We start from the raw sequence: 68,981 nt of genomic DNA, 5'->3' as shown, positions 1-68,981 counted from the left end.
GTGAATGACTTGAGCCGAACTTAAGAGTCAAGTCTAGGCGGCCCTGAGTTCCTCCTCGAGTGTGGAATGTCGCCTCGCTTGCGTTTGTCGAAGTGGAACTCGTGGGCCAATTCTGGCCGGCTGGCATCCTACGATTAACGTCGCGACTCCAAGACCGAACGATGCGAAGCCTGCATGCGGCCGTGATAGGACGAGACTCAGGTCGGGGCGTCGGATAGTGTGGGCTGTGGCCGTGCGAGCTTGGCTTGCCATTAAGAGGTACGCACAGTGAATGTGGCAGACGGAAAGGTGTAGGCGTCAGAGATGGTGCGATGGGAGAGCGCAGCTATCTTGATGAGGCTTCAAAACTGTATATGGGACGGTGTCCCTGATTCTGCTGGGATGTCGCTTGGGCGTGTGGGTAAGACTTGAGGCTGCCGTAGAATATCCCTCCACTTTGGGTGAGGTTGTGATTCTGCTAAGGTGGGAAGTGAGGTGTTGAGTCCGAGAAGGCTTGTGTGAGGCTGGCGCACTCGCGTGGTAACTGGAATGTTGTCGCATGTATGTCTCTACGGGCCAAGGTGATTTTCTTCCCGATTAGGCAATTCGTCACTTGCAATACACGGAGTTACAATCGCACACGGCGAATGTCTGGGCTAAGATGTCCTCTTCTTCAGCGCGCCTCCATAATATCCTCCCTTGCCGGGGTGGTACAGCAGTTAAGCTTAGTAGTTACTGGACTTCACGTCCAATGAACGGCAGTTGACGGCCATGTTCTTGTTGAGTGTGGCAACGCTCTTTCCACTAGTTTCTCTAGGCTCGCAGGCGTTGTTAGCTAGGTTGTAGAGATCCGGCTTTGCCGTTCGTTGCTGCAGCTCGAAATCAGCTGTGATCCTTCTTCTCCTTCTTCTTCTGCTTCTGCTTCTTCTTCTATAAACAAAGCGGTCACGGATCTATACACCTTATCTTCCACTCTACCGAAAGCACCTGTAGTATGCAAGCACCACTCGCAGTCGGCAGCTGAGTACGTTGAGAGGCACCTACTGCCTGAATAAAGCGGTGCTCAATCGCGAGCCGACAGCCTCTAGACGGTCCAACGAGGTAGACTCTAGGCAGCTTAAGGACGGATCGACAAGCATAGGCAGGGTTGGATAGATCTAACTGGATCTTGGTCTGGTGTTATGGAAGCTACCTGTGATCGAGAAGGCGACAGTTAGTGAAGGGGAGGGGTTTCTAGTAAGTGGAGGATAATGAGGTGGTATCAAGGGCCCTCTAGTAATCGATGTCCGAAGCAAGCTCTCGCTCAGTCAGGAGAATTAAGTAGTATTCAAGTTCAATCGATTGCTTTTCTAGTCTTCAAACCAGCTTTTAGCATTCTACTGGATTGATATGCTGTTGAGAGCCAATATAGCTTGTAAAACTTGCCTAGACGCGTGCACCAAAACTCGTGCCGCCCACCAAAATCTGTGCCGCCCATACAAACCCGTGCCGCCCGCACAAAATCATGCCGCGCTCCTAAATTCCACGCCGCGCTCCCAAAATTCGTGCCGCCCTCCTAAATTTCGTGCCGCCCACCCAAATTCCATGCCGCGCTCCCAAATTCCATGCCGCCCACACAAATCTGTGCCGCGCACCAAAATTCACGCCGCCCACCTAAAACCGTGCCGCCCACCCAAATTGCAATGCCGCCCACCCAAATTCCATGCCGCTCACCGAAATCGTGTGCCGCCCATACAAAACCGTGCCGCCTATATAAAACCGTGCCGCCCACCAGAATTCCACGCCGCTCACCTAAGTTACAATGCCGCCTACTAAATTCATGCCGCGCACTTAAATTCCACGCCGCTCACCCAAATTACAGTGCCGTCCACTAAAATTATGTGCCGCCCACACAAAAAACCGTGCCGCCCACGCAAAATCGTGCCGCCTATACAAAATCGTGCCGCCCACACAAATCATGCCGCCCACACAAAACCCGTGCCGCCCACCAAAATTCTATGCCATGCACCTGAAATCTACGCCGCGCACCTAATCTTCCGCGCACCCAAATTTATGCCTCGCATCCAGAATCCAATACCGTACAACATGCCTCCTAGCGGATATGTTACTGCATATCACTTAAGCACTTTATTCTTAATACTAACGAAACGCCTAGGTCAAAGCTCTAAGGAAGCACAGAATGCGAGCGGACCTAGGTATGTGTATCTTGAAATCACAGCTGTTGCCACGCGATTGATAAGAAGAGCGTGCCTGCAAGATCCCATCATTTATAGAGTGCCACTCTATTAACCACTTCTCTCCGCCCTACTTACCACTATCTATAATACATACTTACACTCTCCGATGGACCAGCAGACTTAGTAGACAGGCAAGACAAGAAAGCCGGCTTTCTGTTAGCTTCAAATGGATAGTGGAAGCGTAGTGGTAACGTTCGCGAGGACGCTTTAATTGTCAGCCGCGTGGCTACAAAGAAGAAGTCGCCACGTTGAGCCGTCAACTTAACCCATACGTATAGAACAGCGTAAACCCCATCATACTGCTATCAGCTCTCATTCATCGCTTATCTCTCCTTATTATTCTCTGTTCTTACCTTAAGCTAATGGTAGCTAAACCTCCAGCATCACGCCTCCAACCAGCTGTCTCATGTAGTAGTAAAAGCTCCAGTGGGCCCAAGTTCTCACTACTCTTCAACTTTGTGCTGCGAAACTGCGCCAACGACCCCTTTACTGAATGAGATCGGAGAAACAAGCCCGCTACCTTTCTCATAACGCAAGATAGTTAGAAGTATTGGGCCGCGGAGCCTTCATCTGTCGATGTCAGGTGGTGACGACGCCTCGGCAGACTGTGTTACCTCTCACAGTCCCGAGAAGCTAACTCATCCGCACGAGCACTACGGAAGAATACCACTAAATGATCATTAGCTAGATAAATGGCTTACTACAACTCGATTACTGTTCCGAGAGCCAGATCGCGTAGGGTATAGTTCACGGAAGAGGACAACAAGGGGGAGCAACGCAGCACCGCCGACTCCAAAACCCTTCCCATTCTTGCGCAACCAGCAAATGATCAAGGCGCCTCCTCAGCACCGAAACCGAATGGGTTCCCCAATAACGGAAAACCCAATAAGCTCATCGCTGTTCCACCAAGGCCCGTTGTCAAGCTCATAAGCAGTGCTCTACCCAAGCCTTTGCTCCCCTGGGGGTTTTCTTCTTCTTCTCCTGGAGATCCACGATCGTTTGTTCCATGAAGCGGCGTTTTTCTGTACGAATCCTGCCTTCATCCTCCATCAACTTTGCAACTATTTGCTCGAACTCCCTTCTATTCTCAATCCTCTGCGCCTTGACGCTCAGCTCCGCTTCCTGCATCTGCCGAACTAGCAGCTGTTTCAGGTCTTTAATACGAATTTCGGCGTCCCGATGAGCGTTGCGATTCTGGTAACGGAGCTCGTCTTGAGCTCGTCTCGAGTCATCTCGCAATCTTTCCAACTCCTCCTTCTGTAGCGCAAGGACACCCTGCAATTCTGAGTCATATTTGGCACTAGCCTCTTCTAGTTGTCGTTGAATCTCCTGAAGCTTTGCGCTGTACCCTTTTTCAGCTCCTTCAGCTCTTTATTAACAGCAAAGCCCGCTGAAGTGTTCACGAGATCCTTGTTCTGGTCAACGAGCTCTTCCTGGATCTGCAAAAGGACTGGTTGCCGTCCGGCAATTTTATGATAATGTCCAGTGTAGAGTCCCGGGTGTCTTCGAACTTCTCGACCTTAGAACCCCTCGCGATCATTGGTTGCTAGAAATCCTTATCCACTCGGAGCTGCACCTCATTCTCTAGAGCCTGATCTAGCTCTCCTGTCTTCTTCGCAACACCCCACCCAGTAGTCACGAGAATGACGTTAACGTATTTCACCACCAGCTCGGCCGCACCACCAGCTCGGCCGCGTTTCCCTAAGAAAACCATGAACTTTAAAATTTAATATCTTAATAACTAGCTACTATAATTACGTAAGAATTTAACAGATTACACTATATATATAGAAGAGTAAGAGTAGATAGAAAGATACTAAAAATAGCCTTTAATAGCCTAACTAATTAGAGTTAAACTAACTTTTCTAAGTTTACTAGTAAAATACTAAGAAAGTAAGAAAAGCTTATTTCTTAGAAAGTATAAGCTTTATTATAGTTTTTACTACTTAAGCCTAAAGAGTATAGGCTAGTGCTATAGTATATAAAATTTTATAGCTATAGCTTAGCTAATTAAAAAGTTAAAGCTAAAATTAAAATTTCTCTATAAAGACTTCTCTAGTATTTCTTAGTAAGTACTTAGTTTCTTTAATAACTTTTTAATTAGTAAAGCTATAGCTATAGGATTTTAACTATAGTGCTAATAAGCTATTTACTCTAGATACTCACTTAAAGAGCCCCTAATTCGCTAATAGTTATTAAGATATTAGTCTTTTAATTTTCCTAGTGTTTACTATAGAACTCTCTTTAACCTTAAATAATAAGACTAGTAGTTACTATTTTTAGATTATAGATTACTAACTTTATACTTCTAGGTGTATGCTATCTACTATTAAAATCTTACGTAACTATATTAGGAGGCTGTAAAGATATTGATTTTTCAATTTACTAAGGCGCTCATACAAAAACGTGGCCGAGCTGGTGGTGCGGCCGAGCCGGTGGTGATTTACGTTACTAAGAGGATCCTCGCCGCAGAGCTCACGAAACACGACGAGGTTACGGACGGCAGGTCCACTCATCCGCCGCTCGGTAATTGCGTACATGTAGATGATTCCATTTGATTTATTGTGTGGTCACTGGCGGTAGCTCTGCTCAAGCCAGCTAGCGATGTTTTTGAGAACAGTTGCTTCGTTGCGAAAGGTATCTTTGAACCCAGGGGTGTCAATGAGGGTTAGTTAATAGCCTGCACATTCGAACGTGTAAGGCATAGCCCCTTCGGTACCTCCCGAACGTCAGTTTCCATGTTACGATACCCACATGGATTGACACCTCCAAGCCTTAAGGTCATGGCCAACGCCCACGTCAAGCTTGCTTGCCGTCCTGATGAACGTACTGTTCCCTGACCCAGTCACGCCCATAACCGCGATGGAGATGGATCGGGAATTGCGTGCCATTGCGAGTCACTGCCGAGTTACGGTTTAGGAGAGAAGTGGGATTGAGCGAGGCTCATTTAAAGAAGGGGCTATTCTTGTGAGCTCCTTAGCGTCATGCCAGGATTCAAGATAGGACTCCGAAAAACTCTCAATCTACTCCGTCACATACATACATTGTGCAAGGCTGAGGCCCCTACGGCGGAAGCGAGACGAGGCAACTAGGCATCCTGCAGTATTTGCGCCACCAATATGAGTGGCTGAACTCTACAACACACCTATATGCACTCAGCTCGGCTACGCTACCCTACAGTTCATAGTATGGCTTCTAGCTGAACCGACAGCTCACTGTCGGCAAATGTCTAGAAATATGGGTAAGCCTCAGCTCTGCAAGCCCCCGCCTCTAGTCTAGTACGTCGAACCCCCTTTTCTCGATTGCTGCCTAGGCTGAGATGACTGCGTCGGCTCATTGCCTCATTTCCGTCTTACTCGACTGTGAATGCCCAGGTACAGTGAGGCAGTTTGAGACACCCAAAATTTTGAGCGGCAATTCCGGTACGTTGCATATCAGTTATCGCTGTTTTGAACTGAGTGTTTCAAGAAAGTCTAGCTTGGACTATGATTAAGTATAGCAGTTAAAAAAAGAAAACGATCTGGTAGCAATTTGCTAGCAAAGAGCCCTGCATGACCGTTTCTTTGGGTATTAGATAATCAATAATCTGAACGGTCGAATATATCCGCTTGAGTTGAAAAGAGATTTACAGGCTGTGAGAGATATACTACTGCACGCGAGAGGACTCGAAAGGCGTCCGGATTATCCCCGCTGCTGTTCCCATGTACTATGATTGCAGGATGAACAACGATACTAACGGACGTACCGTTCAGTCCTGGATCGCCGTAGTTAAGCTGATGGAAACGATCCGGAGCCAACAAACTCCCTTCTTCTTGAAATGCTTGGCCGAGATGATTCCCAGGGTCTTCCCAGCGGAAGATAGTCTTTTGCATGTGGAGTCTGCTAAAAACCCACCCAGCCTATCCAAAGATATATTGCAGATCTTCGTTTCGGTCAATTTACTTCTTAGAATAGGTGATGTGGATCTATATCGCTGCTAAGCTGCTTGAGATTATCATACAAAATTCTATATTAAATAGAATGTGCGCTTGGCTATGCTTGGAAGCTAACGCCACGCCTTTACGCAAAACGGTCTAATTACTAGTGTCCGAAAAGCTAAATAGAGTAAACGCTAGATAAGGTTCTCCGCAACGAAACCCCTACTCCTCCCTCCCAAACATCGGCAACTGCGTCTCCTGATCCTGTGGTGTCCGCCACCGCTCGCACTACCTATAACGGTCACACAGGGACTCTCAATCACCTGATTCGCCGCCCCATTCTCTTCTATTGCCTTCACCCTATCTCTAGCCATCTCCCCAACCTCTTCCCTGAGCTTGACTCTCCCGGGCTGAGCCTTCGCCTCCGAGCTTACGGGCGAGCTGTCCGGAAATAAAGACGCGGCATTATACACGCCTATTGTCTCATCAATGCCGCGCGGGAGAACCTGCTTCAAAATGTCCGCGTGTCGCCCCAACATGCTCGGTTCTATTGGCTCCGCGCCTGAGCTCGTGGGGCCAGGCATATCTAAGCCACCGTCGCGGCTAAATATAGGCGTGTTGGCGAGGGCGGATGTGGACGTGTGGAGTTTGTGCCATTCTGTGGTATCTTTCTTGTGTTCTTTCTTTGCGCGCACTCTGTGCAGGTTGGCTGCCGAGGACTGGGATTGCATGTCCGGGCGGCCGTCTTTGCGGACGAGGATGCCGTCTGCGTTCCGCGTAGGCTTCGTGCGTGTTCGCCTAGTGTGGGCATAAGGGTCGGCCGGTCCGGCGGACGAAGGGGATAGTCAAGCGGTGGAATCGGGATGCCGTGTGCCACCGGAGCCGCGACGGACGGACCTCCACGTTCTTTGCCGCCTGGAGTGTACGGTTGGTAGTAGCTGTTGACAGTATGTGTGTTCTATCCGCCGCCACGTCCGCCGCGTTTCGGTAGTGGTCCGTCGGTGGGGCGTTGTAATTCCGCTCGCCAGCTATCGTCGGGGCCGCGCTGATTGGTTGAGTTAGTTGAGTCGTAATTGAAAGAAAGCTGTGGACATCGTGGGATTGGAATGCGGATGGTGCGGTGCTGAGGCAGCACTCGGCGGCGGATCGTACCTCGACCCACTCCCATCGGTATCTATAGCACTGTGTGCGGTAGGCGATCCAGTAGCGGTGTTGTAGCTCTGGTCACGCTTGTGCCGTATTTGTGGCGCCAGGGTTGCGAGCTTTGGGTGTTTCGGCTCGCCGATGGACTGGGCCGCCGGTTCTATGCGGCCATCAAGTCCTTGCGAAGGACCGCGTTCATGGCTGGAATTTGCAGAAGTCCATCCACTGCCGGCAGGCTCGGGCTGAGCCTGTAGTGTTTGATAAGACACATCCGAAGTCGATGTGGGACCATAGGATGATTCCGTAGGCTGGTATGAAGCGTGCACTCGCGCGTCAGCCCGGATAGGTGTTGACACATGACGAACATGATGAGCGGGCCGAGAAGGAGGGTGCGGTAGACCATGGACGGTCGGGGGTTCCTTACGAGAATGAAATGACGCAGTAACGGACGCGGGCCCTGCAATCCCCTGCTCGATCCGTTAAAGGCGGCGCTTTATAAGCTCTAGCTGCATCTTCAGTACGTCTACCTCATTCGCTTTTGCAGCGACGTTCGAGAGATTGATAGTAAAGACTTTAAGCGCTTCGTCCACCTACGCCGGTGCTGTGATCTGCGTAGCAGACCGCGCCTGCAATTCCTTTCTCATACTCTCTACCAGCCCCATGACGTGACGCATCCCCATCTGTAAGCTGTTGACGGCCTTTTCCACCACAGCAACATGCTTTTGCTGGCTCGACAATGCTGCCGCGTTTTGGCTAATCTCGATTCGCAGTCGTGCAGCTGGGCCCAGACGAAGTTGATCGTCCGATACATTGCTCTGGCAACTGTTGGTGACCTGACCAGGCAATTGTATAGCATACTCAATCGGGCGAGTACTCGCGTCACCTATGCTCGCAGGCAGAATGGCTTGTTCCTGTTCGGCGTTTCCGAAGTTTTGCAGCGTGTGCGCAGATTTGTTGGTGGAGTACTTGAAGACGGTTGTGGCGAAACCGTCGGCGCCGGGTGTACTGCCGGGCTGTATTCCCGGGCGTTGTCGAGGGCTTTGGCCGGTTGGTGATGCTCAACGGGCTCGAGCCGAGTGACCATCCACGTCCTCCAACTGAGACTGTGGGCAAGGGGGCTGCAACATTTCTTCTGCTCCGTGGGCCGCGCGCTACGATTCGACTTGCTCCCTTGCTGCTCCTTCCCGTGGGCCCTCGCACATGCGCTGACCACGGGGCTCGTCTGACCGACTGCTCGAAGGTGAGCTGCTGGAGCTTCACGGCGCCGATGTTGGCTTCATTGAGGATGTTGGTAATGCAATTATGCACATCCTCCAGAGGCGGATTGAAGCCTTGACTGGCTGTCGGTTTCGTTTAAGGTTTCGCGCCGAGCTGTACTCGTGTGTGTTTGCGGTCGAATCCACCCGGAGGTTGGCTTGGACTGCGTCCTCACAAAATGTTCCGATGCCGCAAGAGGTTGGCTGGCGTGGGCATATAGTCGATCAGGCGTTTAGATATCACCAAGCGGCCACCAGCGGGAAGAGGGAGTGTGTGAAGAAGAAGACGTGATGCGGAAGATGTGAGAAGGACCATTTAAGGAGGAAGATTTGAGGAAGAACGGGAGTAAAGATACGGAAGGGAAGGGTTCTTACCTTGCTGCTACTTTTAGTGTCACGTACTGTTAAATGATGCTGGTGGAAACGCTTCAGGCATGAAGGCAGCTGACCAGGATGCTTCAGGCTCTGAAACACAACTAAGTATACTACTAGCACTTTGTGTCTCCCTCACGTCTATGCTATGGCCTGGGAATAGGACCTCATCTCACACTTCACCAGGCGGCACCATGTGGAGGCGCATCAGTCCAACTCTTGCCACCCATCCACCCGTAGCAGGTAGCTGAAAGCTGTAGTTGAAGCAAGCAGGCTGTGCTAGATTGAAAGATGGGTGCAATGTGTAGTATTAAAGACCATGCTAGGAGGCTGAGGTGAGCTGGGGCAGCCTTTCAACGTCACGTACTCTAACGGCATTCAGCTTTCCCCTAACAAGACGGTAAGCTACCTAAGGACTGACGCTAAGCAGGGGCCTTCCCGCCTTGGCAACGCGCATTCCTTAGACCTTCGTCTACCTCCAAGTATTCTATACTCTTTGCCAACATACACCTTCAACGAACCTTACTAAGCCTACACTTCTCCTCGTTACCAAAGCCCGCAAAAGCCTGCGACAGTGTGTAAAATGTCCGATTTCGATGCTCTCCTTGCCGACTATACTGAGAAAGGAAACGCAAAGGTACATGGAGTTATATGTAAATGCGTGGACAGAAATGGTATTCCACCTTTAGAGTCTTTTTCTCCTTGGAGTACTAACGCTGAGCTCCTCAGGAAATGAATTGTACAGCAAAATTGCGGGCTATGACTCACTCTCGCCCGACGCCCCACCTCTCCGCGAAGATGCTGTTCTCAAACTCGGGAGCGCCACGAAGCTCATTACCAGTATTGCATTGCTACAATGTGTGGATGAGGGACTCATACGTCTTGACGAACCACTCACCAAAATACTTCCAGAGTTCGACGGCAAGGAAATCTTGACAGAAGTATCTGGGTCAGACTTCACTTTTGAGCGGAGCAAAAACGCAATCACCGCCCGACACCTTCTTACCCATACTTCGGGATTAGGCTATCGATTTACACACCGGCTACTGAGACTTAGGGCAGAATCTCGAAACCAGGAAAAACCTTCTTACCAAGTCACGGAAAGATACATGATGCCGCTGGTCTTTGAGCCGGGCACTGGTTGGTTGTACGGATGCAGCCTGGATTGGGCAGGTGTCGCTGTCAGCCGCCTGCATCATGGAATGTCATTGGAAGACTACATGGTTGAGAATATATGGAAGAAGCTGGGGCTTTCTAGTCCGTTTCCCAGGTTCAACATCTCAAGGCATCCCGAGTACAATGCAAGGGTGATGCAGGGCGCTATACGAACAAACGATGGACGACTAGAGCCTTGCGACCGTTGGGCGTTTGACAACCCCGAGGATCAGGAAGGTGGCAGTGGCTTGTCTTCAACGGCGAAAGACTACGTTGCCGTACTTGCAGACTTGATCTCGGATTCGCCAAAACTCTTGAAGCCGGCGACCATCTCTGAGATGTTTACTCCACAGCTTGTTCCAAAATCACCAAGCATTCAAATGCTCTTGGGATTGCGGGCTGCATGGGATACCGTTGCTGGACCTGTTTCGGAGGATGATATAAACCACGGGTTGGGCGGTCTGCTGTGCGTAGGTCCAGTGCCCGAGATAAGCCAACCAGGAAACATGCTTGCATGGGGTGGAGCTTCAAATATCGTGTGGTGGGTTAACAGGGAGTTGGGAGTTGCAGGTTTCTTTGCAACTCAGCAATCTCCTTTCGGAAACCCTACGGTTACGAAGCTTGTAAACGCTTGGAAGAAAGACTTCTGGTCTCAATTCAATAGAATTGACCACACCTAGGCAGCTATCAAGGCGAAGCCTCTAGGCATGCATGAAATACACACTGCATTTTCAGACTATCCTCCTCAGTCATGAAGCGTGACTAGCCAAATTTTCGAGGTCATGACATGCGTATAGTGCACGGAAGAGTTGTATTCAGTCCAGAGACCAATTTGTGTAATGGAATATTGAAACTGTCTCGTATAAGCAGCACCAAGGCACTCTGTCTAATCCTGTGGAATTCTCACACGAAACTCGCCTTTCCGCGACATTTCCAGACCCTCGATGATGGCCTCCCATCAATCCCGCAATTCACGCAAAGGATGTGGTTTGATGCGGCCTGATTCCATCAGCGACTGCATCTCGCCAGCCCACTGCATCCCAATCTCCATGAGCTTCTTATCACCAGGCCTCGTGTACGTCGAGGCTCCCAGGTTGAGATCGACGCCGAGGGCCTGGAAACCCATGACTTCCTTCACCCCGACGGCACGACGGGTGCGCCAGGCGTCGGGACACTCCTCGAGGCAGGCGTAGGTACCGCCGGTACGAGCCATGGCGCTATAACAAATGGCGGCCGATTCAGCGTCCGTGATACAATCGAGGATACGACGCATGGGCTTGCCCGCGAGCGATTTGACGGTTTCCACACAATCTTTTGACGCGGAAGACGCTGTCCTAACTGCTCCATACTTCACAGCTAATTCCAGGGACCTGTTGAAGGCGATAGCGATCGGAGTGTAGCCCATCCTGTTAACCCATTGAAAATAAATCAAGGCTGGCCCCAACGCTTGGTCAAAAAAATGTTTTGTCTTCAACTTACAAGCTTAACAACTGACAGGCCAAAGTGCTAGAAGCCGTCGCACCGCCGCAGACCAGCACAGGGTCCTTTGACTGATGAGAGGGCTTGGTAGGAAGACCCTCGAGGCCCAGCGCGTTGGGATCTGAGAAGGCCAAGGACACGGTTGACCATCCTACCCCAAGCGACGCGGCCTCGAGATCGTTCCAGCCGTCGGGAACCTTGACCAGCAGACGAGCGTCGACGACGCAGAAATTGCGCAAAGGAACCGTTGTCAGGATCGGCTGGATTATACGGAATCAAAGCGCCGCGGACGCTCGTGCCTGCGGGGAAACGCGCCGCCGCCGAAGAAGAAGCCCTGTTATTGTTGTTGTTCTCTCCTGCTTCGGCGGCCACAATACCGCAAAAATCACAGCCCGCGATGCTGCCCGGCATGTTGAAGTGCGTGACCATTTTGTGATCGTTTGGGCTCAACGCCACGGCCAGGGAAAACACATACACCGGCGAGCGAGGAGTTGTTGAAGTTCAAGCTACTGCGGTGATCCTTTGCCGTGGGCATTACCTGGACAGCGTTCATGGCGACACGCACGGTACCGAAGAAGTTAGTTTCGAACTCATCGTGCATTTCCTGCTCGGTTGCCGCTTCGATATCACCTGAAAGTGAATATCCCGCATTGTTAACGAGAACGTCAATGTGATAGTTGGCTCCAAGGTGGGCCGCGGCCGCCTTGAAGGCGGCGTCGACCGAGGTTGGTGAAGTGACGTCCAGAGCAAGCTTAAGGATGGCCGGGAGGTTATCGGCGAAGTATGAAAGGCTAGAGGGGTCTCTTGCGGTTGCAATGAGACGCTGGCCAGGTTGGGATGCAACATAATTCGCAATCTCACGACCAATGCCGCTCGAGCTCCCCGGTAACTATGATGCAACAGTAGGGTGCGTATCATAATGGATGTTATAGGCGCTTTCGGACATTTTCTCACTAAAGAGGACGAAATTTCCGAAACGACGTCGATCTCCAGAAGTAGTCCTATGGAGACAAGTTACAAAGCATACTAAGCGCCTACCACGCACTTAGAGTAGCCTTGTCGCGCTTTTTCAAAAGGATCTATATACAAGCTTGCTGTCACGGGATCAACCCTCACGTGATTTCAGATCATGGATCTTTACCTAAGAACCTAGGTGACCTTGGAACCTGGGCGGGATATATATGAGGGCCGTAACTATGTCGAGTAATAAATGCAGCTCTCCATCTCTCGCGCCCACTCCGTACGGTGACAATTGCTGCCCGTTGACCGTTCCTGCGCGTATCTGTAGTGCTATATTTATCCAGTATTATTTCGGCATCGGTGTCTTGGCTCCGTCTTCTAATATTAGTGTATTATAGCAATACGTTTGTTGGGACGAAGCGCAGTACTACGAGAAAGGGGGAATGTAAGCTTACATAGGGATATCCAATGAAGGATGCCGGTCTGAGGCGGCTAGGCAGCAAAGGCACTGCAAATCGCTTTTCAACGAAGGGACTAACCCTGAGCAGATTCCTACCTACCTGCAAAGGTAAGTACAGAATTTACCTGACCTTCACGAAATGGCTTCTCAGAACCAGGAAAATACCGTCTTCTTGACAGAGCAAGAGGCGGAGCGCATTCGGAACACGGCCAAAGACAGGTTGAAGAAATGTTCCGAACTTGTCGGCCATACACGAGGAACAAGAGACTCCAAAACCGCCATCACCCAAGCGTTTGGTGCGTCTCTCATGGCAGATATGGATATGACGCAGACGAAAGGCCAGGGAGGTACACTGCCGGCCCTTGCCGTAGGGCAACCGTATCCGCCATGCACCCTTTCACTTCAAGACCTACAGCCCATAAAACTCGCCCAGCTCCAAATGGATACACATCATCGTGGCCGCCAGCTCACCGTCAAGCGTGCGAGCCCAGTTGTCACGCTCGCGGCCAGGTCATGGACCATGGTGCAGGACGAAGAAGGAGACGATACAGAGCGATTGGAGGTGTGCCTACACAAGTCAAGACACGGCGAGGACGTTCTTGAATCAGCGTCTTCTTTTTTCGTTAAGGAGCCCTACTTCACTCTCACCGACCAATGCGAAGCTACCCTTCGCATTGACCATCCTTCAGATCTGATTGTCTGCAGGGATGCCATCGCCAATCATAGTCTGATTTCGGCCAGTGATGCAGACACAGCAGCAGCAGAGCAGCTCGCTAGAACGTGCAAAGATAAGGGCAATGCCGCGCTCAAGCAACACGATTTAACGCTAGCTCACGCAAAATATACCGAGGGTCTGAAGGTCGCTAGACAAGACGTTGTGTTGAACACGAATCCCGACCTGGCACGAGACATCTCTCGTAATCGCGCTCACGTCAATCTCCTCCTGAATCGATTAGAAGAAGCAAACTCTGATGCAAAAGCTTCCCTTACTGGCAGAGAAGACCAGCGATCCAAAGATCTCGACAGCAAGGCATGTTTCCGTGCCGGTTGTGCTGCGTACGTTCTAGGCGAGTACCGCGAGGCGAAGGCCTTCTTTGAGGAGCAACAGAAGCTCACGCCGGGAGACAAAGACGCAATTATCAATCTGCGAAAGATTGAGGCACGCCTCCGCGAGCAAGAGACCGGAATATATAATTGGAAGAAGATTAGGGCCGGCCTCTCTCGAGCTCATCCGCGGGTCGACGCCGCAAGTTTCATCGGTGACATCAAGGTCGGAGATAGTCCAGGGCGAGGACGCGGCATGTTCGCAACCCGTAATATACCTGTCGGGGAGATCGTTATGTGCGACAAAGCTTTCTCTGTGGTTTGGGGTCATGAAAGCGAGGCTTTGACGGCGATGACATACGACGTGCGTGACGACAGAATCAGAGTGTCACCTCTAGGTTTAAGCAAATTAACCGTACAAAAGCTTCTCAGCAATGCTTCCTGGATCCAAAGGGTAATGGATCTCTACGGCGATTACCAAGGCGATGGCAAAAATGTGTCCCGGACTAAAGATGGTTTAGTCGTCGATACCTTTCGAGTATACGACATTGTATCTCGCAACGCCTTTAGCCCAGGCAGCCAGTATGGCGAAGAAAGTGCGAGAAACGCGAGCACCGGTCTCTGGATCCGGGCCGCTTACATCAACCACTCTTGTATCGCCAACCTTGGGAGAGAATTCGTCGGCGACGTGATGGTGCTCCGCGCCACTCAACCCATTACCGCCGGCGAGGAGATTTTCATTAGCTACGACGAGTCGAGTGACTACGACGCAAGGAAGACGGCCTTGATGACCACCTGGGGGTTCGAATGCAACTGTGCGCTCTGCGCCGCGGAAAGGGCCGACAATCCTGCCGTGCGGAAGAAGCGATGGGAGCTAGCGAATGAGGTGGATGTATTTGTGCAAAGGGAATATTGGGCAAACGCAAAGAGGCTCACAATTGCGAAGGCGCGACGTCTTGCGCGGGCTATCGATGATATGTACGATAGTGAAAGATACAAGGATGTGCCTCGCGTGGCGGTACGGAGGATTCAGGAGTGGCTCACTAAAGCGAGCCCGCGATAATAGCTTGAACGCTTATTGAGATCGTCGCGGTACTATTTGCAAGCCTACTTCGCTGATAAACTAATTCATATCATATTTTATAAAGATGATAAGCTGCTCAACAAGTAGTCTAGAATAGTATAATAGAAAGCACGATTCAAGTATAATATTATCTATTAGCTATAGTCGGGTTTTATTATAGTTTAAACTTAATATTCTTTAGTATTTGGATCTTCTATTATTCTAAGACTTATTATAATACAGGAAGGCTTAATACTAGAACTTAATTAATTAAATTAATATATAAAATATTATATAAGGTATAGAAGGCTTAGTAAGCTTAATAGAAAGAAAACTCTCTTATATAGAGTATATAACCTTAGAATAGTAGAAGATCCGAACGCTAAGGAATATTAAGTTTAAACCGTGACATAGATATAGCCGTAAAGAATGTATATTAAGATACCTAACTAAAAGAAAGGCATTGCGCGTGCTCTATAGACGAAGAGCCTTAGAGGGGGGGTGGTTGAGTTCGTTGCCAAGGCGGCCGCACATTTTGCAACCGACTGTACGGCGTATTCGTCCATCCGTCCATCCATCGACCCTCTATCCAGCTGTCGGAGTCAGGCGGAATCGCTGGCTGATCCTGACAAAGTGCAGCGTTCCATCTTCTCGATAAGCACGGCACTCGATTCCTCATAGGCGGTCAGGCTCACAATGGCGCCTCACGCGAACCGTCGTATGCCCGTTAGTTGCGAGCCGTGTCGGGCGCGAAAGATTCGATGCCCGCGAGATCGCAGTCCGCTAGGGCCATGCGGAACCTGCGTACGACGCGGTATACCGCCTTCTCAGTGCATCTACTTGAGGCGGACAAATCAAGCCTGTCAAAGACCAGAGCAACTGTCTGGCAGCCCGGGCAGCGAAGAGTTACTATCTCGAATTCGGAATCTCGAAGATTTGATCCGCGGTCACATGAACGTCTTCTCTTCGTTAACCCTGCCAGATGGGCAGACGATTCCCACAACTCCAGCGACAGACGTATCTCAGAGCCCCTCCGATCCGTGCGAGCTGTCCCTCGTTCAGCAACCGTCCCCATCGACGCTCTCCTATGAGCCTTCCCTGTTAGTCGGAACTCTTAATGTGTCGGCATCTGGCTATGTTCGGTACGAACCACGCGCCTCTCAATGGGGCTCAGTCCTCCATGATTCACCACTTGCAGCTTCGGTCAGAAGCTTCGATGATACATCTGGAACCTCGTCCAGCAGCTTCCCTTTCGACCTAAACCCTACTGCTCGCATCAAGGATTTGTTGATGATACTTCCACCGGTCAGGCAGTGCGACGAACTCAAGGCTGTCTTCTTTAAAGTCTATTCTCCTGTAGGTATCCTCCCAAAGCCCGCTCCTACCAACCGTTGACCAGTCTTCATAGTTGTTCCATATTTTACATGACCCAACTTTCGACTCCGATTACCTGCAGTTTCAAAGCGATCCACAATGTGTCTCATTGTCATGGCTGGCGCTCCTCTTCGCCATCCTGAGTATTGCGGTGACTGCTCTGGACGATAGTAGTACGTTGCTTCACGATCTCGGGAGGAGCGCTTTCAGCTCCAAAAACATCGCGGACTTATCCTCGCGCTATCGGGTGTCGGCGATGCAATGTCTTGCTGCTGATCATTACCTCTGGAGACACACGATGTACACGTTACAGGCGCTTATCCTCCTCATCTACGGCATTAACCATAGTCATGGCCAGACCTGGGCATTGCTTGGGACCACGTACAACATCGCTCTGGCGCTTGGCTGCCATGTTGACCCCAGAAATTTTGGACTCAACCTTGTTCAGTGTGAGGAAAGAAGGCGCTGCTGGGCCGGCTTGACCATGCTTTACACAATCCAGAACACAACCATGGGCAACCTCGATCCACGCAGTATTCTCCACGACGTTGAACTACCAGCTAACGTTAATGATATCGATTTGGTGGCTGGCAGTTTTCCTTCTGAGACTGAGTCGCCCACTCAGATGTCGTATCTCCTCCACAAGTTCCGCCTCTATGACCTGTGTTCCAAGATTTGCAAGCAGATGTTTGGCCTCCGTCGTCCCTCCTATCAATCTATCATGGCTCTGGACCAGGAAATTACTCGCGAACAGGACAGGTGGAACGCAAACTACCTTTCGGAGTCGCGAGGCGGACCGTTACCTGTGCATCACGTAGTTCACCTCAACATTCTATTCGGGTACTCTCATCAACTGTTTCTCCTCCTTCACCGTCCCGTCTTCAGCAAGGCACTGTCGTGCACGAAGCCAGAAGAAGTCGAAAACTCAAGAAGCCGGTGTATCGATAGCGCACGAGGCCTATTAGGAATCCACAAAACGCTCTTCGAGACCCCCGAATTCGCTTCCTTCCGCTGGTACAATGAAGGCCTAGGGAGTTTCCATGCCTTTCACGCGTCAATCGTCCTCTTCGTGGTTCTTGCGACGACGGATAGCACCGTACAGTACTACGACACAAAGGAAACCCTGGAGAATTGTCTTGCCGTCTTCGAGGCGATGGCAGAGCGTAGTCGCGTTTGCGAGAATGCGGTGCCTGTTCTCCGCTATCTACTGTGAGTGTCGAGTACCAGGGGGTTGACAGGGGCTCAAACATCCTTCACTCTGAGCATAAACTAATCATTTCGTAAGTTCCACTATCGCCATAACACCTGATACCACTATGCCAGGTTCGGCTGAATGTCCTGCTCTCGATGCAAATCAGAGTCTTCAAGTCGACGCCCTACTCGACCGGCTCCAGCCTCAACAATGGCTGAGCCCTGCTGCAATATCATGGGGCGAGTGGGATCTCCTTGTTAACAACATCGCGTTCCGCGAGCCAATGACAAACTAAGACTTCTATCGTGAGGGATAAATGAGCAACCGCTTACAGTTTCCACGAGAACTTACGCACCCCCAAGCCTGCCATCCTTGGTACTGTGGCGTGCGCCCTGACATTCTCACGTTGACTCTGGGCGGGTTCATGCGAGTATCGCTTGCCCTCTAGCGAAGACGAGTAGCGGTTGGATTTTGGTGTCGAAAAGTGCGTGTTCAGTCTGTGCAAGCCTTCCAAAATTGCTGGCCGAAAGACAAGGTAGTGTACTGATTCTGATTGCTTTGCTTTACACGTTGGCCGTGTGAACTGAGTCTGAGTGCGAGAGAATTCGCAACTGCAACGCTCGAACTACTTCCTATAAGTGTAAAAGAGCCGTCCGCGAGTAACCTATTCTCGTACTAAAGAACGGTGGAATGCAGAAAAATTGGCTTAAATTTCAAGGAATGTGTTGACTCGTATCCTAGTAAGCCTTTTGCATCTGCTTCTTCACCTCCGGAAAATCGATGTCTGGCGCGATAGGATGCACGTTTCCATCCTGACCAGCCACGGGCAGAGACACGTTGTCCCGCACATACTCTCTCCGGCCAGCCTTGTGGACTCGCCCGTTAATAACTATGATGTTGAGTTTATCATGATCCTGCAAGATCGAGATATCCTCGAGTGGGTTGCCATCAACAAGGATGCAATCTGCATAGTAGCCTTCTTTGATCTTACCCAGCTCATGGCCCCGCATCAGCAGCGCTGCAACGCCTGCAGTGGCAGCGATAAGAGACTCGTGTGAAGTAAACCCGAGTAGCTTGACGAAATGCTCCAGGTCCCGCGCGTAAGTGCCATGCGGCGTCCATGCGAAGCCGTAATCGCCTCCTGGTAGGACCACGATGCCGCGCCGATGCATCTCTCGCAGTCCTGCGATGGCGGCATCAAGCTCGCGCTTGTAGCCCACCTTTTCGGCCTGCTCATGCGTATAACCGAAGGCTTCCGCTTCATAAAGTGTTGCTATGAGCCAGTTGATCGCTGGAGCGACAACGTGCTTCGTTTTAGCCTTCTCTAGCATGTCCATCCCTGCGACAGCGAGTCAGTCACCACTCACTAATACGCGAATCTAGGCTGAAGGTAGGAGAGCTATGGGATTATCACCTTCGTCGTCAATATAAGATGCGTGGAATATGACATCGACTCCGTGTCGAACACACATTGTAACGGAGTCCCGAGCACGAGCGTGAGCACAAAGCCTCTTTCCATATTTGTGGGCCTCATCAACACAAGCTGCAGTCTCTTCATCGCTAAAATAGCAATCTTGCGCAGACCTGATCTCCGTGATCTGGAAGCGCGGTATCAGCCTCCACTCATTAAGTTTTATCCGCGGTAAAAGCTTACCTCTTCGCCTGACATGCTGAGTTTGATGTTGTCTACACCAAGAGCAACGTGGTGCTTGATCACTTTTCTCATTTCTTCCGGACCATCGGCATAGGCAGTGATGCCCTCGACAAGAGCTCCGTCCCGTCGCGCCATTTCCTTGCCGTTCGCTAGGTAACGCGGGCCCGGTATATCACCGGCGTTAATGGCGTCTCTGATCACCACGTCCAAGCGTTCCTTTGCTGATGCAGCTCCAAAGCACCTGAGGTCATCAACATGCGCAAGCAACCCTCTTTCGAACAATGGTTGACTTACATGGTGTAGCCAGAGTCGAGGAAACATTGGGCGCTCCGCACGGTAAGCAAGACATGCTCTTCCACTCCCAGCTCACCGAGTCGAGCGAGGTCACCGCCGTTCCAGGTGAAGTGCGTGTGAGCATCTCCAAGGCCGGACATGAGGGTGCGTCCCCTACCGTTAAAGACTCTGACCGTCGGATCCTTCTTCAACTCTTCAACATTCGAAACGTCTCCGACGGCGACAATTCGCTCTCCTGGATGCGGTAAGCCGTTTTGCTCGCTTTGCTCTTCCTCAGGGCCCATGATCGGCACGGGATCAGCGTGGTTAGGACCACGTACCTTCAATGAGAACATCCCCTCGGAAGGGCTCCCTGCCTGTAGAATCGAAAATGCTCACATCTGCAAAAAGGATCTTGGACTCAGGATGGGTGCCAAGTATATTGTACTGCTTGGGCTGGAGGCTGGGGTCGAATTTCAGCGCGTCAATTGCAGCGATGTTTCGTGGAGGTCCAACGTGTGGAGGAACTGGGGAGTCGACGTTGGTGAACCATGATACGGGTGGTTCTGCAGTCCGGGCGGGTGCCATGGCGAAGGATACAGCGATCAGGTGGCAGACAATGCTTGCTCCGTAGGCGTGCGAAGAATATCGACGGAAGTCAAAAGCGGAACGGTCTGGAGAATTTAAGCAGAGAGTAAGGGACATTGGCAATGGATGGAAGATGGGTAAATGTTACTCTTCTAGTAAGACTTATCATGCAGAGAACGGCCGCGCTTCTCCAGAATCATAGGGTAACGGTAGGCCATGTCGCTGCCACCCCTTTCGGGCCTTGGCCTGCCCCAGACCTTCTATAGTGCATGTTCGTATTTTACCTAGCGCGACAGTGGAGAAGCCTGAGAGGCGGGGAAGACCCTAGTGGCGATCAAAACCCTCTAGCCGACGCTGATTGCGCCAACCCCGCCATCTCCGTTCATGTCCGCTGGCCCTAGGCCTTTGCGAGCGGCATCCAGTAGACCTAGTGGATGGAGTACGTTGAAGCTATGGAGTTCTTTCCCGCTCGCTCTGATTACCGGCTTCAATTCGTCACTTTCGAGCGTCCGCATCGGTTTAAGCTCTTCTCTGGTACCATCATCAACCCACCATGGGTTGGCTGAAGATCAAGCATCAAGCACTGGTTTCACACTTCACCGAACAGCCCGATCGCGCTGTCTCATTGAAATCTCAGGGAGATACTCTAGGCGCTGCGTTGCAGACGGTTCAAGAGCCGCTTTCCGACCTTGCGAGCCTCAAGCCAAGCATACAACACATCGAATCTATCTCCACCGAGCAGGTGACAGCGCTGCCACCGCAAGTCAGACCATTTGCGAGCACCGATACGCCTGATAAAGACCTTCCATTCATCCCCAGTAGCGAGATCAAGGCGAAGCAGATCCAGAAAGACGTGCCAGAGCGTATTTGGATAGTTATAGACACCATTGTATATGACTGTTCCGTCTTCGTTAACAATCATCCTGGAGGCGATACTGTCATAAAGGCCTTCACCGGCTCGGACTGCTCATGGCAGTTCTGGCGATTCCATGGCAAGGAGCACCTGGAGGAGTTCGGAAGATCACTCCGCATTGGCAGGACTGCGAAGATCCAGAATCGGTTTCAGGAGCCGCCGAAGTATGTTGGGCTGAGACGATTCAATAGCGACGCGGATGAGTGGTAAAGTTGGATTAATGGAATGCGGTTGCTGCAACTTACTACGTTATCTGAATACTTTCTACATAATTCCTTCCGTGGCATTTGTGGAGAAGCTTGAGCTGCTTGACTGTTGGGGTAGGGACAGCGGGTATATGGTGTTGACTGGGCTTTTGGAATCTTTATACATACTTTGTTCCTCTAATAGCGTTGTTTTGCGCATGAGCTGCTATTGGAGAGGGTTCCGCCACTGAAAAGACAAAGCATACGAACATCTGAAAGCATTCTATCGTCATAGATAAACAGACTTTGAAAGGCCATCGGAGACATCTTGAGTTCTCTCGCCATTGCGTCTAGTGACAGATCAATTGAGGTGGACTACTGGCATGCTGCATAACGGCCCCAAGTAGTATGACATGACATTGACAAATCATGGACTGAAGCATGCCTGTTTTGCAGATACAAAAAACCGCAGAACCTGATTTTACGTCTTATTTACACAGAGTCCAGCATAAATCCATTGTGAAAGGCTGCTGTAGCCCCAGTGCAACCCGCACGTACCATCTTAGCCTTGCTTGTACATCGTAAAAGTGGGCAGGTCAATGGGGGTGATACCGCCGGCCCAAAGTCCAGCGCAGCCAGCCCAGTCTAGCAACAAACGTTAGCCTCAGACTGTCCTACAAGATGATTGCGTTACAACGGGGTGGCTTACAACTAAGGAAGGCGACTATGAATCCGAATGCATAGCCTGCCGTCAGCACAGTTGTACTTCCAACCATGAATCCAGAAGCCAGGAGTATCAGCACAACATCCAGGAAAACTAGATCGAGGAACAAGATCCAGGAGCTTCTCATAGCCGCGATTGTGAAGATGACTGTTAGTATGAACCAAGCCCAAATGTACATAGCCAGTGCCTGATTGAAATCTGGGCTGAGAGCGCCGGTAGAGCTGTCCGTATAGGCTGCAAGAATGCCGGATCCGGGCAGGTAGATCATTGCGTAGGAGAGGTTGAAAGCCCCGTAAGATGGGAACACCGTGGCGCCAAACTATAGTTATCAGCGGTGTTTGAAGCACGCCCTTAGTTCAGGATCAGCTTACCGTGTTGCCTGAGATAAACTCCATTATGCCAGAGATAAACTGACATATTCCGCCGAAGAAGATCAGAACGCCAACCAGGACGTTGGGGATAATGACTCCCCTCGCATTAACGCCGTAGATTGAGATCAAGAATATCCCTAGTACTGGTCAAAGATTTCCTCCACACCCCTGAGCGATCAAGGCGCCATACCTGTCGCAAAGGAAAGAAGACCCAGGGGCGATGGGTTCGCGAAGCTGCGATGTACAACCGGCAGAGATGGCTGCGTCCGGTCATCCAGATGCCCAGCGGCCGTTCGGAGCCTTTCCAGATGCTCAGAATCGGTGCCACCGCCGTTGGCTTCAGCCTTGCTAGCCTGGTCGTATGTAGAAGCCATTATAACAGAGATGAGCGGACCAACAGATCTAGTTTCAGTGAGGCGAAAGGAAGCCCAGGACTTGAAACTGCTTGGTGGAAGGAACAGATGATGAAGCAGCTTAGACAGTAGGAATTTACAGAGTCGTTCTTGTACCCGACGGAAAGCTCTCGTCTCATCTCAGCTGGGCTTGCCTAGCGAACGCGCGGAGAGCTACGGGGAAGCGTTCTGGGGCTTGCCTAGGAGCTCCTACATGAAGCACGTCGCAGTAAGCTCGAGCCCCAGACTATGGCAGCCCCATCAGAGCGAATCAACGAGCAGCTGAGGCGAAGTCGGAGCTCAGTGGCAGTCGCGCACCATTCCCCAGCGACGCTGCCCGCTTCTGTAGCGCCTGATCAAAGACTGTGCACAACGGCGGTGGGCAAGCTGCGGCGATGTGCGGCGATGTGCGGCGATGGCGGAGATGGCGGAGATGGCAGGGGTCGCGACAGTAACCCTCCCCTGGCACCTCGGAAGGAGACGCCCCATGCCGCCCAGAATCGCGATGGACATCGTTCTCTTCATGCCCGAAGTCCGCGGCGTGGGGTCTCTAGGGCCTGTAGAGCGGCCATGAAGCCGGCTGGTGCTCTCTAGACTGTGTGCTGCAGGACCAATGCGTGTCTGAAATTGCCTTCCATATCATTCCTGCTCTCCCAGCACATGGCCTATCTCGAGAGTAGGAAGACAATCAAGCAGCTAACCTAGGGGCCCATCGAGAAAACTCGAGTCTTCATACTAATCTCAACCAGATACCACGCGTCTCAGAAAACCGTGTTTTCCACAGAAAGTATGGGCTTTACAAACTACATCTCCTTCCTCGATCCGGCTACGGGTTCTCCGCGCATCGGACACTATGAGGAAAGTCAAGATAGCATTCAGCCTCTATCTTTCGCTTCGGGCACACCCATCTCCAACCTTTATCAAGTCATTGAGGCAGGCGAGGAGAACATAGTGGCTGTCAGCCAGCCGCTCGCCTTTTCCTCAACCAATATCCTCCCACCCATTACCGGCCGCGACATTCTAGCTGTTGGCAAAAACTACTCGGAGCACGCGAAAGAATTCAATAGCTCTGGGTACGACAGCTCCGACAAGTTTGACATCCCCACGCACCCTGTGATCTTCACCAAACGGGCAACATCGATCATCGCCAATGGAGAAGAAATCTACCCACATCCGGAGTTTACCAAGAGCCTCGATTACGAAGGGGAGATTGGTGTTATCGTCGGTAAAGCTGGTTTCCGTATCAGCGAGCAGGACGCGTTAAACCATGTTTGGGGCTACACAATCATCAATGACATGACCGCACGGGAGAGGCAGCGAGACCACAAGCAGTTCTACATCGGAAAATCGGCAGACACATTCTGCCCAATGGTACGTGAACAGGCTTGCGAACAGGCGCGCCTTCCGAACCACTGCAACTGCAAGACATCTTCATAATCGACGCGTTACGGCAAGGTGCTGACGCAGAAGTAGGGTCCGATTGCCGTTCCCTTTAAGCATCTGCCAAAAGTTCTCCGTGTCCAGACGCACGTGAACGGCGAGCTCAAACAGAATGCTACGACAGAAGATCTGATCTTCTCGATACCACATCTGATCACGACGCTCTCGGAGGGACAAACGCTGCAGCCAGGCGACGTGCTCGCAACCGGGACCGTGAGTATCTATCCCACCTCACCTCTCTGTTACACCGCTAACGAATTGGATCAAAGCCTGCCGGCGTTGGTATCGGCAAGAAGCCGCCAGTCTTCTTGAAGCCCGGCGACGAGATCACCGTTTCCGTAACTGGGCTGGGCTGTCTTCGAAACAAGATCGCCTCACCATCCTCCACAAACTACACCGTTGAGCGCGTGGAAAGCGAATCCTCCGTCCCCGTAACCAATCTCAGCAAATCCCCAGGTGGCAGTGGGCTGGCCACGATAAACGGCAAGAATCTCCACTACGAGTCCCTCGGGTGCGCAGGCAGCGCCCCGATCGTGTTCGTCCACGGGCTCGGCGGGACGCTGGAATACTGGAAACCGCTAATCACCGCGCTCTCGCTAGCCGAGACTCACTCGCTCCACCTCTTCGATCTCGAGGGCCACGGCCTCTCGCCGACATCGGCCCTGAGCACCTTGAGCATCTCCTCCTTCGCTGAAGACGTCAAAGGCGTGTTCCAGCACGCCGGCATCTCTTCGGGCGCGACGCTGGTGGCGCACTCCATGGGCTGCCTGATCGCAATGTACTTCGTGCTCGCCAACCCGGGGCTCGTGGAGAAGCTCGTTTTGGTCGGCCCGCCGCCTTCCCCGCTCCCCGAGGCGGCCAGCAAGGGCTCTTATGCGCGCGCTGAGATTGCACGGACCGAAGGCATGGCCGCCGTCGTCGATGCCGTACTTTCCACCGGGGTCTCTGACCACACGAAGAAGTGCAATCCCGTTGGCGTGGCGGCTGTGCGGTTGTCGTTGCTTGGTCAAGACCCAGAGGGCTACGCGAAAGCGTGTGCGGCGCTGGCTGGGGCGACGGATACGCTTGACTATGACAGCATAAGCGCGGAGACGATTGTCATTACCGGTGATGAGGATCAAGTGTCGCCGCGAAAGTTGTGCGAGAAGTACGCTGAGAGTGTTTCGAAGACACGAGACCTGGTGGTACTGAGGAATGTGGCACACTGGCACGTGTTCGAGGATTTGGCTGGTGTTGCGGGCGCGCTAGAAAAGTTTCTCTAGGGCTAGCGAAGCCGTCGTGTAGACAGATACCTAGCTGCGGCCCGTATATAGATTGTACTCAGTCCAATATTTTAGTATCAGACTTTTCTGTTACGGAAAGTTCTCTCGCTATGCCGTGCACTATACAGCGTATAAAGAGGAAAGTTAAGAAAAACTAATATCTAGTATAATATTCACGGGCTGATCCTTTCTAGATTCTAGAAAATTATACGAATTTTTAATACTTAATATAATCTTAGTATTAATCTAATAGCTAAAGAATCTATACTATAGCCTATATATAGGATCTTATCTTATACTTTACTAGATAGTACTATATAGAGGCGAATTAGTCTAATTCTTACTATCTATCTATTTATAGAAAGTAGCTAAGAGCTATAGTTAAAGTAAGTAAGCTATACTAAATTATAAGATAGGTATAATATATAGTATTAAGTACTATACTAGAAGGCTAAAGTAAGCTAAAATAGATTTTTAATATTATATAATAGTATTTAGCTTTCTTTTAATAAGATAATAAGCTACTTATTAGTACTAAAGTATCTATCTTATAACTATATATATTTATTTACTTAGCTTTTAATTATTATAGATCTAGGCTATAGTAAGATAGTCTAAATAGTAAGAGCTAACTAAATAATAGGTGTATAGTCGGTTGTGTTAAGATAATATAACTATTACTTACTTAATTAATTATATACTTATAATTATTTAGAGATATTTAGATCTAATTGTAATATATAGTAGCTAAAAGTATACTATAGAATTCGACTATTTAATTAACTCAACTAGCTATTATTATACAGTACTAAAGAAAGACTTCTATAATATATTTAGTAAGCCGACTAAAGTGTTATACTAACTCTACTAAACTAGCACTTCTTATAGTTATACTAATCTAGTAGCACCCTCTATAGTCGTATTAATAAATACTAACTTAGGTTTAATTTAATTTAATACTTACTAGCTACTATATAGCTTACTATACTACTACTATAATTCTAATTAACTAATAGCTCTAGGTCTTTCTAATCTAAGCTTATTTACTAGATTCTATCTAAAAAGTAACTATAGTTTAACCTACTAATTAGAAACTAAGCTAGGGGCTAGGTTCTTCTTAACTAACTAATATACTAAACTTATCTATTTTACTACTAATCTATCTTACTACTAACCTACTTATACTTTCCTCTTTCTTTTTCTTTTCTCTCTTCTCTTACTCTCTCTTTTAAACTCCTGCTTTTACTTCTATTTTCTTTTAGACTTAAGGTATTACCTTATTATTCTCGTCTTAAGTTAATAGAATTCTATTATCTAAGTAAGCCTTTAAGCTAGCTTTCTTAGTAGCAATCCTTCTAGACCTACTTATAGCTACTATTAGAACTATATACTATATTTAAGCCTTTATAGAAGAAGCGGTAAGCTATAAGTCTATTATTATAAAAGAGAAGGTTAATAAGCTCTAAGACTTTATTATTAATTACCTTCTCTTCCCTCTAATATTTAATAAAACTATCTAAGAATAAGCTAGAGAACTAAGCTACTTAATTAACTAGATAATTAGTATTAATAGTAAATACTTTATTAATCTTACCCTCTATTAATTCTAAAAGAATATCTAATTTATTAAGAATTTCTCTTTCTATCTAGCCTAGAAGTAAGATAATAGACTAATCTCTAGAGAAATATCTAAAAGATAATAGCTAGTTAAAACTAATATTACTTTTATAGCTCTAATTCTAGCTATTCTAACTATACTAGTACCTTCTAGTTTCTAGCTAGATTATAGAATAGGAATCTTATAACCTATTATTCTATCTAATACTACTATACTAGCGATAATAGACTCGTCTCTATACTTATAGATCCTCGAATAGAGTACCCTATTCTTATATAAAAATCGATACTTAGTAGGTGCAGCAACTCAGGATAGGCTCCTATTCTCCTATAAGATAACCGACCCTATTTATTTATTAACTACTAGTTATAATCGCGTTAAATTTAGATAGCGCCCATAGTAAACCTTCCTCTTTCTATTACTAAGTAGAGATCCGTAAAAAATAGAGAGGTAATATAGATATAAGTAATTAAAGTATTTTAAACCTTAGAGTATATAGCCTATAAGAGAGACTAGTAGAGAATAGAGTTAGTAAGATAGACTTACTCTATTTATTCTATAACTACTAGTCGCAATTATATTAAACTTAAATAGAGGCTATAGTATATCTTTCTCTTAATATTAGCGAGTAGAGATTTATAAAGAATTAAGAGGTAGTATAGATAGAAGTATATAGAGTAATTTGAATCTTAGTAAGTATAGCACTTCTAGAGTATAGTTATATAGGCTAAAGATATATAAATAAGATTTACTAGAGAATAGAGTTAATAGAATATACTTATTCTATTTATTCTATAACTACTAGTTATAATTATATAAAACTTAAAGAGTATATATAGTATACCTTTCTCTTTATATTAGTAAGTAGAGATCTATAAAGAATATAAAAGGTAGTATAAATATAGGTAATAGAGTCGAGTATATAGTAAACCTTAGTAGATATACTAAGAATTAGATTAGTAAGATATACTCACTCTATTCATTTAATAAGTACTAATTATAATTATATTAAACTTAGATAGAGTCTATAGTATACCTTTCTCTTAATATTAGTAAGTAGAGATCTACGAAAAATTAAAAGAAAGTATAAATATAAGTAGTTAAAGTAATAGAAACCTTAGTAGATACAGCCCTTATAGTATAGTTAGTAGAGAATAGGGTTAGTAAGATACGCTTACTCTATTTATTTAATAACTACTAGTTATAATTATATAAAACGTAGATAGTATTTATAGTACATCTATCTTTTTCTATTACTAAATAGAGATCTATAAAGAATTATAAGGCGGTATAAATATAAGTAATAGAGTTAAGTAAGTAGTAAACTTTAGTAGATATAGTAAGAATTAAGTCTATAAGATACACTTACTCTATTTATCTAATAACTACTACTTTAATATTTATTAATTCTTTCACTCTTAGAGCTTACTTATCTAGTAAGAAGAGTTCTATAGAACTTTTATAATAGTCTATTTTAAAGAATTTATTAGAGGATATAGATTCTTAGAGTTAATATAATAATATAATAATAAGGCACATATAGGTAGAATAATATAGTTAGTTTAGTAGAAGACTAAATTCTACTAAGCTTCTCTTATATAGAAGTAAATACTATATACTCTTACTTAGCTAGCGTATTACTAGTAGAACGCCTAGAAGTAGCCTAAAGCTCCCTTTATATCTTATAGGATTATAGAAAAGTAAAATAATTAATTTCTATTACAATAGGTATTGTCTCTAGATAATAATACTAATCACTAGAGTATAGTAAAGATAGAGTATGTAGCTCTTTACTATATTTAAAGAATAGTTTTGTTTTCGAATATAGTAAAACCTTATCTTCTACTTTAAAAACTTACTTTAGTATATAGTATAGTAGTGTAGAAGGTTTATTATATAGGAATTAGTATAGATTGCGTGTATAGAGCTTTAAGATTCTTTGAATAGTTAACTACTAGTTGTATTATAATATTAAGTAGTATTACACTCGTTCTATATACTATCTAGTCTTATATAATTTATTACTATAGTTCTATTACTATCTTAATAGTTCTATCTTAATATCTTACTTCTATAGATATATATAACCTACTTATCTAAGTCTATACTTAAACCTCTTACTTATAATATTTTAGCAACTATGCTAGAGAACTTATAAGATAATATATAAGTATATAATTCGCGGATAAGAGCTATTGTAAGAATCAGAATTTATATTAAGAATAGTATATAGGCAGTAGATATATTACTATAAGAAACTACTAATATTGTAAACTCTAAGAGCTCTACTAGGTGTAAAGTATTAGTAGATAGAATAATAGTTAGAGAGAGAACTCTCTTAACTTAGTATTATAATATAGATATTAAATTAACCTTATGAAGACTTAGTTCGGATTAGAATAACTAATATTAATATATAGAGTTAGATATAATTACTAAATAGTAGTCTAGAAGAGATATGTTTAGCTATAAAGAATATAGATAGCTTATATAAAAGAATACGCGTTTAAGAAAATAATATTTAATAAAAGGTGCTAGAAGCTATCCTTTTAGTAAGATTATTATTTATCTATTTTAAATGTAGTTATAAAGAGGTTTAGGATAGATCTAAGTTACTAGCGCGGGAGAATAGAATTATATTCTAGTTAGAATAAAGCTCTAACTAGTAGGAGATAGCTCTAAAATCTAGGAAGTAGTAAATAGAAGTAATACTATAGAAAATACTATAAGATAGCTAGTAAGTATTTATAGAACTCTTTTCTTATAAAAAGCTAGTACTAAATTATTGCTAAAAGCTTTTAAGTACTATTTACTATTATACTACTTGCTTTTAAAGGATCTCTATTTACTCTTATTAGAACTTTCAGCTTAATATACCTCTTATCTACTATAATATCTACTCTATCTCTTAGACTTAATACCGCTTAAATCTATACTATTAAAGGTATTATAGGTTTATTAAGTAGTAATAATAAGAATACTTCTCTTTCTATACCCTTTTCTGAAGAAACTCTAAGGCCTATATCTATTTCTATAGGCAGAGCCCCTTCTATAGGCTCCTCTATTAATATAAGAAATACTATAGATTAGCTTTTTTCCTAGTTTAAATCTCGCCTAGTAGCTTTAAAGATACTAATATCTATAGTAGGCTCTCTTAAACTTCCTCTATTTAATAGTGTTAATACTACTTACTAGCTTTATTAGTATAAAGCTACTATAAGAGATTGCTATCTTACTAATAGAGAGTAAGCTACTAGACTTTTAGACTTCTATACTAAATAGATATAAGCTACAATTAAGGGAATAAAGAAATAGAAGAATAATAATTAGGTTAAGCTAAGAAGTATATTAAATTAGAGTTTAATAATAATAACTTCATGTAGTATATTAGAACTTAACCCTTCTTTATTAATTAGCTTTTAGAATATAAAACTAAGATTACTAATCTTAAAGCTTTTATCTCTAAGTATATTATTATATTCTAGAAGTATATAGATAATAGAGTGCTTAATTAATACTTATAGTATACTTAGTTTCTTTAGAAGCTACTAGTTAAGATCTAAGAAACTCTTTTTAAGCGGTGTAAGTTTATAACTTATAATCTAGTATCTTTCTCATTTAAGCGGTTAATAGAGAAGATTAAGAAGTTAATTCTTATTAAAAAATCTTTCTATATATTTAAGTAGTTAGAAGTAGTTAATTTATTAGATACTCTTAATTATTTAACTAGTAGTATCTAGAGTATAAAGATACTAAGAATTAAGAGCACTCTATTTCCTAAAGTACCTATATTTCTTCTAATAATAGTAGTAATATTAAGCTAGGGCTATACTCTTCTATAAACTACTTAGCTAGTAGTACTAGTAATTTCTATAGCTTAGAAAGCACCTCCACTTATCTATAAGAGTGAGATTAATAATTTAGCGCGCTAGTTTACTATAATAAACCTAAACTAGATAAATATTAGAAGCCTAATAATAGAAACACTCTAGTATAAAAATATATATTAGAATAGCTAGAAGTTTATAGCCTTTTAGAGTAAGATAGAAGCCTTCTATTCTCGCCCTATAAATAACTCTAGTTAGCTCTATTCTTAGAACTAGTATATATAGAAATAACGTCTCTTAAACTTATTAGAGCTAGAGGTAGCAATCTGCAAACTTCGCTTTAAATAACTACTAGAAAGGCTATAGGAATTAGTATGACTTCTTTATAGACTATAAGTAGTTATAGAAAATAATTTAGAGAGGACTCTACTATATAGAAGAAAACTACATTATTAAAGGCCCTCGTAATAATTCTAGACAGATAATTAGGCTATTAAGAGATAATAAGTTAGAAGTATTAGAGCGTTACTTTATATAAAAGAGTATAAGAATCTCGGCTTCTTTAATTACTCTATTAATATCTAGTAAGGATAATTTAGAGAGTAAAGAAGAAGAGATTAGTCTAAAATTTCTATTATTATAGTTGCGGTTAGAAATAGAGAGCGAATAGAGCGGATTACGGGAATAATATATAGTAAAGTTATAGAATAAGATATAGTAAATCGCGCTCTGAAGTTAGAATTCGAATATTTCTTACTATTATAGTATAGTGTTAGTATAAAGTTTATAGAGTCGATATAGTTTAATAGTATAGCACTAAGGCTAGAAATAAGTAACTCTAGAAAGAGTTAGTAGTATTAAAGTAAAGCTACTCTAGTAAATATCTTTACCTAAATCTAGAAGAGTTATAACTAAGTCGAATTAGCTCTAGCGAGCCGATTTATAAATAAAGTATAATGTCTAAATATATTAGAATCTTAGCGTGTCTATTAGACCTAAAATAGTACTTTAGCTATAATACTAAGAAGGCTATTAGCGCTAAGAATAACTAAGTGTTAAAATATCTCTATTCTATTATATCATATAATATACTTATAAGAGCTTCGAACTTTAGATTATATCTTATTAGAATCTTATTAGTAGTCTTTACTACTACTTTATATAGATTCGCGTAAGAGAACTTTATTATAGTATAATTTTATTGTAGCCCTATACTTAGACTACTAGACTACTAGACCACTAAACTACTAGACTAATAAAAAATACTAGCTAAAATTAGATAGATAGAGGAATTCTAGAATAAAAAAGCAAGCTAGACTTATATATATAGTAATCTTAGAGGGTAAGAGTATACTACTTATTTATAGCATATCTACCTTAATAATAATCCTTAACTCTCTAATACTTAAACTATTATATTACTATACTTACAATTAGTATAGACTCATATAAAAACTAGTAGACTTTTTTAAATATAGCTACTTATAGAAGGATTTAGAACTATAATACTTAATATAATTACTATAAGCTGATATAGAATTCTCTATAATAATTATACTTAAGCTTACTATTTATTTTTAAAGCTAAAATATTTAGAAATATTTAAGGAATCTTAAAGAATAAGCTGGTATTACCTTTATAGTAATAGACTAGTTAGAAACCTATAGCTCTACTACTTTTTAAAGATAGTATAATATTCTAGTAAATAGTAATAATAAAACTATATTAGTGTCTTCTAAGATAAGAGCTAGAGAAAGAAAGACTATATATATACTATACTCTTTAACTATATTACCTAATGTAATAGTAGTTGCGCTTAGTAAGTTAAATATATAGATATAGTCTTTATATAGTCTAAGTAGTAGGCTAGAGACTCTATATAACCTATTTATAGTAGTGCTATTATTAGAAACAATTTTATCGTTTAATTCGGATATACTTTAGAGTATACTAGACCTAATTAAAAGTATAAGTAGGCTAAGTAATAACTATATATAGTCTAACCTATAGACTATATATAGCTCTAATATATATTATTATAATACCTAGTTTGTAAGCTAAACTAACTATAGTCTATCCTATAATCTATTAGAGAAGCCAAGTGAATATATAGTACTAATAGCGCTCGGGCCTATTAATAATAATAAACAACTAAATAATCTATAAGATAACTCGACTAATATAGAAGCTAGCTATATTAATAGGTAGATAACTCTCTATCTAGAAGCTAAGGGTAGCTATTAGGTGATTATTATAATACTAATTAATCGAGACGTAAATTTAGATAATATAAATATATTAGAATAATTAGCTCTATATATAGCTATAGCTAGAGAATGCTAATCTATAGTATAATTACTAGTTAGAAAAGAAGCTAGTCTTTATCTTAAGGATTTATATAGAAGAATCGCACTACACCTAGCTGTAGAAAATAGATATATATAGACTCTTTATTAGTTACTAAAATAAAGTCTAAGAAAAGAAGTTAAAGATTAATTTAGATAAGCGCCATTATATACTATTAGTAAGTATAAATATAAGGCTATTATATAGCTACTATTAAAGAATAGTATAGATTTATTAGGAAGAGTTAGTTTCTAAAAATCTCTTTATAAACTTATTTCGTTAGTATTTCTAAGTTTCTATAAGTACTAGATAATATAGTATACTAAGAAGGAACTTAAGACTACTATTAATAAGATATATAATATATATAAGCTAGTCTTCTTAAGTTAAGTCTATATTAAGTTTAATACTCACCTAAGTCTAGATCTTCTATAATAGCGCTCTATCTTTATCTATAGGCGTTTTATTATACTAACTAGTAAAGCGTAAAGAATAGTAGTAAGGGTGTATTTTATAGTATTCTTACTTATAGGTATTTAGTTACTAAAGCTATAATTTAGTATTTTAACTACTATTTTTAAATACTAGTACTATTTTAAAGCCTTAGAGTCTTCTATAGATATAGGTAGCTATAAACTATTAAATTCTTAGTATCTTAATCTTAACGCTAATTACCTTATTATTTTTAGACTAAAATTAACCTATTCTATCTCTATACGCCTATATAATAGTACTACTATATCTTCCTACTAGTAAAGTCGATAACATCTACTATAAACTAGTAGTAGGTCTTAATATAAAGCGTATTTTAAAGTGGAATAAGATTAGCTAGCGCTAGGTATAATAAATATAATAGAATCTTATATTTTTTAGCACTTCTTACTCTCTAGTAATTAAGAAACTTAGTAGCCTCTAGCTTCTTAGTTCTTATATTAAGAAGCACTTAATAAAGCTTCTAACTAAGCACTCTATATTCTACTTAGAGGAAATATAATATAAGATTCTTATTATTAGTAATCTATAGATCTTAGAGTTAATAATCTAGTATACCTTAATCTAAATAGAGTTTATAAGAAAGTAAGTCTAGTATATAGCTCTTTAGCGCGATAAGTAGCTAAGCGCTAGATAGTATAATATAGTGCGGTCTTAGAGAGTAGAATAGCTTATCTTTATAGATAAAAGCACTACTAATAAGAGGACGCTAGATAGAAAGTATAGATAGTTACTTAGAGGGTGTCTAGCTATAGATATTAAGTAGCTAGTTAGAATAGAGTACTAGAGTACTTTATAATTCTATACTATTAATAGCTATCTAGATAAGACACTTATTATTAAGAGTAGTATTATAGTAGAGCTATTTATTAATTAGCTCTATATACGCGCCGGTCTCATCTTCCAAGAGCTTTGCTGAGGTCAGGAATGAATGCCGGACATTCAATGTTATCCGCCTTGTTTCAGCCCCACAGTTCCCACACGCCTGGCGCTTGTCGATGCTTGTCAAGTCGATTCTTAGAAGTCAGCGTGCCGTGATGATGGTTTTTTAAAAGGCGCACACAAAATCCAGTAGAGGAACTGGCCCCCCAAAGAAGGGTGGGTGGAATTTACGGGGAGGAGGAGTGGTTTGTTTGTCGATTTGATTCTGACGGCTACGATTAACCTAGCACTAGTCGCTAAGACTCTAACTATGACGGTGACATTAAAAACGCAACTCACGTATTAGATAGCTCGCGAAGAACAAAATGGAATGGAATGGAATGAAATCATGCTACCGAAGCAACTATCTAGCCAGTCATGTCTTAGATAACCCTGTCCGTAATACGCCAAGACAGATATTGTAAAAAAGAGCCTGATAACTTAACCATGGAATGGATTTGTATGGTTTAATTTGTTGTCGTACATGGTCCAGCTCACGTTATGGCCGCAATAGCAATGGAGTCGTCTTTTTGTACTGCTATTGACTATTCGATTACAAGGCTCAGACATTCTCGCAGCGGTAGCTTTAGATGCCTCCATTCGTGTACTCAGCGACACCAATGGGCTGCCTGTCTGAGGTTGAACACGTGACCGAACTCTGAGGAGCATCTTCTCCGCGGCAATGCGTCTCACTAAGTTGAGAGATATACATGTCAGCCTTGCTCTACCAGCATCTGAGGAATCTAATGGAACGGCAATATTCGGAGGCGTTGCTCACCGGTGGAATGTGCAGCTGGAGGAAACATCTGCCTGCACAAGAAAGATGATAGCCTAATAAAAGATACTCTACAAAGAAGATGTTTGAGCAGGTTCTCATTCGAGACGTGTCATCTTTTGAGGTGAGGTGCTTTCTTGAGGTGTGATCGTTTCCTGAGGTAGTGATCTTTTCCTGATGTGATGATCATTTCGAGTTGTACTGTATGGCTAATCTCGAAGGGCTTCATTTTGCTAAGAAGAGCCTGTTATTGGGGGATACCCGTTGTGGAAGCAGCCATCACGGAGATATTTAGCGGAGCTATTTAAGCCATAGACTGCTGGTAAGTGCTACGGTAACATCTGTAAACCCGTGGGGCTATCGTACATCAGGGAAACCGTGAAGCTTTTAACAGTAAGCGACACTCTAAGCAACCGCTCGTTTAGCAGAGTTTGACGTCTCACCGGGAACGCTAAGTAGAAGCCCGTTGTGCCAGGATTGGTTAAACGCACCGAAAGCATCACGGGCGGCCGAAGACCATATACATCGGTTTACGACCATGGCTGTAAGAAAGGCACTCGGTGTGATAATCGCCGCGCTGGTCGCATTCGGGGTTATTCGTAAAAGGGAGTCACGACGCCGCAGAGATCGGAAGCGAGATGAGTCTCCGAGTGTGTCTAGTTGCCGTGGTCGAAGAAGCTACGGAGGTGAATGGAGGTAACTCAGAACTAAGGGCTATAAGGCCAGAATCGACTCAGTAAGCCAATATGTTTTACTCAGTCTCTAGTGCATCATGGTCCGATGGAAATGTATAAACGATGGCTGATGTTGAGTTGGTCAGCGATAACGACGAAGAGGAGACTGGCAGGCGGAGGTATGTTTTGGTAGTGATATGGTAGCATGAACTGCATGTAGCTACAGTCGTAAGCTATTGTCTGCCTATTCTATGTACCACCCTGTACTCATGCAACCGCGAATAGAGTGCCTATTCATATACAAAATCAGGGTCCTCGCTTAATCTTAGTAGAGAATCGGCGCAGGTTCGAAGAAACGCTAAGATAGTCACGTGCACAAATCACATGACTAAGGTAAGCGGATCGGACCTATTCTTGAATGCACTGTTGGTAGGGTGGACTCAGAATCACCTTTTCTTCCTTTGTTTGATTGAGCAGAACCTTGGTTCGTAACAGCTAGTCTAATACTAGAGTGGACCCTCCGTTTGAATCCCAACTACGGCTAAGATATTCTTAGGTGGAGCTCATACAAATTGTTAGGGATCAAAGTCATCATCTTTCCTTCTATGTACAAGACGTAGCACGAAGAGCAAGAAAGGAATCGAAGTATCCGGCCGTACAACAATAACAACAAGCGAGGGAGAAAGCAATGTCTGTTCGTGCTAACCAGGCACGCCTGGTTAGCACGACTGCACGTGACATTCGCTTAGTTTCGTTACACAAAATATAAGATTTAAGTAGCCGATAACTTCTAACCTCAAATGTTCTTAATATGTTGTATCAGAAATAGATTTAAGAACACTGGGATTCAGTTCTTATATTAGAGTGAGTATTATCTTGTTACAATAACTAGGCTTGAACTAACTGGCTGGTTATTATTTTGCGTCTATATAAAGTAATAAGCTTACTGTATATGGCAGAGCCTATATATAATTGGCAGTATATGTGTGTTGGTGAAAATGCCTCCGAATTCTGAGATGTTAATCGCCATTTATTGCGGCAAACTTCACCTTGCTAATCGCACAGTTGCCATTGCTTGCTTTGCCCTTCTCGAAGGGAGGTGGAAACACCGTAGTCATAGTACTACTGAGGCGTTCCGGAACAGCCTAGTACGGTTAACTATACCGAGGCTGAAGTATCGGCAGAACTGTCGATGAATTGCAATAGATTTCATTACGCGTACGGCTCCCGAATTGAAGAACTTATGCTTGCAACTGCAACGTTGAACTCACGCTCTGCCGCGACCAAATCTGTCTGTAAGACCCCCAAGAGGTCCTCCACATATACAGCAGGCTTCTCCCGCGCGCCTTCCTATCCAAATGGGCCCATCTCAGGGCGGCCCGTTTAGAGGGTCATTTTTGAGTACCCGTCGCGCGGAGCTCGTTTTGAGAGGAGTTCTTCTGAAGAGCTGTCGGTTGGGACGAATCAAAAGCGCGCATAAGCCAACAAGCTAGAGTTACCGCAACCTCAAAATAGCATCGAGGGGCAAAGCAAACCTCGGATGGCCAAGGATTCCCGCGCAACGGTTCGAGCCATCTCGAAGATCGAGAACACGCGCCTAGGCACATCAACAGAGCCCCGGTGCTTTGCATCATCTATCGCACAAACGTAAAGAACGGATAGCAGTTCGGGATTCAGATTGTTAGAAGTGCACATCTCAAAACACGGACACTTGATTGTGATTTCCCCCTTACACGTAAGAAGTCACTCTAGTACTGAATAGACAAAGCCAGAAGAACGACATACAGGCGTGGTTTGCGCTACCCCACATTATGCACTCGTGCTCAACAACCCATGACGATTGCAGGCGATTCTTGGGGCAAGCCGAGGTGTTCCGTAGGTGCCAGTTGGAAGTAGAAATTACCTAAGGTAACACATTCAATTGTGTCGCTGCAGAAGTTGTATGTCCATTGGACTAGTTCTGCAAATTTTAGCCTCTCTCGAAGTTTTTGACTTAGCACCTCCTTGTCTTGTTTGTACTTCTCCCGGGAGTACATGGATTACAGAACTTTAACGGTGTAAGCCAGCGGTGATATTACTGGCAATGTGTATTCGTTGGTGAGAATCCATCCTACTTCTGAGAGTTTCGACCGCCTTTTCTCCATGGACACGCTTTATGAGCCCCAAATAGGCCTACATCGAGGGGCTGTAGCCTATGCGTCGAATGTGGCGGCAAGACGGCAAGAAGAATTCGATTACGGTCCGTGTAGTCAACAAATCGAAGGTTTCAGCGACTATCAAGACAGTCTACAAGGGAGAGCCGCCGGCCTCTCGTCGCCTTTGCTCTGGTATTGCGATCGGATGCGTGCTCCAGCCACTGTAAGCCTAGCAGCTCGCTGCTCTAGCCTTTCACACTGTAAGAAGTCAGGTACACTTTAGGTGCGATGTGGGAACGTTGACGAACCATCTTTCATTGCTATGAGTCGTAGCTCACTTCATAAATCAAGAGTAACCACCACCGAATCATCCGTGTCCCATCTTGGTGTCGAAACGTAGAATGTAGAAGAGAGCATAAGTTTCAGAAGAACGTGAAGGAACGAGTTTACTGGCGTGGATCACCAGCTAGAACCGAGCACGCAAAAACTATCCTACACACTTAGTGTTCGTATCCATCATAGCAAGGACAACTAGAAACCCAACTGCGCCCAAATCTCGGACATCTGCTTCTTCAGGACCTCTGCTTGAGACATAGCTGTCTGCACCACAGTCATCTCACCCTGCAGACTGTTGCGCATACTATCGATACAGGCTTGTTTTTCCTGCATCTTTTCTTGCAGCAGTTTTATCTGCCGTTGCAGGTCCCGCAACTCAGGCTCTTTCGAGGAGATGCTCCTTTCGAGCTCCTGGACCCGCGCTGCGTACTCGCTAACTTTGCTTTCAGCATCACCGAGCATCTTGCGGTATCTCCGATGCTCCAGGACCATCTCACCCAGTTTCCTTACACTATCATCATCGCCTGGCTCCGACTGCAGTAAAGCTACGCTCCCTGATCTGACTGCTCCGTTGACGTTTTCAGCCTTCCTTACAGCATTGGCTTGTCCTGCATTCCCACGCACATCCTCTGTTTGGGTGATGCAGGCTAGCATGGGCGGATGACTGATGGGCTCGCGGGGGCTGTGCTGGCCACGACCCGGAGAGGGATGTGCTAGACTGGCTGCGCCTGACTGTGGCTGTTCGCGGCTCTCGTTAGATCCTGTAGCTCGTGGCGGTTGCTGGACCGTGCTACCACTGGGCAAAGAGCCTGATAAGTGCTGCACAACAGATCCTGCGTTGTCTGCATTGTCCTTGTTGTCGTGAACTCGTTCTGAGTCATAATGAATGGAGTTTTGGCGGTGTTGACGAGTCGAAGTGGCGGGGTCAACAGAGCGGGGGGAGTTCCTGTTCGCACTTTTTGCATCTTCTTGCCGCGAAGTCATTGAGACAGTCGTGTTGCACCTTGACTGTCCATCTCCTACCGTCCCGGTGTATGGCGAGCTGTACTTCACACCAGTATCTGTCCTAGCCGGATAGTCGCGTGGAGAGCTAAAAGGTGTTGGCTGCACGCTCCTACCCGCCGATATTGGCGCAATCAAGCCTGGATCTGGTCGTAGCGCGGTAGCGGGGTCTTGAGCTGAAGCCTTGTCCCGGGACTCTACTCGCTGCCTTACGGTGCTTTTAGGCGCACTTTGCGTATTCTGGTCGGCATTGGAGGTCTCCTCAGCCGCTTGCTTAACAGGGAGGCTGTCTTTCGCTCCACGCGCCTCTTCCTTTCCATCGTGATCGCTAGCAGGAAGGATGGAATCGGAGGTTGCGGTCGGTGATGTTGAGGGCGCCGTTTGTTCCGCAGAGTTGCCAGAGAGCGACCCTTGTGTTCGGTCAGGAGTGGAACTCGCCTGGCTTGGACCACTGCCGCACGGAGAGATTCCGGATATGCCATCATCGACTACAGGCAATATCGATCAGCTAGTGTACTAATCATCAAGACCACGATCAACTCACTTCTAGGGGCCTTTCGCGGACGACCACGCTTTTTACCCTCCGTAGGGGCCTTACGTTTAGCTCCTACGGCTGGACTATCGCCTGCTTGGGGATTCTGCAACGAACGTCAGTAGTGTTGTTGATATGAATGGTTCTATTCAAGCGCTCACGCCTTCATCGTCGAAATAGGCTATACCTTTGTAGCCCGGAGGAAACTTGGGCTTCGGCTTCCTTGCTGATGTTCGAGAGGGAGTAACACCACAAGCGGCATCACCACCGGAGGATATCGCCGGAGTATATAGATCGGAAGTGGACATATTGATGAGACCAAAGAAGTGGTTCAACAATACAACAGACAATTTCGTGGGCCAGGTGCGAGGTTGCCGTTCTCGCCTATCCGAGCCTGACGACTTTAGCGTCTCACATAAACCCTGAGCTTTAAGTGAAGTGTGTCCGTCCGTTTTAGTAATCATGGAGTCGTGAATAATGTCACATCGAGCTAGCAGGGATAAAATCACGTGAGGAACACGACCTTAACGCTCACCACCGAGCACCACCATCGCAATCAATTAAATGAGGCTGCATAGAGAGTATATAGCTCTATCTAATTAATCTATTTGGGTTAAGCTCACCGAGAGCCTCGCGCGCGCCTCTGTGACTCATTTTCGGCCGCTTTGGCGTAGTTTTAGGGCTTAATTGCTCCTAATTATTCTTCCCATTATGCGCTATACACGTCTCAGCCTTATATAGCGTGGTGTTGATGCGCGCCTTTATATATCCATTTATTTAATAGGTCCACGCCTCCTTTGTGTACTTAATCACATAGTCCTTAATACTCTGCGCGGTGCTATTGACCTCGATGTCCTCCACGATATCCTAAAATAGCTCCCACGTGTCCTCGATGGGGTGAAGATTGGGGGAGTAAGGGGGCTAGTTGTCGACCGTCTTGATGCCGTGCTCCTTACGATATCGCTACCATTTTGGGAGGTTCTTAGCGGAGGTGTAGATGCGGGCGTTGTCTTCAATTAACCACACCTCCTTGTCTGGATTTTCGGCTTGAATTCGACGGTAATAGGGGTAAAGGAGTTATTCGAGGACGCGGTGGCTATACTAATAGAAATCTATGCCCTTACCGACACTACGCTTGCGATCTCTAAAGCCGAAGACCGTGTTGATCTTATATGAATGCTTATAGCCCTTCGGGGTGCCCTTCTTGCTAGCTACCTTATGTTGCTTCCGAAGCTCTGCGTTATGGCGTAGACGCTCGACCTTAAGATCGTGCATATAATACTATTTATCTGTGCCGTGTTCGGTAGCGCGCTTGCGGCAAGCCATCACTAAAGCCTCCTCCTCCTTATTATCCTTATCCAGTTGCTCTTGAAGCTCTTGCCTCTCGTTGGAGGTCTCTTTAACCTAAACGTCAACTGGTCGAGGCACGGTTGTGTCGATATAGGCGGCAGCCCAAACGATAAGCTTAAAAAGAGGCTTCTAATCGGTGGGAGCGGCCTATTAGTGGCAATCGGCGCCTTACGGCATATAGGCGCGTAGACGAGGGTGAGAGGAGCCTACGGAGTACTCCTTTTAGCATTATCTACACGAGTTAATCGAGAGATACTCACCTCCAGCACTAACTGGCGTCTCATCGCTACAGATCCAGATAACCTCCTTACCTAGCTTGCCTGTATTAGGAGCTAGGTGGCCAGGCAGGTGCTGCTTACATTTAGATACTACCTAATAGCAAAACACGACGCGTTTATACTTATTACATTCCGAAAGCTTCTTCTTTTTCGGTCGAACACGGTGTCTTATGCGGTAAGGATAGATAAGGTCTTTTACAACGTGCTCGCGGTCGGTAAGAATATGAAAAAGAGTAGTTCTACGTATACCAAGATCCTATAGAAGCTGGGCTTGATCCTCATACTTATTATCGAGAATATAGTGCCCAATCGTGAGCGATTTCTATAGCGAATAAGTAAGAAGGCTAAGAACGGTGATAAGAGAGTATACCTCAGAACCAGGCTCGATAAGAGCTTTACGACCGGAGTATTCTTTCTCTCTTTGGATACTTGCATCTGCAATAAGCTCTGGCAGTTCGTCTGAGCTATTAGCGCGCTTTTTTGACCGGGAAACAAGCTTGCGCGCCGCCTCTTCCGAAACACGAGTTTTCTTCGCAATTTGCTTATACTTGATGCCAAGATCGCGCTGCGCAAGCACCGCAGCCTTCTGAGCTAAAGTGAGGTCTTTTACGCCCTTAGTCTTGCGCCCAGATTAATAATCTGGCATGGTGGGAGCGTGGTAAATTAATGGATACACGTTTATTAATGGAGAGGCCTTAAAAACGGAGCTTGGTGTTGCACCTCCGGGCTGCTTAATAAGCAGTCGGCGCTTAATTAAGCGAACGCCGATGTGACATTATTCACGACTCCGTGATTAGCATTGAGCCGTATTGATGTTGCTAGTTGGGGTTGTATGGCGCCAACTCCGAAGATGGAAGTTGGCCGACTAGCTTGTCTCGGTCGGCCAACTCCACGCATCCATGCAAAGCCTGCAATCCTTCGGCAATTACTCAGCGGTGGGTGCCAGCGTGAGTCGGGAGGCGACAAGCATAGTGCGCGATAATGTACCTGCACGCCCTTGATGCGTCAATCGTGCAAAGCAGATGGAGTTTCATCCCCTTTGCATATTACAATCAACTGTTCGTGCCTCTTACAAATCAGACACGTTCGAAGTGGGTTTCCACTAGCAAGGCATCCAGATTTGGCGTCGTCTGTTTTTGAGGTATCTCAAGTGGTTTGCAGCTCTGCCTTCGCATACACCTGATACAGCGCAAAAGATAGCAACAACTGCGTCATACCTAACCACATGTCTTGGCCAAAGTGCGGGGAAGACCTCGATAGCGGACTCGCCTCTAAATCTTACGGCTGTTCTAGAATCGTGGGTGGCTCTTGCGTCTGACTCAGGATAGTAAAGCTAGTAGGGTATTGCTGGTCTCTCTAATGTAGAATATACAGACACTCTACACTGATGGGGAGCGGTGTCAACGACCGATCGAGCATGTTAACCATTATCCTCAAGCTGAGAGAACGCTATGTTGACTGTAGATAAGGCGAGAAAGTGTGGCTAAACAGTCCCACCCGCTTCGCATGCGTACGTGGTCGAGCGACTTCTGGTCGAATTCTGGTCACTTTGTGGTCGCTTTCTGGTCAGTATTTGGTCTAGCGACTTTGAACCTAGTGTATCCAAAACCTGTGCAATCTGAGGCACAAAGTTGTACAAGTCAGGAAGGCGGAGTGGGTCCAATTGGTTGTTTTAGATACGCTTGACTTCTGACTGGCTGAACTGTTCTGGGTTATCTCTGGCTGCTGGCGATGGAGCGCCGCGTGTTCGTTGGTATGCCGTGCAATAGTCCCAAGAAGCTCATCTGTAAGAAACAGATTGAACATCTGCCATGGCCGTGCTGGATTGACGCTTTTAGAAAGGGCTGATGTCCTGTGCCATCTGGTGCGAGGTTGAATATGCATCGGTTCGTACTGAGGTAGCTGCCATGGTTCTGGTGGTTGCTTTCTACGCTTCTTGCGTTGTGGAGGTGATTCTTGTATATTAGTATCATGATCAGGTTCACCAAAAGTCCTTGTTCTACCCATGGTGTTGAGTAACTGATTTATTTAATCTATCCACTGCATCACGACTTTGCGGTGAGGTGGTGCCAAGACCTCTACGCACGGGCCAGTTTTGAGCACCCCACCAGGCGAAAGGATAATACTGGTCATGGGAGGCTACAAAGTGGATGCGTCGATACCGGCTGTGGGAACTTAGAATGGTATAAAGTCTCTATGCGATAGTTTAATCTAAAAGTTTGTTATCACGATTTGAACGTTCTTACCATACGGATTTGGACCCTCGTTAAGGTTTTCGCCAAGTGCCGCCTGGAGCGCGCATCCTAGTAGAAACTCTGTGCCTGCGGAGCGGAATAGGCTCATCACCGAGTCTCAGAGGCTCGGTGATATAGATATCCCAGAGCCGAAAGATGTAACTAACTGCAGAACTACATCCAACATGGCGGACTGATTCAGAGCACGACAGTCGCTACAAGTTAGCAAGCACCGGATCAGTCACCGACACTAGTGAATCTTCTTCTCTCAGTCGACGAAACGCCAGATTCGACGTGCGCATTTGCAGCATGGAAGCCGGACTTCTAGCCCGCGGTGTGGACACATTGACTGTTGAGGATCTTAACAGTTTGTAGTAAGCTTAAGGATGTAACTTCTAACTAAGAGCTGCTTCCTGCCGTGTAGACAGACCCAACTCCCTATCTTATTAGTCAAGTCATTTACATTGCGGATTGCGATTACGAGAACCTGACGTCGGAGCGGCCCGAGAGACTGGGGTAACCTTCCAGTCTCTAAGATACAACGATGTTACTGAAGTTCCCATCCAGAGAGCTACGGCGTCGAAGAGCTGCCTCATACACTGTCAATGCAGACGATCTCTTCTCTAGGCTGAGGTGAGCGTGGTTCTTTGGATCTACAATAGTGCTGACGCATAGTGTAAGGAACGCTGTAACGTAAGCGCCTAGGACAAAGCCACTCTCCACGGCGCCATGCGCGGGTTGAAACTCTATGCCGGCGGCACAATTTACGCTTGAGGCTGTTAATCAGAACAGACACATATTGAGGCATAGGCGAAGGGTGTATAAACAACTTAAGGACTCCGCAGATGAGGCTTCTCCGCTGCCTAGAACGCGGGTGCGGCCCTGCGGAACGTTCTGAAGATGTAAGACGGTCATCTCTACAGTAGCTCTTCATAATGAGCTTCGCTAATCGGCCGAAACAGACATGTATTGGTGGTAACGAGTGCCTTGGATGAATCTAACGACTCTCTATGCACCAAACTTTGCGGACACCATCGTCTTCGACTCTTAAATCGATCCTAATCGCGCGACCATTTACCCTCGTGGTAGTTTGAAGCTCCAGTGGAAGCTGCTCCGCAGGATGATCGATATCTCTCGTACAGTACACGACACTGATACCAATATGAAGAGCGTTCAGAGGAGGCTCGCAATGCTTGGCATAGCTAGAGCCGTGTCCTTGAGTCAACGCGGTAGACTCTTTCTTCATAGGATTTAGTGCTCTTTCTTGGCCACCGCAAATATAGAGATAGAGATTGAGATCTAGATCTTATCCTTCAGAAAATACCCTCACTGCACGTGAAGTGCCACGAGGTGATTCTGGGAGATAATCCTTGACGTTTGCGGTGCACCTCGAACGTAAGGTCGGAGGATAGAAGAGGCTTGGCGCCGATTGTCGTGCCGCGCATCAACCCATACGTCATGTCGCTCAAAGCACCCACCGATACCAAGGCACTTCGCCGCTTCTCCTGCATCCTATATGCCCGCTACTCAACTCACAGCGATACTCTCATGCCTTTCGTAAGGAAGTCGCTGGCAAAGCGATCGCTCAATATGCTAATGTCTCCCGTAGGCCAGGCCACCAGCACCGCGCAGCGAGCACCGTTCCGAATCGTGTCGAAGAGACAATGCCACAGACACAAGAACATACCGCACCAGAGACTGGTACGCTACAAAGTCAGCTCGACCAACAGTTAGGGCCGGAATACATCTCCATGAGCCCTGGCGCAGGCGGAGGCAGAGAACACAATCTGGCTGCCGAGAAGGTCATAATCTTGGCAAATGAGGTCTTTGGGTCCAACGGCTGGTCAAGCGCAATTCGGAACGCACAGATAGACTTCGTGTGTGCTCGTGGCATTGGGCTGGGATGACTATGGTAGTGACGGTCTGTACAGGTAGACGAGAACCAGAGTACTGGGCAGATCACCTTGGGACTGTCAATGATCGTTCGGGTGACTCTGAAGGATGGCACGTTCCATGATGTGTGCTTGACAAGCTCGCTCACTTGTGGCTCTGGTTGCTGACAGACAAGTCAGGACATTGGCTACGGTCATGCCGAGAACTGCAATAGCAAAGCGGCAGCCTTCGAGAAGGCGAAGAAAGAAGCGGTCACAGATGCTCTCAAAAGAGCTCTTCGGCACTTCGGGAATGTGTTCGGAAACTACAACAAAGAACACCTATCGAAGGTTACGAAGGTCAAGGTCGCACCAAAACAAGCGATAGCGGATGCGCCATCAGAAGAAAGGCCTCGAGCTACGAGGTTTGCTAGAAATCAGTCAAATCTCTCTGACGGGACAGAACTCGAGGATGAGTTTGGTGGTGACCCATTCGACGAGGTGGACTTTAGCAAAGGGCATCCAGACGAAGTAGTGCTGGACTATGCGTCTGTGACAAAAGTCGCCGCTGACGTTTCCGGGATGCGGTCAAACGATCGACCTCCACACTCAGTACCACCGCCTCAGTCACGGTAGTCGGTGCAGTCAATGCCGGCTCTGTAACTACCGAATGGTACGCAGCCGCCACAAAACGCTATTCAGCAGAGAACACGAATGCAACAACGAGCTCCACAGACACCGAACGGCGTCCAGAGTGGACGTCCAGATCCACTGTGAGGGCGCATGTCGCCTCCACAAGTTGACATCAACCAGCCACGGAGACTCCATCGGCAGATGCAGTCGATCCCTCCTGGTAACGCACCTGTTCAGCAGTAAAACACGAGCGAGTTCCTGGAATCAGCAGCCGTAGATGGCCTACCCACTCCACAGAGCATGGCACCAGCCAAGGGAGCGCCACCAAGTACGACGTATATTTGCCAGCCACGAACCCTAACCCTAACCCGAAGCATCAAGACCGAGCAGCCGACCCCGCGGGTGATGTGACTACTCAGTCAAATGATAAGGATGAGCAGGCGAAACTACTATCGTCAGCACCGGCATCATTACCGACTGGAGGTGGTGCACCACGGTCCACAAGGAAGCGGGGTTATTCCAAGTCCGCTCTGGTGGAAGCCGAAGCCTCTCCTACGCCTCCCAAGCGCCGTCGCAGGGGGAGGCCTCGCATAAGGGGCATTGTGGCCTCACATCCCTCTGCCCCGTTACCATCATCCTTACCAGCTCTAGTTGCGCCAGCGCAGATTGAACTCGACAGGGTTGACGAAGCAGCCGCGGAGGCCCAGCCAACGATAACCGACGTCAACTTCCATGAGCTCTCGGAAGACATGGGAAATGTCGCTTTTCTAACAGCCTGCATTCGGGGTGTTCGTTCCTTGCCAACATTGTCTCATGCCCAGCTAAGTACGCTGCTTAGGGGCATTCTTGGCGATGCACAACTACCTTTCGACCTCACCACCAGGCAGCTCACAGAAGACCTGACATTCTTGGAGTGCTTTGTTGTTCAGTGTCGAGGCGTAGAGGCCCCTCCAGAGAATGGAACACTCATGCGGTCGAACGGTGTCCGCCGCAAGGTTGGGAACGTTAGAGCTGTTGAGCTGCATGACGATGAGCATTATGCGGGTGACGACGACGAGAACTCAGGGGGCGATGCGGAGGCTTCGCAGTGTGCAAAACGTAGATCATGGTCAGAAGAGGAGGGGAAGCGCTTACTTGCCTGGAGACAGGAGGGGAAGCAGTGGAATTGGATCGCTGACCGATTACGCAGAAGCGCTGGGGCGGTTTATGTGCGTTGATACACAAAGCTACGATCGAGAGCGTGAGTCTGGTTTACCTCTTTTGTATTTCTGTGCCCTCATGCCTTCGTGCTTCTACTCCAAACATTGTCCTTGTGTGCTTTGTTCCTATAATCAGTAGCGGGTCATCATTAAGATGTGAGCATGCGGTGGTAGCTCTGTCGAGCTATCTGGGCCTTGATGCTGAATCTCGGCCACAATCCTTCGGCTATTGCCCACCTGAGCACCGCACTCCATGTGTGTTCTATGAACCTCCCGCCGCTGGACAGTTAATCATGTGACAACGGGCGGCAAGCGACGTCAGAATCTTCGGAAAGGAGGTGCGTCGCTGCAGATATCTTGGAAGCATACGGTGGATTCGAAGGCGCACCGCCAAGTTGACACGAGACATCATTATGTTGCAATGTAATAGAAATTGCCTCATCTCAATTCTACTAACGCGGACACATAACGGAACAGTTCTCTGTAGCGATTTCACGCGCTTGGAGTATGACGGAATTTTAACATCAAAACGCTCCGCCCTCTGAATGCATCTAAGCAACTAACATACAATGTTGTGCAAAAGCCTTTTCTCAATCCACCGTTCATTGCCCCCGTGACCGTAGCAGCCACGCCCCGTGCCGCATATTCAAGACAGCCGCATATTCAAGACAGTCGCACTTCCTCGTGCATTCACAATCGATATTCTACCCTATGTGTGGGCGGCGCTTCTGGCAGCCGAGTATAGTGGCTGGGTTGGCCTTCTTAACACCTTTCTGCAAAGATCGATTGTTTGATGAACTGGAAGCGTAGTGGTGGGATGACCGGTCTATCTTATAGAGGACTGGGAATCTCCTTAAGACGGTGGGAGTTACCTCCGTCCGTGTTCCCTTAGCGGTGCCTGTGACTGGAGTGCGCGCTATGGAGGCGTAGTGAGGGGTGGATACGTTCGGAGTTGATCCTGTTAATATCCGTTTTCTCCTCAGCGGTGCTTGTAGCTAAGGTGCGCGCTCTGGAGGCTAGATATTGTATGAGCGAACCGATCTAAGAATCTACCTATTAGGGCATCTTCTTACCGCGTGCCACAGCGTTCTTAAGGTGACAGCAGCGCCGGACGTCCGGGGTCTCTTTTAATGCAAAGGGCGGTCTCCTGGAGATTTAGCGCGATATAGCGGAACGTAGAGCGGATAAGGATCATTTGTTAGCTATATATGTTACATTAAAGCTTTCATTCTCCTCAAGCACTTCTTCTAGTTCTATTCTTGCTGGAAGGTTGTGCAACCCCGATCGAAGTTTAACCCAATAATGTCCTACTAACTGTATTCTTTGCAGCTTAATACTGTGCAAAGATATACGATGCTTTGCCAAAATGTCCATTAGGTGATTCCCTTGAACTGTAGCGTTTCCGAGCTCAAGATTCATCCTTATTGACGAAGAGATCCAGCTCCGGTCGGAGCTTGTAGACGTACCATTTGAGGTAAGCCCACACGTTCTCTTGCGGGTTTAGGTCGGGGGAGTATGGCGGCCACTCCATAGTTTGAATCGAATTTTCTTGGAGCCAATCGCGCACGATCTTCGCCTTGTGAATAGGAGTATTGCCTTGCAGGAAGGTAAGGCCGGGGTCCCCTATCGTTGGCATAGCTTCCTCGACGACCCCAACGTAAGATCGAGCTGAATATCCTTGCCTGGGTGCGTTTTCATCACGCTCCATTATAATAAGGTCAGAACGGCCGGGCACACCCCCAATTGCTGCCCATACCATGGTGGATGGACGCTTACCCTTATGAGTAGGCTGAGTTGTCTCCTTATTACACATCTAACCTGGTGTTCCGAAGACCCAGCCGGTCCCTTGCCGCTTACCCTTGCCCAGCTCTACGCAGCGCTCATCGCTAAAGATGATTGAGCGCCATTGTTCGACCGTCCAGTACTGATATACCCTTACCCACCTCAGTCTTGCCTCTACGTGCTCGGCCGTTAATGCAAAGCGCTTCTTCCGACGCCATCTCTTAATATTATGCTCTTTTAGGAGGCGCTGAATAGTCCGAGTAGATATCCGCAGCTGGGAGTCTTCTTTCAGCTGCCTATGTGTGATACCGGGGTCAGCCGTGATTGCGCGCAGTATATGGCGTTCATCGCGTTCGGAGTAAGCTTTCGGACGGCCGGTTCGAGGTAGAGAGACTGCTGGTGTTGACGACAAGGAGCTTTCGAAATTGTGTTACGGATCGTCCCTCTTGGAAGGCCAGTCCGGCGTTGAATTTCGGGCACTGAGAGCCCGTCCTCTGCGCACGCAAGGATCTTTCCGCGTGATGCTGGTGATAGCTCTTGATCGCGCCTTCTAGTATTGGGTGATATACTAGCCAATGCAGCGCGCGCCATGGTGTTGTGTGGTGGTGTTGGGGAGGGGGTGGGGAGCTGCATACAAATTAGTGTGGTGATCCCCGCTTAGCGGCCCAGACTTTTTGTCGCGGAACTGTATCTCGGCCGACAGCTCGATCAATTCAGCTCAGCCGCGACGCGCATGGCATCCAAGCTGGGGCTCGGGCTCGCATCTTCACCATCTGCACTTCGTCCTCAGGGCCTTTCCGAACATGGCGCCATCGCCTTCTAAAAGCTTAAAGATGTCTTTAAGAGCAAGCGCTCACCATATGAAAAACCTTCGACGATCAGCAATCCGAGTGCGGCTTCCTTAGGTGGCACCGCCGCCCATGCTCCTTTAAGCCAGCCAGCCCAATCCGACCAACAGCCTGCCGACACCTCAAGAGTGGAACCTGAGTCCACGTCTCCACCCATGACTCATATCGCATCTCAACCGCAACGACCCGGTCGACAAACTTCTGCCGCCGCCGGCGGCGTGGCTCCGCCTTTACTCCTCGAAACAGTCCGACCTGACAACATACCAGTGGAGGAATATGGGCTCTTCTTTCTCAACAAGGAGCAATGTGAAGACACCAACCGCAATGAGCAAGCGAGGTGCAATACTGATGTGGTCGCTCTCCATGGCATCAACGGTGATGCTTTCAACACTTGGACACATTCAAATGGTCAGCTTTGGCTCCGAGATTTCCTGCCCTCAGAGTTTCCAGGCGCTCGGATCTTCTCCTTCGGATACCCTTCCGAAGTTGCCTTCACCCTCAATACTGGCAAGCTAGACGATTTTGCAAGGTCATTGCTAGTAAAGCTGTCGGCGGTCAGACATCGACCGGAGGTATGTGAGGGCTAACACCTCTCTTAAATCTCTCTCCTCTTGTCAGTTAAGAAAATCCCAGTAGCAAGCGCGACCGATCATCTTTATTTGTCACAGCATGGGTGGGATCGTCGTGAAGCGGGTAAGCTTCCATCACGTAAATCGAACAGTATAAGCTGAACAACAAAGGCACTCATCCTAGCAGTACTCGACGCACCTGAATACGACAGTATTCGGAGCGCCGTTACCGGGATACTGTTCCTTGGTACACCTCATCATGGCTCAGGTGCGACGCAGTATCCCCAAGTTTTAGCGAATGTGGTAAATGTAGCTTTGGCCGGCTCATCAGGATTTGTGGGGCGAATCAGGACGGATCTCATAAAGTCTTTGGAGAAGGACTCAAAAGTGCTAAAGTCTATCTCAACAAACTTCAGGAATCGGGCTTCAAAGTTCAAGATCGTATCGTTTGTTGAGCAGAAGACAACACCCCCCCCTCAAGGAACGAGTGAGTCATTCTCGCTTTGATTCTTACAGCTTTAGTGTTTCTAATCTAGCTAGGTTGTTGATGATATCAGCGGTGTCATGGACATTCCAGGGGAGACTATTGTGCCTATGGATGGCTGCGATCACCGGGAGATATGCCGATTCGGTCACAATCACAGCTCTGCTTTCCAATCCGTATCTCACCAGATTGGCCTGCTTGTTCGTGGTTAGTCCATATAGCTCTCTGTAAATGTTCGTATTTGCAATTCTATGGGCTTTTTTCCTGTTACCCTTGCATTGAATCCGACTAAAAGACCACACTTACTAAAGCACATCGTTATCTAAGGGCTCTCATTCTCAGATTGACTTGTCACAACAGCTGATATCAATATTCCAGCAGTACCGGCTGAATCGGTTTTCTACAGCGAAGAGGAGGAAGGTAAGTTGAGACTACCCAAGCTCCACTTGATATTAACATTATTGAAGAATGCTTGCGGTCGTTATCGTTCAAGGAAATCGAGTTTCGCCGCCAGACAGTTGAGAGCGCTCTTGGGAAGACCTGTGATTGGCTATTCAGCCATCCGACCTATCAGAGCTGGGATAACACAGACAGTTCTACCCAGCATAACGACCTGCTCTGGATAGAAGGCAAGCCAGGAGCCGGGAAATCCACCTTGATGAAGGAGGCTTTTATGCGTAAATTGAAAAGCCGCACAAGAATTTCCCATGTTATGGTGGTTGCTTTCTTCTTCAACGCACGTGGTGGCTTTCTAGAAAAGAGTATGGTTGGGATGTTCAGGTCTTTGCTGAATCAACTATCCGAGCAAGTTCGAGCAGTACTAACCGCTCTTCTGCCGACCTATCGACAGAAACGGGACCTCCACCAACCGGGTTGGACATGGCAGCTAGAAGAACTGCAGGAACATGTATTAGCAGATTTCTTTACCAACGCCACAATATCTGCGAAGAGCAGCAACTGCAAGCTCAGAGTTTGTCTCTCAAGTCGCCACTACCCAAACATCCAGCTCCACAACTGGTCCGAGATTCGGATGGAGGACTGCAACACAAAGGACATCTCCACCTACGTTGTTGCCAAGCTTGGCACTCGTATCAACTCGGACATAACCGTCCAGCTTCTATCGGAGTCGATAACCGCTAAAGCTTTAGGTGTCTTTCTATGGGTCGTACTCGTTGTCAGACAACTTGTGCAAGCGCTTGTTGATGAAGAAACAGACGACAAACTGTTCGCAATCGTCTCGTCCGTTCCGCAAGGGCTAAGCGATGTTTTCAAGCAGATCGTCGACTCAATTTCTCAAGACGAACGCCGTGAGTTCGCAAAGATAATGTTCTGGGTGCTGCTTGCGCAAAGACCGTTGACAGCAACGGAGTTACGCTATGGATTGGCCTTCGGGACGGCCCATAAAACTCAGAAGGACTGTGAGGCATCGCCAGCATTCGTTAAAAAAGACGAGCAAATGGAGAAGCTTCTACGCAAGCGGTCAAGAGGCCTAGCCGGGATTCTTAAAAGTGGAAGCGGCGGCCCAGCCACAGTTCGATTTATTCACGAATCGGTGAGAGATTTTCTGTTGAAAGAGCATATACTCCATATATTTGACTCGTCACCCGGTAAAGACGCTGTTGGAACAGGTCATCTCCTATTGGAACAGACGTGTATCAACTACATTACTATACAAGGGATCCTTGGCAGGCGCGTAAGCCATGGAAGAAGTTGGAATGAAAAGCAAAAGTTAGGAGAAGGGTTGACCACTGCTTATCCATTCCTTCGCTACGCCATCAACTCACTGTTCGAACACGCTGCTAAAGCGGAAAGTAGAGGCGTGTCAAATCAGCTTTTGCCTTCATGCTTTGAAAGGTTTGATACTGCCGCATTTCAAGCTTGGAGGTTGTTCTGGGACGTCTTGAATCCTTATCAGCCACAACGGTCGCAAGTTACTCTGCTTCACGTTGCTGCTCATTACGGTCTCTTGTATTGGGTAAAAGCTCTTGTTGACAAGGCCGCGGACATCAACGCACAAGGTGGATAATGCGGCAACCCGCTGAATGCAGCGGCATTCAATGGTCACGTGTCACTATTACGCCTACTCATCGGAAATCATTCTGCAGATCGAAATCTTGCCGATGGGCAGGGAAGGACTGCTCTTCACCTTGCCGCGCGAGGTGGTCACCTAGGGGCCGTTGATCATCTCTTAGGCTTAGGCGTGGATCGTAATGCAAAAGACAAGAAGGGTGACATCGCTATACACTATGCGGCTTCTGGGGGTTCTACGGAGGTTGTAGGAAGACTCTTACATGTTCTTCCACCAGGTCTCATTCAAAGTACCAACTGGACGCCTTTGCATTGGGCTTGCAGGACCGGAGACTCCGAAGTAATCAAGTTGTTGTCGGACGAAGAGACGAAGAGAAGCGCGGTAGCTACTAGTAACCCTCCTTGCCTATGGACAGCGTTGTCTATAGCCTTGTTCCATAGGAACCGGAAGCTAGTATCGGAACCCACTCCTGAAGCCTTCAAGACATGGGCTTTGGCAAACGATGGCTATATACTGGATTGGCTATATCACACAAGAGGCACAGGACTAATAGATTTGGATGATTATTGGACTGAAGATCGCGGGTTTCCAGCTACTCAAGCAGTGGTGCTGGATCTGCTACTCTAGGCTGGTATCCAGAACGATTCCAGGCACGTTGTCTGGCTGGATAACCTCTTCACGTCAGCCCGCCTTCTGTCAACACTTCGTGAGCAGGGGTTTGGTGCTGCTGGCACAGTCCGAACGACTAGGACGAAGGCTGAATATCTGGCGGAGACTGCTCCAAATATCCAGCAGTCACAGCAATCCCAGCAGCAACCTCAGCAGCGATCTCAGCAACAATCACGAGAGAAGGACCGAGGTCTTGATCCATCGCTGCTGGAATTGAAAAACAACTTTAGCGGTCAAATCCCATGGGGGAAGCTGTACGGCTGCCTAAGTAAGGATGGGAAAGTACTCGAATTCGCCAGGAAGGATCAGAATGTAGTACTGTTTGTGAGTACTGTTTCTCAGGGGGACAGGTTCATAAAGCGCCTTCGAGAGAGACCTCCAATCACAGCTACTAACGCCAGAACTACTCGTGCTATCTTTAGCGATCAAGTTCTTAAGGAGCTAGAGATTCCTGAGTTTATTAACCTCTATAATCACTTCATGAACGGTGTCAATAAGGCAGATCAGCTACGCATCTACTACAACACCCAACGGGTCCATCTAAAGTCATGGAAGCCTCTCTGGCACTGGCTACTAGATGTGGCTATTGTCAACAGCTACAAGCTCTCCTACTACGCACGTCACGACCCAGATCTGCCTTGCGAACGGTACACCAAGCAACGCAAGTTCCGCCAAGACCTTGCCATTGAGCTATTCAAGCGTTCAGAGCGACTCACCACTAGCCACTACGATTCCTCTGTACCTCTAGTAGACCTTGTATACCCAGCGGAGGACGATGAGGAGCATATAAAGTATGAGAAGGGCAAGTTGAATCACTGCAAGGCCTGTGAGGCAGCAGGGAGGAAGGTACAGCTACGGTGGCCAAGCGAGACAAGCAAGATAAAAAGGAAGCCACTTAAAGAGCTATCTAGCAATTGTATACGCAAAGGCCAGCGGCGGAGCACTACAAGGCCGCCTAAATCGCCGTATGGGTGCTCACTCTGCTGTGTAGCACTCTGTAGCATGGAAGATTGCTGGGTAGAACACCTGAAATTGGCACGAGAGGCAACACATAGATAGACGACGTCATACATACCAATTCAACTCTCTCAAGCCTCGATTTTGGCAGTAATTGAGCAAGCATGAGCAAGCAATCGTCCCTCTAAAATGCTGTAATCTGATTGGCTCGCTAACGAATCGCCCAGTTCACCAGACCGAGGGATAATTTGGCAGTTATATAATTCCAATATGTTTCCCTTCGAAGAACTGAACAAATGTTTAGCTTTTCGGAAGGGAAGAGTGTTGCAGGCCTAAATATGGAGTTTCTCCGCGTTAAGGGCGTCGTCTTGGATCTTTGCTATAATTCTACATGTTGGGGATAATAAACCTGCAGCAATATTCCTCCGCGAAGTAAACCGCACTTCCTGCTTCTATTGGCCTAAGCTCCTCGGCTAGATCAGCTTACGTAATGATCCCTGTCTCCCCATCGAAGGTCGTGACGCTCTTTTTTTTTTCGGATTGGACACTGTTATAAATCCACACTTGCCGCTCGACGGACTTCGTACTTCTCCGGCCGTTCCAGAGCCAAACGGCCTAGCCAGTGTCTCTGCCAACAGCAGGCCCTGCGAGCTGCGGAATGCTTGGACTTAGCCAGCAGCGCAACATGCAGCAAACGGCTCAGCCTGATCGGAGAACGCAAGCTAGCCATCCGATGCTGCATGGGGGCTGAGAGTAGATCGCCATGCACTGCCACTTGTTCTGCGCGTCTAGCTGGCGCTGACAGCCTCGCGACGGCTTCACCATCCCCAACTTATCGACCGTGATGGCATCTATCGCATGTGTAACATCCAGACTCTATAAGTTTTGAAAAGCCATCAACACAGTATTAGAACCACGCTCTTATACTAAGATTGAGGTGTTCGAAGTGATCGAGGGTATCGGTAGCCCCGCTCCCCACCAGTCCCCGCCGATCGCCGCCGGTTCCCCGCCGCTCTCTCTCGTAAGGTCGCGCGAGGATGGAGCCACTTGGAGTAACAGCGAACATTATCGCTATCGTCGACCTGTCTGCGAAGATCGCTTCGCTCTGCGTTCAGTACTCCCTCGCCGTCAAGGATGCCAAAAACGATATCGAACGCCTCCGAGGGGAGGTCAACAGCGTCGCCGATGTGCTTCGAGAAGTCGAGCGGCTGCTTCATAGGCCGGACAGCGCGCAGCTCTCGGCTTCCCAGAAGCTGCGCGATGCGCTCAAGGATTGCTTCACACAGCTGATAGAGCTGAAGAAGGGACTGGATCCGGGGAAGACACGCAAGGCTATGAGCCGGTTCGGTGTTCGAGCTTTGAAGTGGCCCTTCGAGAGCAAGGAGGTGGATAAGGTCGTGAGGAATCTCGAAAGATGCAAGCAGACAGTCTCTCTAGCTCTGCAAGTCGACCAAACGTGGGTTTCATGAATCCGCACCCGCTTGCTGTGGACCAAGACAGCTGACGGATCTGTTTGGTGTAGTGCGCTCATTCTCGGCATCGACCAGAACGGTCAGGGCTCTCAGACCAGACGCGGAGCCAGCGGCTATTCTCCGGTCGCCCATATCGCCTCAAACTTCCAACTTCGCAGATACGCCGCCATTGTATGACCGCCGCGTTAACGAATCGTCTGAACTGGCCCAGCAAAACTTAAGTAATGTCACTATTCACCCGCTCCCATCGTCCAACATGGCATTTGTGACAGCTATCATTCGCGACCCTCGCGACATAGCAAAGTTTCTAGGAGCCCCATCAGTCACGATTCTCCAGGGCGCTCCAAGAAAGCTTGATGACGTTAATGTCAAGTCGCTCCCGTCAAACCTGTGGCTTCTTACAGGTATCATCCGTAATCTTTCCGACAACGCCAACCTCTCCTCCAGCCTTATCGCGAAGCCGAATCGTACCCACCGAGATGGTGAGGAGCGAATGACAAGACCGGAAGCCCTTGCCCGACATGAGGATGAGTGGTCGAGCGACGACAATGAGCACCTAAGCGACAGCGATCTGAGCGGAGATGACCTGAACTACGATAACGAGGGCTTGGACGACGATGAAGAGCATCAGAGCTCTAGGAAACACGGTCGCTGGTCACCAGCAGATGATAAGCGCTTAATCCGATGGAAGAAGGAGGAAAAAGAATGGAGATGGATCTTTAAGCAATTTCCTGGACGAACCCAGGCGTCAGTTCGTTCACGCTGGTACATCACACTACGATCAAAAGCGGAATCGTCTCGATCAATTTAAACCTAGCATATGGCTAGCTTACGCTCTCAGCCGAGTTCGTCCTTCGACGGGTACATGCCTTCCGTCAGTAGATACTCAGCGACAGCTGGAGACTAGCCCATACCCTCCAATCTCCGAGGAAGCCTGCTCGTCGCTGAGAGCAGTCGCATAAGCTTGGAATGGATTACGTGCAGGATGAGACTAGGATCGTTTGTTGCCAGTCCCCTTTAGCGCAAGCTAATGCGAATCCGTGCTGTTTGTAGTCTAGACGCTAGGATCTGGGCCGGGAAAACCTACCAGAACGCCCAGAACCCAAGTGTGTAGATTGCTCTGCCTGCAATGCCAGTCGCGAATTCTTGAGCCGACGTTTTAGTTTATCACGCATCCTCGCTTTGCCCTTCTGTGGCGGGCAAGATTGCCCTCCAAGGCTGAGCTACAGTAGGTCAGCATGATCGAAGGATTTAACACATCCAAGAGCGTCCTCCGGCTTACCTCATGCATGTCATTGCCTTCGACCTTTGCTCCTTGCCTGCAACCCGTAACGCTCTAGCTCTCTGCAAGGTTGTTCGTCGACAAGTGAGTGCCTGCATGCTTGATGTCCAATGTCCTCTGGCTTGCCTCCGCCGCCTTTTCCATCAGCTCCATCACCTCTTGCCTGCGACCGAGATCGCCGTAGCCCGGATCGAAGCTGGTGATGCTGACTCGCCCTGACCAGTGTCCCATCGCAAGGGTGTTGTTGTGAACGGCCACGCAGCTAGGTCGATACTCTGGAGGAAGCCAGAGAACAGGATAGGTGTTCCAGATAACCCACTGCTTGCCCTTATCTACAGATAGCGATGATAACAATGAGACCTGCTCGTTGTGTGTGGAAGGACTTCCGAGCTGGATCTGTCCCCCATCTGCCTCAAGGCATGAGCCATCGCTGGTGAAAGACAGATTCTGAACGACGTTAGGAGTGTTGAATAGTTGGACTTGTTCATTGCTTCTTATATCCCACAATCTAACCGTATTGTCCCATGATGCAGAAGCTAGGAGCTTGCCGTCCGGCGAGAACCCTACTACCGTGATATATTCTAAGTGACCGTATAGAGTGCCGTGCGAGGCTCCTATAGCTGGGTTCTATAGCCTAACTATTCTATCACCCGATACAAAAGTAAGGAGCTTACCGTCTAGCGAGAATGCTATTACCGTGACCTAGCTTAAATAACCCTATAGAGTGCCACGCGAGGCTCCTATAGCTAGGTTCTATAGCCTAACTATTCTATTACCCGATATAGAAGCGAGGAGCTTACCGTCTAGTAAGAATACTATTACCGCGACCCCGCTTAAATGACCCTATAGAATGCCGCGCGAGGCTCCTATAGCTAGGTCCTATAGCCTAACTATCCTATCATCCGATATAGAAGTAAGGAGCTGGCCGTCCGGCGAGAATACAACTTCTGTAACTACCTCTAAGTGACTATAGAGAGTGCGGTGTAAGGCTCCTATAGCCGGGTCCTATAGCCTAACTATCATGTCATCTGATGCAGAAGCGAGGAGCTGGCTGTCCAGCGAGAACACTACTTCCATAACTACCTTTAAGTGACCGTGGAGAGTGCCGCGCGAGGCTCCTATTGCCGGGTCCTATAGCCTAACTATCCTGTCCCACGATGCAGAAGCAAGGAGCTTACTATCTAGCGAGAATGCTATTATCATCACCCCGCTTAAATAACTCTATAGAATGCCGCGCGAGGCTCCTATTACCGGGTCCTACAGCCTAACTATCCTATCCCATAATGCAGAAGCGAGGAGCTTGCCGTCTAGCGAGAACCCTACTACTATAACTAAGTCTAAATAACTCTATAGAGTGCCGCACAAGGCTCCTATAGCTAAATCCTATAGCCTAACTATTCTATTACTCGATATAAAAGTAAGGAGCTTACCGTCTAGCAAGAATGCTATTACCGCGACCCTACTTAAATAACCCTATAGAGTGCCGCGTAAGGCTCCTATAGCTAGGTCCTATAGCCTAATTATTCTGTCCCACGATGTAGAAGCGAGGAGCTTACCGTCCGGCGAGAACCTTACTACTATGATATATTCTAAGTGACTGTGTAGAGTGCTACGCGAGGCTCCTATAGCTAGGTCCTATAGCCTAATTATTCTGTCACCCGACGCAGAAGTGAGGAGCTTGCCGTCTAGTGAGAACCCCACTATTATAACTCTCCTTGAGTGACCCTCTAGAGTTTGTAAAGACGGGCTCCACTCCTCTTCCACCTCTGGCGTCCTTTTAAGCCACTCCGGCACCTGGTCCCAGAATTGCTTCCTAACTACGCTTCTCTTTGGCGCGAACATGAGGGCAGAGACGTATATCTAAAGTGGTGCCTGCTTAATAATTAACCGGTAGGCGAGCATGAAGCGCCTCACATCCTGCAGCATCGCCATTAAAGCAGGGTTTGCTTCCCGCTTATTAATAGCTATGTTAGCATCTTAACACTATAATATAGCACTTAGGGGCCCACTCACTGCCAGCAACATCTGCAGCCCTGCCACCATAAGAACGCCTTCCGACATCTTTCCTATTAGACTAAGGGCCTCAAGCCAGTGCAGGAAGTGTTCCTGAAGGAAGCTGTACACTCGGCTACCGTCGCCCAGGCCGCTGTCGCTCTGCTGCAGATGATGCACCCAGTAGCGGCACGCATACTGCAGCTCCGTGGGGACGCAGCGCTCGACCGTGCTGCGCTCCACCTCACTGGCGAGCGCCCCCGGCTTTTGCAGACCGCACATGTCTTTGCGCAGGCCCCTCGACATGACTCGCAGGCAGCTGTCGGCCAGCTCTCTGTGTGCTTTCCCTTCGTCGACCCAGAACTGAGGGTCAGAGCATCTTTCCTTGCTGAGCAGGAAGTCGCGAAACGAAGGGTGCAACAGCCGGATCGGGCAGCCTTGGCCATCCGACATATCCAAGACAGAACGCAGGTTGCCCAGAGTCCCGTCCACTGTTGTCCGTGGCTCATCAAGCAGGCTAGCCAAGGCGGCAGTAGATAGGGTCTCGGATAAGACGATAATAGACCCTATAATCTTTCGAAACAAGCGGGATACCTCCTCTTCTTCTTCCTCGTCGAACTGCCCATTCATCGAGTCCTTCAGAATTGTGGTATACATGCTGTCTAGTCCAGCAGTGCCACCCTTGAGGACAAGGGTAAGGCGTCTTTCAGCAAGATTCCTGCCGCCTCTAATAAACCGACACACCGTTGCCGCCCAGATGAACAGCCCACCAGCCCGGCGCACAAGGTCTTTTATCTTCTGCTGACCAGGCCACCCTGCTGGAAGAGCTCGTTGTTGCCTGATATCATCCAGCTCGTGCTCCAGGAAGATAAGGATATCCCGCTCGACGATGGACTGCTCGATGTTGTGAAGCACAAAGTCTTGGTACACTCCAGAAGCCCGGCGGAAGCCGTGGCGGACGGCTGTCTCAGGTCTGCTCGTCACGAAGGTAAGCAGTCGGACCGTCTTCAGCTCCTTTGTCTCGGCAAGCAGCTGGAGCACTTGCCGAACGTCGTCTTCTCCCTCACACTCGTCCAAGGCATCGATCACAAGCACCAACCGCCGCGACTCGATCAAGCCGTCCTCCAAGCTGGAGAGCGGTTGAAGGATAAGCTTCCTCCACTGATCGCGCGGAGCCTGCTGGGTGATGTCGGGGTTCTCGGCCACCGCTATACAAACGTGCTGCTTGACGGCGGGCGACGTTTTTGCTAGCTGAACAGCGAGGCTGGTGAAGAACTTGGCAGCGCGAGCAAGATCACCCCCACCACGGGAGAAGAAGAAGCTTGCTCCGAGAAGATTGAGCCTGCTGAGCTCATGAGCGACAGTGCGCGCAATCGTCGACTTGCCCGTGCCGGCCATGCCGTGCAGCCAGAAGGTACACCTGCCACCAGGTTCATCGGTCCATGCCCTCACCTGCTGGAGGAGCTCGACGCGGGTGTTGGGGAGGCATTGTGGGTCGTGTCGGCGAAGGTAGGAGTCGAAAGCGGCGCCCTCAGCATAAGGCAGCTTAGCCAGATATTCTCCCTGACGATCTTCTGCACGGGAACAACGTGGTTAGCGCTCGACAACAGCTGCTCGTTCTGCAGAGGGTAGAATACCAGATCTGTCGCCAAAGGTGTTGTAGATCTTTCCATAGTTGATCCCTTGCTGGAAGCCTCGATTGTTGTCGCCTGAGAAGTGCGCCTTGATGTCGGCATTCGCCATCTTAGACAGGTTTACTCTGATCTCATCGTTCGGGCTGTGGGCCGCTTGTATAAGCCAACAGATAGTCGTGGAGCTGAGACACTATAAAAGTTAACTCTTAAGGTGCTGACAATGGATATGTGCTCGTTTTCAGCTCGAGCACTAGGCGTTGTCTAAGCCTGTCCGTTTCTTCGCGCGGAAAGTCGCGTCTGTATCCACCGAAGCGCGAGGTACTCGTCTCATTCCTTCCTACGGGATTAAGCGCCCATGCCTTGTTGTGGCCCCCACCAGTCACCGTACATGCACAGGACGGGTGTCAGAACGGTCTGGGCGATAGGTTGTTCTCAAGTACTCCTGTCCCAGGCCCGTTATCTTTTGAGCCAATAGCAAGCAACTTGGTACGGACTTCGGCACACTCTTGGCAAGTTTTGGTTCGTAAAAGATGTCTTGACGTTCATGCTAGGTTGCCTGATCGCCAGGCCATGTGGGAGTGCTAGTGCTTGGGCGGGTCCGCGGATCTCAACCAAGGTACGGTCCGTTGGCGTTATGGAGACATGGTGACTGCAGCGATCGCTTTGGTGCCCTAGATGCAGACAACAGAAGAACAGAGGTAGGATCCGTGGGCAAGATTGCGAGGCTTTATTCTTCAACGCGTTTTCCTCTAATCACCACAAGGTGGGTACCTATGCAGCTTTCGTGCATTTTGTGGTCATATCGAGTGGACCGACTGTTGCGGGCTGGGACGACGCATTCGGTGTACAGCCAACGCCTTGCCCACTGTTGTTCCTGTTGCAGACACTACAGCCTGCCGTGCATCGTTGTCTCTATGTAATGCTGCACTCAAAGCGGGCTGAGCGGTTCGCTGTGCTGTGTCTCGAAACCCCGGTTGTGCTGTCTTCCTATTGTCACTTGAGAGAGAGCGAGAGCGGTTATCAGACAGGACGGAGAACAACAGTCAGAACACAGCTTTCGCCGCCGAATATAGACATGACTACCAGCGATTTCACAACCAAGCCTAACTAATCCTCCTCTCCACGCACGGAGGTCTGTGGTTGGGCGCGTGTGCTCTTCACTATCTACTCAGAAAACGTACATGACAACAGGAACCAGTATGTGGAGCCTAATAAGAACCACGCCGATGCTGCTGAGCCCAACGCGCCCGAAACCTGTGTGCTGATCAGTAAACCTCGCAGAGACTCGTGCATCCTGCAGGAGCGGGACGTGCAGCCTCTATTTGGCGCCTGCTCCCCAGCGCGAGTTGATGGTGCCGTAGTTGATTGCAGACTGAAAGCCCGAGTTGTTGTTTCCTGAGAAAACTACGTTGGGCGAACCGCCCTTGCGGCTTTCAAGAGCCTTCGACACAGCAGCTTCCAGATATCTGTCCTGATTGGCGACGATCTCCTTCAAGACCGGAAGACTCTCCTCTGCCCCGATCTCGGACACCTCAACCTCGCAGAGACGCCGCTGAGATGCCTGAGCAGCTGGGAAGAGCTCTACCAGGTTGTCGACCAGTTCGGTGATGTCCTCGATCAGTCTTCTGAACTGCTTCTCCTCGTACATCGCCCACTTGGCTTTCTGTCGCAGCCCGGTCCGACTCTGGCGTTTCAAGGACAGTTCACGCATCCTTTCATGAAGGGATGCTGTGACCGGTTCCAGCTCGGTTCGAGAGTCGTACACTAGCAGGCTCTGGTCGCCAGGCTTGGCTCGGCTCTTGAACTTGACGGAAACTCCTTCTGCATCGGCGAACAAGTCTAGGACTTGGCCCAGTATTGCGTCAGCTTTAGCCACGTCCTGTGCTGAACGTAACGTCTGCTGCAATGATCGCACGTCGCTCAGGTCTCCACTCAGTCCTACAGCTTCGCCCCATCGCGATAGCCGCAGGCGTGCACTGTCCAGCTTCAGCAGACTGGTCTGGAAGTTCTTGCCAAAGCTCCGGCCAAGCTGGACGTATTCAAAGCAGTCGATGGCGTTGTTGAACAGGCCGGCGAGCGCGACGATACCAGTAGCGAGGGAGGCAGGCTCCATGACTGCATTCAGAAAGGCAGGACAGTGTGCGTGATGATGGTACACGTATGGCAGCAAACGCTGAAATATGCTAAGTGAAGAACAGAGCTTTGAATGATTAGACATTGTCAGTCTTGACGAGTTGGAGATGAAGAGTCCACTACAGATACCATTTTTAAGGCCGTTCTTGCTTGTCGTACCGATACTAGGCACCAGCCTGAAGCAGAGAGGCGCAGCGAGCCGAACAGATCGCATCTGCAAGGTCGCGGCACAAGCGCTGAGCGGGGTGAGTGGGACGTATGAGCAGGGATCACGAGGCACGTCGCGCGTTGGAAGCAGCTGGCAGTTCGCGTTTGCTTCCTGGCTCTAACAGCTGCGGCTGAAAGCAAGGCCAATCATAGGTGGTCAAACAAGGCGTTGCGGTCCCTTCTATAGAAATGCCTAACATTGTAACCTGGCCACGGCTAGAGTGTGGCTGAAGGAGCCCGTGCAGGAGATTTGGATGTAGCAGAGCCCGCAAGTTTGGAGCACCCGCGCCGTACTAATCGACGTCTTGCTCATGCTGGATTAGTCTATACAAAGTCCCTTTCTATGGTGTCGTGACCCTCAGCTCTGACTCTCACTATAAAATAATTAAAAGCGTCAGTCACGCTTAAGATGTTGGTGCTGTGGCGGTTACAGGGTATTCCTGACTGGTCGGCGTCTCGAGATGACGGGCAGTGGGGCATTTCTCACCCTCAAGCAGCCAAGCAGTTCCGGATCCATGCAGGCGATCAACCACAACTTACATCCTGGCGTGCCTACTGGCCGCCATGGCGATACGCCGGGATATGGGGAAACTTTCAAGCATTCAATCCGTACCCCTCCTATTGCCCCAGGGTTTTCATCGCCCTAAAATGTTTAGTCCCCTACAACTTTCAATGCCCTACGCTTTTAATTCCCCTAGGGTAAATATTAGCCTGAAGGACGTATCCATGTATGCTTTGACCTCTGGACATCTAGGAACCTTCTTAGCCTTAATGGGATTGTTGTCCATTATGCCGCCGCCAACACCTTGAAGACCTTCTTGCTTGCGCTACCGGAGCAGCAAGGTAGCCACTCAGGCGCCAATATCGCAGACACGGTGGCAGCCATTATCGAAGACTTTAGGATCCAGGATAAGCTTGGATACTTTATGCTGGATAACGCGTTGAACAACGATCTCTGTGTGCGCAAGCTTGCTGAACGCTTCGGTTTCAACCCCAAACACCGCCGGCTGCGTTGTGTCGGTCATATCCTGAACCTTGTGGCAAGGGAGGCGCTATTTGGGAGCGAGGTTGATATCCTTGAAGCCGAACTGACTGCGCGGAAGGATCTACTGGACGAGTTGACGCTCTGGCGCCGGAGGGGGCCAATTGGGAGGCTACACAACCTTATTGTCTGGATATATAAAAGTCACCTCAGCGCAAGACCCGGTTTCATGAAGCCCAAAGAGAGTTTCTTACCCTTCTAGAGACCGAGGACGATGCCGCTGCTAGACCGGTGACACTAGATCTTATCCAAGACAACAGCACAAGGTGGAACTCCACTTACAAGATGATTGACCGCGCTGTTAAGCTTCGGCTTGCGATTGAGTTCTTCATTGATACCGAACAAGTGCGGTATGAGGGATTGGTGCGGCAAGGCAAGAAGCCAAAGGATCCTGGCGCTCCGTCACTGGTTATCTTCGAAGACCGGCTAACCGCTGACGATTGGGACGTGCTGAATAGATATATGAAGCTGCTAGCGCCGCTTGAAGAGTTGACGATAGAGCTTGAGGGTCGCCCTGAAGCCGGGCATCAAGGCTTTATAGTTAACTATATAATATAGCTTTCTATTGTAGTAGGTAAAGTATATTATTTATACCTACTACTAGTAAATATCGCTAGCTAGTATTTATTTAAGAATACTTATATCTTTAAGGGCTAGATATACATAACCTTTTAGACTACCTACCTTACCTATAGGCTATTATAGGATAATAGAGAGTACTTATAGGTGCTAGTAGAGGCTATAGAGTTCTAGCTAGAGTAGTAGCTATATAAGCTCTTTATAATTATACTAGTAAGCTATAGACCTATAGATTCTATAGTACTATAGAATTACTTCTATAGCTATCTTATAAATAACTACTACTACTAGCTATAGACTATATATAGCATCTAGAAGCTAACTTAGAAGTAGGTTAAGAATCTTATACCTACTTACTTTATATAATCCTTACCTACTATAACTAAATACTAGATAGCTATAGTCTCTTATAGCTCTAATATAGCTAGCTTAAGAACTCTATAGACTATTATAACTATCTTTTATATAAGTAGCTTATATTTAATATAGAGGAGATATAGACTAGCCTTACTAATAGCCTTCTATACCTAAATACTAAGTAGTAGCTTATATCTAACCTACTTAACTAGGTAGTAGAATCTAATTAGGGCAGCTTCTTCTTTATTAATAGCTCTAGTAGTACTAGTAAAATCTTTCTATAGAATACTATACTATCCTACTAGCGGCTATAGAATAGAGTAGTACTTATAGTAGTAATATCTAGTATTACTATAACCCTACTCGCTAGAGGTACTACCACGTACTCTTACTTTAAGATTCTAATTAATATTAATAAGCACTCGACCTATAATATACCTAAGTAGTTCTACCTTATAGAGCTACTATAAGAGACACGCCTAATCTTCTAAAATAAGATAGTAATATATTATTACTATATAGTAGAGATAGTCTTATAGATACTATAAAATCTTTACAATAAGAGTAATAATTAGTAGTAGCTCCCCTTTAGTAGTATTATAGTATACTTCTATAGTAACTTCCGCTAGATTCTATCTATAGTTAAGTAAGGAACCTATAGCTAGATTATTAATGTAATACTTAAGTATTTTATCTTATAGTACTATATATATACCTTTTACCTTATATAGAATATACACTTATACTATCTAAACCTTACTCTTAGTAAGCGCTAGAAGATTATAGTATTTATAGAGCGGCTACTCTATATTAGTAAGTAGATTAATCTAGATAGAAGAGTCTATTAGAATATATAGAACTAGGTAATTAGTAATAGTATAAAGGTACTTACTACTACTATCTTTTCTAGCCTTAGGCGCTAGCGGCTACCTATAGATTAGCTATAGGACTCTATAATCCTCGCGCTAAAGAATAATATAGTAGATAATATAAACTAGCTACTACTTAATATAATACTAGGCGCAGAGATAGTATCTTACTTAGTAGACTACTATAAGAATAGTATAGAAGCTACAGCCCTTTCTAAGAAGTTTCTATACTTTATTAATATCCTATAACTACTTCTATATACACTCTACCTAAGCTTAGCTATCTAGTAATACTACTCTATAATCTTAATCCAGATAATAGCCTCTATAATAGTATATAGTTAGTAGTCCGCTCTATATTCCGAATCTTACTATACTACTTAATTCTAGAGACACGGAAGTATAGTGCGATTATATAGTTACTATATATACCCTTAGATACGCCTAGCTCTAACTAAGGGCTTAAGTTTATATAGTACTAGTTTCTTATTAGGCTTACCTTTATAATAACTATTAATAAGGCTTAAAGCTAGAGCCTATCTAGTATTAGCCTACTTCTTAGTCTAGAGGTATTTAGCTATAGCTAGTTATATATTACGCTTAGCCGTATCACCTATTCTAATAGTATTTATATAGTACTACCTAATATAGATATCGCCCGTAGCGGCCGCTTAAGGAATATAGTATATAAAATAGTACTATAAATATAGAAGAATATAGAAGCTAGTATAGAAAAAGAATATTACTTTATAGTATATCGCGCTTAGACTTATTAGTTATATATTACTAGTAATATATCTATAGTAGTTTAATATAGATAGGAGGTAAGGATATAAGTATTATATAGTATTATAGATATTACTAGTATAGAAGTAAGATATAAAAGTAGGAATAGCCTTAATTAATACTATTAAAAGCTATAAGATAGTATACTATCTATATACTTATAAACGCTATACTTATATTATATACTAGATATACTATAGTATTATACTTATTACCGCGAGATTTAGAGACTATAAGATGGTAATCTTACCTACTTTATACTATTATAGAAGACTATATAGCTATCTAATATAGTAGTATATATAACTAGCTACCTATATCTATATTATCGTTAATAAAACCCTACTACTTCTCTTCCTCTTTATTATTATTCTTCTTTATTACCTTCTATATAGTAAGGCAGCAGCTACTATTAAGGCTCTAGTTTAGAACTAGATAGCTTATATACTATATAGCTAAATAGATATTATTCTTAGTAATCTATATAGCTATACACGTAAAGCTATAGTTAATATTATTAGAATTACTAGTATTATAACCTATATTAGGAATAGTATAGTACTATATAGTAGGGAAAATAAAGTAAGGGAGTTACTAAAGAAGTTATATATAGCTATAAGTAAGAGGTAGAGAGAGAGGACCGCCTTATAAAGTATTTATAGATATTAAGATGTAAGAGCTAGAGATACTAGTATAGGAACCCGGAGTAACTACTAGTATATTAGTATTAGTTCTATATAATCGACTATATTAATTTATATACTATATTTAGTGCTTAGGTTATAGCGCTTATAGTAGCTACTCTATATATAGTTACTATAAGCACCACTATAGATATTAGAGCGAGTGTAGTAGTCTATAAATAAGCTATTATTACTATTAATATAGCTATTATAAGGGGTTCTATATAGTAGAGCGCGGATATATAGCTTTATAGAATAGTAGAATATAGACTAATTAAGGTTATATACACTATTATAGTTTAGATAGAACTATAGGTGCGTGTTACTAAGCTTAAGAAGGCTATTAAGAAACTACTTATAACCGCTACCTAGGATGCTCTTTATATAGAGGACTCCCTTTATAAACTTAACTAGATTTACTTTATACCTATTAGTATACTAACTATAGGCTACGTTTTATAGAGTATATATACCCTTAGCTAATAATATAGAAGGATTAGTGCCTTTAGCCTAATAAGTATAATCTAGTACCTATAAATTACACTTTCTGCTACTATTACTACTACTACTACTAGTTATACCTACAGCGGTACTACTAACGCTAGGTTATTTTAGGGTAATAATACTTATACTTACTTAATTAATATAAGGGACTTAGCGGGTGAATATAGAAGGGTTATTAGTTAAATAGTAGTTATAAGGTTCGCAGGGTTTTTAACCTATATATAATAGAGAATACTATTATAGTTCTATATATACTAGCGCACGCTAGTATATACTAGATAGATCTAGCCTCTACTTTATATAAAGACTTTACATATATATAGTATAGGTGTGACTTATAAGGAAATCGCGTTATTTATAGTATTTATAGTATTATATATAAGGCCTACAGTTTAAGTCCACTCTAGAAAGTACTTTTAAAGATTATATAATATATACTTATATGTC

At 46.6% G+C, this 68,981-nt stretch overlaps 17 protein-coding genes across 17 annotated transcripts; 9 read left to right on the top strand and 8 right to left on the bottom strand.

Annotated features, from left to right (window-relative positions):
- Positions 1-3,140: 3,140 nt before the first annotated feature.
- On the bottom strand, positions 3,141-3,756 carry W97_02979 (uncharacterized protein; the record flags this gene model as incomplete). The annotated part of the gene is made up of 2 exons (XM_007780878.1): positions 3,141-3,558; positions 3,620-3,756. The coding sequence occupies 2 exons, from the start codon at positions 3,754-3,756 to the stop codon at positions 3,141-3,143; spliced, it is 555 nt and encodes a 184-aa protein (XP_007779068.1).
- Positions 3,757-6,355: 2,599 nt separating this feature from the next.
- On the bottom strand, positions 6,356-6,864 carry W97_02978 (uncharacterized protein; the record flags this gene model as incomplete). Its single annotated transcript, XM_007780877.1, has 2 exons — positions 6,356-6,391; positions 6,457-6,864. The coding sequence occupies 2 exons, from the start codon at positions 6,862-6,864 to the stop codon at positions 6,356-6,358; spliced, it is 444 nt and encodes a 147-aa protein (XP_007779067.1).
- A 2,623-nt stretch (positions 6,865-9,487) lies between these two features.
- W97_02977 (beta-lactamase) lies at positions 9,488-10,739 on the top strand (the record flags this gene model as incomplete). Its single annotated transcript, XM_007780876.1, has 2 exons — positions 9,488-9,578; positions 9,634-10,739. 2 exons carry the CDS (start codon positions 9,488-9,490, stop codon positions 10,737-10,739), a joined length of 1,197 nt encoding a protein of 398 aa, XP_007779066.1.
- Positions 10,740-11,017: 278 nt separating this feature from the next.
- W97_02976 (uncharacterized protein) lies at positions 11,018-12,139 on the bottom strand (the record flags this gene model as incomplete). Its single annotated transcript, XM_007780875.1, has 3 exons — positions 11,018-11,465; positions 11,539-11,798; positions 12,014-12,139. The coding sequence occupies 3 exons, from the start codon at positions 12,137-12,139 to the stop codon at positions 11,018-11,020; spliced, it is 834 nt and encodes a 277-aa protein (XP_007779065.1).
- A 958-nt stretch (positions 12,140-13,097) lies between these two features.
- Positions 13,098-15,065, top strand: W97_02975 (uncharacterized protein; the record flags this gene model as incomplete). Its single annotated transcript, XM_007780874.1, has 1 exon — positions 13,098-15,065. The coding sequence occupies one exon, from the start codon at positions 13,098-13,100 to the stop codon at positions 15,063-15,065; it is 1,968 nt and encodes a 655-aa protein (XP_007779064.1).
- A 951-nt stretch (positions 15,066-16,016) lies between these two features.
- On the top strand, positions 16,017-17,652 carry W97_02974 (uncharacterized protein; the record flags this gene model as incomplete). The annotated part of the gene is made up of 2 exons (XM_007780873.1): positions 16,017-16,421; positions 16,474-17,652. 2 exons carry the CDS (start codon positions 16,017-16,019, stop codon positions 17,650-17,652), a joined length of 1,584 nt encoding a protein of 527 aa, XP_007779063.1.
- Positions 17,653-18,368: 716 nt separating this feature from the next.
- Positions 18,369-20,146, bottom strand: W97_02973 (uncharacterized protein; the record flags this gene model as incomplete). The annotated part of the gene is made up of 5 exons (XM_007780872.1): positions 18,369-18,970; positions 19,046-19,229; positions 19,286-19,526; positions 19,580-19,814; positions 19,900-20,146. 5 exons carry the CDS (start codon positions 20,144-20,146, stop codon positions 18,369-18,371), a joined length of 1,509 nt encoding a protein of 502 aa, XP_007779062.1.
- Positions 20,147-20,699: 553 nt separating this feature from the next.
- Positions 20,700-21,269, top strand: W97_02972 (uncharacterized protein; the record flags this gene model as incomplete). Its single annotated transcript, XM_007780871.1, has 1 exon — positions 20,700-21,269. One exon carries the CDS (start codon positions 20,700-20,702, stop codon positions 21,267-21,269), a length of 570 nt encoding a protein of 189 aa, XP_007779061.1.
- A 537-nt stretch (positions 21,270-21,806) lies between these two features.
- W97_02971 (uncharacterized protein) lies at positions 21,807-22,713 on the bottom strand (the record flags this gene model as incomplete). The annotated part of the gene is made up of 4 exons (XM_007780870.1): positions 21,807-21,889; positions 21,954-22,287; positions 22,340-22,476; positions 22,530-22,713. 4 exons carry the CDS (start codon positions 22,711-22,713, stop codon positions 21,807-21,809), a joined length of 738 nt encoding a protein of 245 aa, XP_007779060.1.
- Positions 22,714-23,520: 807 nt separating this feature from the next.
- Positions 23,521-25,433, top strand: W97_02970 (uncharacterized protein; the record flags this gene model as incomplete). Its single annotated transcript, XM_007780869.1, has 3 exons — positions 23,521-24,102; positions 24,205-24,384; positions 24,441-25,433. 3 exons carry the CDS (start codon positions 23,521-23,523, stop codon positions 25,431-25,433), a joined length of 1,755 nt encoding a protein of 584 aa, XP_007779059.1.
- Positions 25,434-38,752: 13,319 nt separating this feature from the next.
- On the bottom strand, positions 38,753-40,399 carry W97_02969 (uncharacterized protein; the record flags this gene model as incomplete). The annotated part of the gene is made up of 3 exons (XM_007780868.1): positions 38,753-40,047; positions 40,104-40,197; positions 40,253-40,399. 3 exons carry the CDS (start codon positions 40,397-40,399, stop codon positions 38,753-38,755), a joined length of 1,536 nt encoding a protein of 511 aa, XP_007779058.1.
- A 5,012-nt stretch (positions 40,400-45,411) lies between these two features.
- On the top strand, positions 45,412-46,460 carry W97_02968 (uncharacterized protein; the record flags this gene model as incomplete). Its single annotated transcript, XM_007780867.1, has 4 exons — positions 45,412-45,510; positions 45,576-45,830; positions 45,885-45,971; positions 46,017-46,460. The coding sequence occupies 4 exons, from the start codon at positions 45,412-45,414 to the stop codon at positions 46,458-46,460; spliced, it is 885 nt and encodes a 294-aa protein (XP_007779057.1).
- Positions 46,461-50,441: 3,981 nt separating this feature from the next.
- Positions 50,442-55,058, top strand: W97_02967 (uncharacterized protein; the record flags this gene model as incomplete). The annotated part of the gene is made up of 7 exons (XM_007780866.1): positions 50,442-50,858; positions 50,923-50,979; positions 51,027-51,342; positions 51,700-51,759; positions 51,807-52,891; positions 53,996-54,883; positions 55,029-55,058. 7 exons carry the CDS (start codon positions 50,442-50,444, stop codon positions 55,056-55,058), a joined length of 2,853 nt encoding a protein of 950 aa, XP_007779056.1.
- Positions 55,059-56,031: 973 nt separating this feature from the next.
- Positions 56,032-56,643, top strand: W97_02966 (uncharacterized protein; the record flags this gene model as incomplete). The annotated part of the gene is made up of 2 exons (XM_007780865.1): positions 56,032-56,450; positions 56,517-56,643. 2 exons carry the CDS (start codon positions 56,032-56,034, stop codon positions 56,641-56,643), a joined length of 546 nt encoding a protein of 181 aa, XP_007779055.1.
- Positions 56,644-56,722: 79 nt separating this feature from the next.
- W97_02965 (uncharacterized protein) lies at positions 56,723-57,277 on the top strand (the record flags this gene model as incomplete). The annotated part of the gene is made up of 1 exon (XM_007780864.1): positions 56,723-57,277. The coding sequence occupies one exon, from the start codon at positions 56,723-56,725 to the stop codon at positions 57,275-57,277; it is 555 nt and encodes a 184-aa protein (XP_007779054.1).
- A 2,331-nt stretch (positions 57,278-59,608) lies between these two features.
- W97_02964 (uncharacterized protein) lies at positions 59,609-61,483 on the bottom strand (the record flags this gene model as incomplete). The annotated part of the gene is made up of 3 exons (XM_007780863.1): positions 59,609-59,701; positions 59,762-61,314; positions 61,378-61,483. 3 exons carry the CDS (start codon positions 61,481-61,483, stop codon positions 59,609-59,611), a joined length of 1,752 nt encoding a protein of 583 aa, XP_007779053.1.
- Positions 61,484-62,692: 1,209 nt separating this feature from the next.
- On the bottom strand, positions 62,693-63,487 carry W97_02963 (uncharacterized protein; the record flags this gene model as incomplete). Its single annotated transcript, XM_007780862.1, has 1 exon — positions 62,693-63,487. One exon carries the CDS (start codon positions 63,485-63,487, stop codon positions 62,693-62,695), a length of 795 nt encoding a protein of 264 aa, XP_007779052.1.
- Between the last annotated feature and the right edge of the window lie 5,494 nt (positions 63,488-68,981).

Source organism: Coniosporium apollinis (assembly GCF_000281105.1).
Source record: "Coniosporium apollinis CBS 100218 chromosome Unknown supercont1.12, whole genome shotgun sequence".
In the NCBI taxonomy this organism is placed as follows: Eukaryota; Fungi; Ascomycota; class Dothideomycetes; genus Coniosporium; species Coniosporium apollinis.
Note: the sequence above shows the minus strand (reverse complement) of the source record. Positions and strands in the feature narration are given on the sequence as shown.